Here is a 72089-nt window from a genome sequence, read left to right on the forward strand (position 1 = left end):
TGCAGAAATTTACCTTTGTATTGTGTGGTTTTGCCAGGATTTGGAAGGGAAAGCTTTAGCTGAGTGGCAGCCTTGGTGTTACAAGCAAAAATTGGTGACTGCCTTGGCAGTGGCCTGGCATGGCTCACAGATTAATGCCCACTGCAGTAGATGCTAAGAACACGAACAATGTACACATTATAAGCACCAGAAGTCAATTCCCAGAAGGCAAAAGTTGTTTCTCTGCAGTTAGAACTGAATAAGAAGTTAAGAAGTGCAGTTGCTGTATCCTCCTTTCCCTGGCTTTCAGGCTCTTACACAAACATTGTAAAAATCAGGTTTCTCTAGGCACTCACACCACCCTTTACCATTTTTTCCAGGCCATTCAGGTTTATTTGGATGTAGGATCAAGTGTTTGGGCACAAGTAGAAGTGCTGATTGGTTTTAGACACCTTCAGAAACCAAGGGATGCTGCAGAGCAGATTGTATGAGTTCATCTCTAGGGCTTCAATTCCTTTAAATTACTTTGTCCAGGTAAATCTCTGGACTCTTGCAATGTAAGAAATCTTTTACTGACAGTTTTTAGGTCCTGCAGCTCACTGTGGACACTGACATGTCAGTAGAAGTGGTTCAAAACTGCACTAGGAGAGATTTAGACTGGGTGTTAGGAGGCATTTCTTTACTGAAAGGGTGATCAAAACCTGGACCAGGCTTTGTTTAGAGGTGGTGGATGCCCCGGGGCTGTCAGTGTTTCACAGGCTTGGACAATGCCCAGAACAATGTGCTTTAACCTGCTCAGCTCTGAGGTGGTCAATTCAGTGTTTGCAAGTGATCAGCCCCTCTGGGACCAGCTCCAGTAAACTGGATTATTTTATATTTGTGTACACACACATCTACCCTCCCAAACATCCTGCTAGCAGGGCAGGTAAAGATCAGGTAAAACTATCAATATCTTTTTATCAGATGTAGAAAAAACCCAAAACATATAAGAGTACCCATCTTGTGGTTCATATCATGGATATTCCCTCTGCAAGGAACTTGTAAAATTCTTTGTAAAATTCAGTAATTCAACAGCAGTGGAATGAACCACAGCAATTGCAAAACTCTGTATATTGGAAAGTGAGAAACAAAAGAACAAATTATCTTGGAGGGGCCCATGCATGACACCAATGTAAATTGAAACTAATTCATATTGGTTTTGCTTTCAAAATCTGTCAGGGATGATAAAACTGATGGATGCAGAGCAGGTTTAACTTCTCCCATGGCCATAGAGATGGAGATTTTGCCTCCTACTCCTCCTATTTCTCCTCCTGGGAGGAACAGGGCACTGTTTCAGTGCTCAAGTAATACTGTTGTTCTTTGTAGGGAATGTCTGAAATCTTAGAAAAGGGTTTTGGGATTAACCTGTCAGAAATCCTGAACTGCTGTGTGTGGGAATAAATGTGACCTGAAGACTGAGAAGTTTGTCTTGAAGGAGTTTAAGATTTTACCAGCATCTTCTCCTGTCAAAGCTGATGAGCAAAACCAAACCATATAGATCTAATCTACTAGTGCACCTTTCAGAATTAGTGCTGCACATCTGGCAGCCTTACCTTAAAAAAAATAAATCAAGCAATAAGGAAAAAGAAAAAAAGCAATAGGTTTTCAGCGAATATGTGACATTTAGGGCCTTAATCTAGATTATATCTCTCCCTACAGCACATGAAGGGGCTTAATCTGCTGCAGACTTTTCATTCCTGATATTTGAAATGGTGGCAAGCTGAATATACTGCTTGGCAGAGTGTTTATGTTGGTGCATTCCTGAGAATCATCCCTGAGCTAATGAGCTGCATTGTGGTGTGCACCCCCTTGAGTAGGAAAGAGGAAATCAGAGAGATAATTAGGCTGTTTAATCGCTATTTATTTATTACAAAATAATATTGAAAGTACCATTTATATTTTATCTGACCCTTTTTCATGGCTTTTGAAAAGAGGGCAGCAAGGGCACAGCGACAATAATGGCAAATGTGGTGATCAAGTGCCCCTCCCAGCATGTTTGCAAATGACACCAAGCTGAGTGATGCAGGTGACAAACCTGAAGGACAGGAGAGCATCCAGAGGGACCTGGACAAGCTTGAGAAGTGGGACCATGGGAATCTCATGCAGTTTAACAGGACCAAGGGCTGGGCAATCCCAGGCAGCAGCACAGGCTGGCGGAAGAGCTGCAGGAAAGGACTTGGGAGAGCTGCCGGACCAGAGGCTGGCCCTGAGCCAGCCATGGGCACTTGTAGTCCAGAAAACAAATGGTGTCCTGGGCTGTACCAAAGAGGAGTGGCCAGCAGGTCCAGGGAACTGATTGTCTCCCACCTGGAAAGATAACCACTACAGCAGAAGTGAATCCCAATGTCCTGAGCACTGTATTTAATGTGAATAACACCAAGGTACCAACACATCTTTCTCTTGATGCGCCGCACTATCACCTTACTCTTCTCACGCCTGAATACTGAATATTATCAATAAAAATAGCAACTGGCTGTAATTCTTCACAAATTCTGTCACTAAGTTCTTAAATCTGCAGTTTCAAAAGGAGTAGTTCAGACTGGCTGCCCCAAAATCAGAGGCAGAGAAGGAAATGCTCTGAGAAGTGACCAGGACCAGGAGAGGAGCCCATGTTTGAGGGTGCTGGGATTTCTGAATCCTAATGGCATAGCACAAGTGTTGACCTCTTCCCATAAGAAAGTGGCATGACAGGTGTATCACATCTAGGTCACACGTGTGTGTGCGTCTGTCTGTCTGTCTGTCACAGGGCAGTGACCCACAGGAGCCTGGAGAGGCCTTTGCCTGCAGCTGGCAAAGGTGGCTGGAAAAATGTGATAGCTGCAAAAGAACATGAGCTTACAATGATCTGAAGTTCTGCAGAAGCTAGAAAAACCCAGGCAATACACAATTAGTATCTGGGAGACAGTAAGTTATTCCTCTGGATATGGAAGAGTCCCTCATTTGTCAGGGCAGAGAATTTCTTTCAAAACAGTTTCCTTTTTAGAACAAATGTGATGCCAGTAGAATTTGTGAGCTGGAAAAAAGAGCAAAGTGGTTATTTTTCACTTCTAGTTTTAAGGAACAGCTTTGAAAACTACTGGGAGACATTTACACACTCTGCATTCATTGCTGCAATAAACTCGCTTTCATTTTTAAAGCCAAGCACTGCCACGTGGGAATTCCACACACTTGGTGGTTTTTATAGCTCATGAAAACATCTGCATTTCCCTCCCTGGAGCACAGATGATTTGAGTCTCACCCAGAATACTGAAATACTGTAGCCATATTGTGGCATTCATATTTTCTGGAAAAATCCCTTTGCTCAGGATTTTTCTCCTGGGAAGCTGAGAAGCCTCAGAGGAAAAGGAAAACAATAATTATCTGATTTGCTTATCCTGTGTTTTGCTCCTTTGGAATGTTTTTGGAGATTGTTTACCCACAGGTGGTTGTTTCATTGGATTCTGCTGAGAATTGTTTTGACTCTGGCCAATCAGAGTCAAGCTGCGTCAGGGCTCTGGAAAGAATCAGGAGTTTTCATTATTATCGTTTTAGCCTTCTGTGAGTATCCTTTCTGTATTCTTTAGTATAGTTTAGTATAGCATTCTTTAATATAATATAGCATCATAAAATAATAAATTAGCCTTCTGAGAACATGGAGTCAGATGCATCACTCCTTCCTGCCATGGGGCACCCTGCAAACACAATCCCATATTTAGTGTAACTCCCTGCTGTTGCTGGGCTGCCATGGATGATCCTCACAGTGGATCCTGCACAGGTGGGAGCACACAAACACAGCCAGTGAGGATGTCTGGCATCAAAAAAGAGAAAAGGATGTCAAGTTTATGAACAATCAGTTTTGAGACAAAGGGAGGTCAGGGGAAATATAAAATCAGTTACCTGGAACAGGGAACCAAGCCATGAAGCTTCAGGATCTGTGGTGATGAAAGTTACCCAAGGCTCTCCAGCACCAAAGATCTCACCACAAAGCAAAGCAAGGCACACACAGAAACTTAATTAGAGGGAAGGATTCACCAGCTCTCATAAGGCACAAGTTCTTCTCTACAAAGTTTTCTCAGACCCCGCTTACTCCCATCACCCACCTGCAAAGTGTCTTTGTGTCACTGTCCCCATCCCAGGGGCTCAGGGGGCTCCTCCACGTGGATCTGACTGCGGGCAGGCACTCCCCAGCACACAGGTACTGCCAAAACCAACTCCTGTCTTGCAAAATCATTGGATTTAACTGAATGGCTCAAAAGTAGAGAGTGGTAATTTCAGGTGAAATAAAACATAACGCCAAGCCTGAAATGTGCAAGACTGGTTTGGGATACTTTAGCGCAATCCAGCAGAGAGCCAATGAGAGTTTGGGATGAATATTTGAGCTGTGGCTATTCCATCACTGCAACCAATGCCAGAACTCAGCACCAAATGCAGAACACACTGTTGGGCTTACCAGTCTGTAATCAGAATATCACATTCAAAACCATGAAAACTTTCCCCACCTAGCAGCTTTTTTCCTGAAGTATTCCATGTTTTTCCTAAACTTCTTTTCTTAAAACTTTAAAAAAAAAAAGGGAAGTCTTTAGTCAAAAGCAAAGCAGCACCTGCATTGCACATCTTTAACTCCCAGGCTCTGTGGCTTAGTTTCTAAAGCAGTAGTGAACCATATTGACTTCATTTTTAAGTAAACCAGGCAAGAGAGATTTTGTTAACTTCAAGAAGGAAGAAGGGACAATGAATCTGTATTTTCAAAATGAAGCTTGCAAAAGCAGCAACTACCTGCAAGGTTGTAAGTCTTGCCTATCTGGAAAATTACCTGCAGAGGTGTTTTTTCGTTGTTGTTGTTTTTGTTTAACTCAATACATTAGTGTTTTCTAGAGAAATAATATTTTCTGAAGCAGAGTGGTGCCCCTGAAAAAGGCTTTTCCAGGTCTGGCCTGGCTTTACTGTCAAACTAGAACACGTGATAATCACAGACCCTCCAGCTAAAAATTAACAAAGCTCCTTCTTCAGCAACTTCACAAGGTTTCCATAAAAATTCAGGCAGCCCACTGAGCACATAACACTTTGAGTCCAGCCATTCAAAGCCAGGCATCAACCAGCTCCTTCAAAAAGTGCATTTACAAGCAGAGATGGTGCAACAGAGAATGCACAGCACCTGCCCATCACAGCATGGACTGTCCTCCGTAGAAGCAGCAGCACTACATTCCAGGAATATTTACCAGACCACAGGACAAACTATCTCTCAAACAGCCACAGGTTTAAGACACAGTTCACTGCTGCCAAAGCCAAGTTATCCTGAGGAATTAATCAACCAGCTTTATGCAATTCAGGCAGATCTGCCTCCTCAGGACTTCAGGGAAACAACAAAAAATGGTGACCTTGTTAGACTGGTGTCTTTTGGGTCTGCATGGTCTCTGTTAGCACAATATACTTTACAGGTATCTCAAGTTTTGTATGTTTTTTGGTGTGTTTTTTTTTTAATCTGTTCCAACTGCAATGACTTCTAAAGTGAGAAAAATCAAATGCTTAATTAAAATACAAATGTCTCCTGAGACTGTGATAAAGTCAACTTAGCAAAAGGAATGCAGAATGAAGTTCTTACCTGTGTTTCCTGACTGAAGTTCAGCAGGTTTGTGAGCAGGAAGGTGCTGAAGGACCTTCAGTGTGTGTGAGCAGAACCCAGCAGGGCACAGCTCCAGAGCTGCTGATACCATGGAGAACACAGCCCTAGGAAGTGCCTGCACTCACATTTGTGCACTTCCACCTCTCCCCCCTCTCCCAGAGCAGTGCCTTTCCAAAAGTTAAGGCAGCAGAAGGACTCGTGTGCTGCAGGTACTGCAGGCACCATCCAGGCCCCAGCCCCGAGGGGCTGCAGCAGCAGAGCTGCTCTGGGAACAACCTTCTGTCCAAGGGAGAAGTGCTGAGGCCACCTCACACTCTGAACATGCTATGTCCTGCTTCCACAGCAGAAGCTACACACAATATCCATCATCTAAATGGGATTCCTGCTCATGCACATTCATGAGAACAAGATTTAGACCCCAGTTCAATATTCAGCAAATACCTTATGATCACCAAAACAAAACCCCAAAAGACCTGAAACGAACTTGCTACAGCTACAGGTCCAAGTGGGAGACCAGAAACAATCAGGCTATGAAGGGCAAAAAAGGCTGTACTTTAAAAATGTTTCCTACTACATACGAGAACAAATGCAGGATGTGATGTTTGCTTAGTTTTATTAATTTATTTTTGCAGGAATCTGCAACTTGGAGTATGCACTTTCTGGAGGTACCATGCATGCATAGCCTCTGAATGCTTTTATACAATTTCATCTCTTAGTAATAAGTTCATTCACAGCATACACAAATCTAGAATGTAGACACCATATATACAGGATTAAACAAGATCGTGTCTTCTTTTTTTTAATGAAAAAATTTAACAGGGTTTCACACAGCAGGAAGTATGGATTAGATACACTGGTGCCACCATAAATAAATAAGTTTCAAGAACACAGTTTTTTAAAATTGGTTTCAAAGATACTGGAAATCCAGGATTATAATATTGCATTAACTCCATTGATTTCTGATTATTCCAAGAAAAATATTTGCATTTATGGACATATACAGCAATGAAAGCCCCAACTGAAGAAATGTGGCAAAACTCAGTCATGTCTGGGTTCATGTAAGATTGACTTTTTGAAACAAAAACAAATGCAGCTGCACACAGAGACAGTACTGACTGTGAGATGTGATATCTGTGCATGTCTTCCTTCCTTGTGGGATTTGGAGTCGCTGCAGTACAGAGCACATCAATTCTGTGGTACCAAATTGGCTGCTGAATTCTTAATGTCCAACCATGCACTTCTCATCAGGATAGTCATGTTCACATTCTAGGGTACACCACTGCATTTTAAAAGAACTATCATCCTGATGACAAGCTTGTTTTTAACATATTTAATATTCTCACATTCTTTTTTAAAACATTCTTTATTGTTTTTATTTTGTCCCCATTTCAACTCAAGTATTTCTATTTCAGTTTCAAGGGATTTTACAATCAATATTAAATGTATTTAGAAATTGAAAAGTATTTAGAAATTGAAGTGAGAGATGTATAGCTGGGAGAGACAAAAGTAATTGAGAGAAAAGCTGGGTTTAAAAATAAAAACAAACGTGATTCAGTAGCATATCATAAGCAGAAAGTACTGAGACCAGCTCTTTTAAGAATTACTACACCTTTTCATCACACCTCCCATTTTTCAAGGGAAACACACACATACAACAGACACACAGATACACAATTCAATCTGATCTAAGACTACATTTTACAAAGTATTCCTTTCCTTTTCCTTTCCCACCCCCTTCCTCTTCACCCAAGCAAGACTAATAATTACACCAAATTAAAAGTAGATCCAAAGTTCAGGATTTCTTTTGGTTTACTATGTTCTGAATAATTTTCCACAAGCCCCACTCTAAATAAACTTTTCAAGAGCTACAGTAGTATCCTATAATTAAAGGGAATTCATCTTAATAGCACAGTAAATATAAAATAAGCTTTATAAAATTTCAATGAACAATGAGATCATTTTGAATAACTGAATGTCCAAGTCAGTTACAAACTCTACCAATCTAGTAGCATTGTTGAGGGAAAGCTCAGTCATTAAGGAAAAAAGAAAATACAAGTAGTGCATTAAATCAACAGCATCAGCATCCCAACATTCTCTCTCTCACTCACACACAAGTTTTATACAATACAGTGCATTTTGTTGCCAGCTGACATTAGGGTTTTATGTGCATTCAATAAATATTCCATAAACCAATCTTTTTGGTATAATCTACAATTCAGTTGGGGTTTGAATGGCATCACCTGCTTTCAGAAGGAAAATGGATCTTCCAATATTTAAAATACAATTACATTCTAACAAACTAGAAATATTCAAGCACCATGTCAAGTCTTTACTATTAAAGTTTGAGTATGGGATTTACAAGTAAAAGAATACAACAGAAGGGTGTGGTGGTTTTCTTTCTTTGTTTGTACAAGCAACACATGAGAGTAATTGAAAAAACCAAGTAAAGTCATTGGTACAAAGGATTCATTTTTCAATTTAATGGCACTCACTCGCTCTTCCAATGAGTACCTTGCTGTGGTGGCAGCCCTCCTTCTCTTCCTCTGGTGAAGCTGGGACTAAGATTTGCAAGTCTCCATGTAAGGTTATTGCAGTTCAGGGCATTTTTGGACTGAATGCATTATTTGCACCTCCTCCTTTGAAAGTAGCATCTATTCTGTCTGAAAATGGTACAACTGTGTTTTTGCATGACACCCCTACTCTCATTTGCTGACTGTCACTTCAGTTGCTATCTTTTTTGTAATTCCAGCAAAAACAAATGCTTCTAGAACTTCACCAGAAGTACAAAGGAACAGAAAATGGAAATAATACAATGGCAAAGGCATCAGGATAGAAAAGCCATGAAGTTACTGGTATTGTTTGGAGTCATTTGTTATGTAGCTGATAACAGCAATGCTTCTGCTCATCTGTTTTCTAGTTCTCAGTTTTGTGAAACTGTACACTGACATGCACAAAATTAATACCTGCCTTTTAATTTCAGCTGACAGTAACTTTCTTACCCCCTTCCACATGTGATGAGCCCCCGTCACAGCAGTGTAAATCACAGGGAAGGAAGGAAAACTATCTCTGATGCCTTTGACTTAGTTTTGCTCATTAGTGGTGCACACTGATTGCTGGAGACCTCTTAGCTTATTTTAATTTATTCTGAAGATTTAGTGCAAGAACATATTGAAAAATGCCAGATAAAATATTGGTTCCTCATCTAAGATCAACAGTTTGGCTCTTACTGTTGTCTTTATAAACTGTGGGGAAAGAAGACACCAGACTGAGCAATGCAGTCAAGATGAGTTTTTCTCCACCCACCCCTTGCAAATGCTGCTTTATTTTAAATAAGGATTCGGACATATGATTGTTCTACCACAGCTTAGCATGTTATCACACATCGAGTGAACTGTGGTAATTGACAAAATGATGTGGCTGCCATGAGCTAAGAACAGCTTAAAATGAAGCAGTTTCAAACTTTCATGGTAAATTTAATAGCAAATTTTGCTTTACCGAGTCAATTACCATAATTCAGCTGAAGTGCTTGGCTGCATCTCTGAATTGTGATGAAGTTATACCATAAAAACTCAAATGCACTGTACCAGCCTCTGACCAGTACACAGAACACCCTACTCAGGCACACAGTTGTGTCACAGAGTCATTCAGCTGCCCAAACCCAAGGTCGATCTCAAAGTATCGAGTGCTTTATTCCAGCAGCCTGAAGCATCCAGACAGATTGAACATCACCTTTAGAATACAGTGTATCATAGGCAGATAAGTACCAGTAGGATTTTCAATTGCAAGTCTTATGTTCTTTAACCCATGACAAATATTTCCTGACCAAAATAGAAAGAATGCAGTGTGTAGTTCTTCAGGATCTGGCATCTGCTATTTTGTACAGGCTGGTTTATTAATAATGTGCAAATAAACCTTTACTGAAGAGCTGATTAATCATTTTTCAGCTAACTTTGATCTGGGGCACAAAGTACCTTCTGTGCTGTAAACACCATGAATTCTTCACAAATTGGAAGCTGAAAAGGCCTAAGGAACTGGGTACAAACTCTTCTCAAACACAACCATGGCTGAGCCCAAGTCTTCCAAATGGAATTTGGACTAGCCTGTGCATGGCATATCTCACTGTACTGCTGCACAGCACAGGCTCAGAGGGTTGTGCAGAAAAGCATCCTTTGAGCTTGGAAACACGACGGCCCAATGAAAGCATGCAGCAGGATTTTCATCTGCAACGTGGTAGAATTCATTCTCGGTTTATTACCAGTGTTGACACAGCCAGGTGGGCACTGTACAAGCAAACGGGATTGTAAAAAATTACCTCTGATTACACTCTCTGAAACACTCACACCATTCCTCACTGAGTCACCTCAGGTCACTATTTCAAACAGCAATTTTTTGTAGACATAAGTTACCCTGAAAAAAAGCAGCAATTACAAATACCCTTCTCCTTGTTTTTTTTAATACATCGCAAAATTTATCATTGCATTTACCTGTCTTCTTTTTCAGTGGCTTACAATCTAGAAGCACAGGGAGCCTTTGTTTTCCAGCTAGCTGTAGCCAGGTTAAGTCAGCTCTGGCTCTCCAGTTTTTCTGGTTAAGTGTAACACTTCACACCATTACTAAGAGTCCTATAATTTTCTTTAAAAAAATCAGTAGTTTTGGGTTGGTTGTTTTTAGAGCCACTAAGCAGTAACTATAACCACAGGAATAAACACCAGTAGTTATTTGCTTTCCTGCATACATTCTTCTCAAAATTAATCCTTTTACATTTTCAGGTTTCATTTTCTGCTTTGCTCACTACAATGGGAAGGAATTTAACCCTTAATTTACTTATTTTCTAGTGCAGCAGAAGCAGAAACATCCTAGCACGTTACCCCACCCCTTGCAGTATGAAGATTGTTGACTGGCAAAGGCCGGGCAGGTGGACTGAAAGGTTCCCCATGTTTCCTTCTCTTACAGCTGTTGGCTTGAGAGCCTGTGTTCAACCCAGTGCAGCCCTCTCCTGAATTTCAGGTGTATCGTGGCATTTCACACTGCTCACAGCGATTTAGTGCTGGGTGATTTAGAAAGGTGCAGCTACCACAATTCCATGGGGCCCCTTCAAAGTCTTCATCTCTTGGCTGAGTCCGTGGAGTCTGTTTGGAGCTGTTTTGATGATCTAGAGAAAAGCAAAAAGAAAACATTTTATTTCAGCAGAGAAAGATCAATAGACAAGATAACACTTCTGAAAGGTCACCTAATTAAACAGTCAATCTTAAAATGAACATGGAAACCTCTTCCTAAAGCACTTCTAATTCAGTTTGTGAAATCTGAATATCTGAAGTATTTCACTTCCGTGAAGAGCCAGTTAACTGTAACACCTTATAACCAACAAGAGAACTCATCCCTGTTAGGTCACTGATGCTGCTAAAGGTTTAACAGCTTAAAGCATACAAGTTTGTTACTGGCACTGCAACACCATCCTGTTAAGGTTTACACACAGCAGCCTATTTCCAAATATTTAATTACAATAACCCTGCTTCACCTGAAAGGGAAAACTACTTCTAACTTAGTTGCTTCAAGCAGTCTGACAAAACACATATTATTTCTAGCATTAACTCAGGCTGAAAAAGAATACAATCTAAAAATAAAATGACAGCCCTATTTCAAAACAAGACAATTCTTCCTCATGCCTTTGAAGCAGGGATATATGTACGTGAATCAGCATTTAAGTCTGTTTTCACTCATAAAATCAGTACATATGCAAATCACACAATAGGCCTTAACCCACAGAAACACTCAATTTTCCATGTCTCCTGACACCACCTCAGGTTATCTACTATAAGTAAGGAATACTCCCAGGATGTGGAAACACTGTTAGAAAATGTTAATATTTATTAACATTGACACATACCTAGAAGGTATGGCTGGGATACCCAGCTGCTAAACATCAGTGAACTCACGTCTAACAAAGGTCTGCAATTTTTAACTGCACACAAAGTAATTTGCAGTTGCTGCCCCACCTGCTAAGAAATGCAGCAGACCCTGATCACAACCTTAGTGCAGACAGTACTGAAGTCTTCAGAGACTAACAAAGGAAATAAAAGTAATCTCTTTGCTTAGATGCAGCCTCCTGGCCAGAAGCTGCACAGTCACAGCCACATCAGCAGTGCCTGACCTCAACAAATTCCTGGTAAGGCAGGCAGTGTGGGCACTCACTGCGTTCCACTGCCCGGCCAGATGGCAGCACAGAGCACACCCTTGTCAGCCCACACCCGTCTGGCTGCCCACGCTTCCAACAGCTCAATATTAAACAATATTTATTATTTACCAACAAAAAAACCTGATGCCTCCATGTAACAATTCAAGCTCTGAATACAGTACAGCAGCCCTACAACTGAACTCTGATAAGCTGGCAGACAAAACCAGGAAGCTCGTTGTACAAATTCTTACAAGGCACTATCCTAACTGCCAAATAAAATAACTCATTTCACATTGAGTTTTGCACATTGTTTTGCTTTGAAATAATACATTAAATATTGTAGTGTAATCAAGAGAATTTCTTCAAGCACCACAAAGTTAACAACTCCTTAATCAACAGCATGATCACTGCAATTTAAGGTGACTCCAGCCAGGCACACCATGGCTCACCTGGTGCTACTGCTTTCCTGGACACTACCACCTAATGCAGGGAACTCCTCCCAGTATTATCTTTTCTTTGAGCCAGAAAAGCAGTTCTAGGCCTTCTCTTTCTTTTAAATTTCTACTCAGTAATCATTTTATTAGATTGAGGAGTAAAATGCTTCAAAAGAGGGGGAAAATTTCCTAATATGAATTCAAAATTCACCTACAGAAACCTTTGTGGAGTGTTATCAGCAACCAGAATTCATTTACAAACTCTGGAGTGTCAGGGAGACCACAGGATTACTGATTCAGCTGCTTCCTTTCCACTAACAAGTGCAGTGCATGCTAGGTACAGCAAGAGCAGACACAATGTTATAAATCTTATCACACATAACATTTTCAGGGAAAAGATTGTTGTTTCTTCTGTATCAGAGCACAGGATTCCACACTAGCTATTTCAGCTCTTTTTCCTAGAAGGGAATAACTGTTTATAATCAAGGTGGTATTAACAGAACATTCATTCACAACAGTCTGCCTGAGGAAAACAAGTTGTAGCCAGAATTACTGCACTTATAGAAAAATGTTCTGGTTTGAGTTATAGACAGAAAAGTTAAATAACTAGAGCTGCTTCCTGCCACCACAGGGATTGTTTAAAAAGAAAAAAAAACCTCACTCAATGCAGATTTGGTGATAATGCCTGTTTGTTGACCTACCTTTTTTATATGGCTTTGGTGGCACAACAGGACCAGGCTCTATGTTATCATAGAAGTTACATGTGGCCTTCGGATCAAAGTTTCCTGTCACAAAAGAAAAAGAAAGTGTAAGGTGGAGGTTATTTAAATGCCTATGCCAGTGACATAAACATCCAAAGGCTTCTTATTTTATACATCATCTTATTATGACATTATATCTTAGCTTTTTCACAAGTTTTGTAATATAATTTTAGTTTTCTGTCAATCACAGTAATTTTTAGCAGGGCAATCCCATACTGAAAAATCAACTCCAGCTCAACATTTTGCATTGCCATGAAAACATGTGAAATGTACATCTTCCTACAGGATCCTTCCTTGATAAAAAAGGACTGTGCATATCCTAATCTATTCCTAATCCTGATTCTATTTAAGACAAGTTTCTGATAAAAAAAGACTTTTAAAAACCCTAGTAAATTTCTGTTTGTCAGCCTCTTGGTTGCAACTCATTGTTCAGTTCTGTATTATTTGGCCACAGCCTTTGTCAGCAAGACGTTAAAATTTTAAGTGAAGGATCTTCATAAAGGAGTAATTTTTTTTAATATGCTCTTGGCAAAGTCATTTTATGTCACCACTTTGTTGCTAATGGAATTTAACTTGGCCAACAGAAGTATTAGCAAGCCAAGTTTATTAGGTTGCTACTGAAAAAACACCCACCTTCTTTTAGAGGTGTCACTGCTAATATAAATTGAACTCTAAAAACTCCAAATATTCACATTTAAGCACATGGCATATTAGAACCATAGGATCATTTAGGTTGGAGAAGACCTCAAAGACCATTGAGTCCAACTGCTACCCCAGCCCTGCCAAGTCCATCACTAACCCATGTCTCCAGGAGCTGCATCTGTAGGTTTTTTAAATACCTGCAGGGATGGCAACTCCACCACTTCCCCAGGCAGCCTGTTCCAATGCTTTGCAACTCTTGCCCTGGAGACATTTTCCCTAATATTCAATCTAAACCTGCTCTGGTGCAACTTGAGGCTGTTTCCTCTCATCTGTCACTTGTTACCTGGGAGAAGAGACTCCTTTCACATTATTGTAAAGAGCAATGAGGTCCCCCTGAGCCTCCTTTTCTCCAGGCTAAGCACTCACAGCTGCCTCAGCCATTTCTCCTATGACTCTCCCGACCCTTCCCCAGCTCTGCTGCCCTGCTCTGCACTCACTCCAGCCCCTCAGTGCCTTTCCTGCAGTGAGAGGCCCCAAACTGGACACAGGATTTGAGGTGTGGCCTCACCAGTGCCGAGCACAGGGGGACAATCCCTGCCCTGGTCCTGCTGCCACACTATTGCTGACCCAGGCCAGGTGCCTTTGGCCTTCCTGGCACCCTGGGCACACCTGGATCATGTCCAGCTGCTGCTGACCAACACCCCCAGCTCCTTTTCCTCCAGGCACCTTTCCAGCCACTCTGTCCCAAGCCTGCAGCTCTGCCTGGGGTTGTTGTGATGCTTTTTGAACCTCATAAAATTGACCTCACCCCATTGGTCCAACCTGTCCAGAGGCCCTGCAGAGCCTTCCTAACCTCCAGCAGACTCATGTTTGTGACTATATCCAAATGATGTTTCTTTAAAAGTATCAATTCAATACCTCTAGATTGAAGGAGATCAACTTCTTTCAGTGTACAGTCAACATTTATCTGGAGTTGTCTGTTGAGGCTCCTCAATCTGGTCATTTCCTCAGGCTAGAAAGAAACATCCCATAATAGTAATTGTGGGAAAGTCAGCATCTTACTTGAAATAGAAATAACATTGCTATGTCTTTGTTAACAGCTTTACTAAAAACTGAGTATAGATAAGGCACTGAAAGAAGTCCAAGTGTCTGGCCTACTATTCTAACTCACTTGCCCTCAAAAAACATTCTTCTATTGGTATGTGAGGAGGAAAACAGACAAGTTACTTAATATTAAAATTCATCAGTAAGGTGACACAGCTGAGCTCAAGTTTATAAAACCACACACGTTACTAAATTCTGTACAAGTGGATGACTTGCTACCTGAGTCTGCATCAAGATAATCAAAACCAGAATACAAACTGCAGCCCACATTAACTATTACTTGCTTATAACTGAATGAGGTTAAAAATCTATTCATTTCCATCAACCCAAGGAGCTCCAAGAAGCCCAACCTTTTAGCTCAGTATATTTAAATCATTCAATGATGAAGGACTGCAATTATTTTGAACAGCATAATCAGTTATTTAAGCGCATATATTTGCATATCATTGAGAAACCCTAAGTTCCTGGAATGGAAAGCTTTTTTAATACTAGCACCATCAATCACTAACACATTTTATCCTAGGATACATTCCAGCATCACAGTCACATAATCACAGAATATTCAAGGTTGCAAGGAACCTCTGGAGATCATCTAGGACTTTGTATCCTAGAAGTTTACCAGATTGGCCAAGCTTGGCTTCCCCTTGGTGAATCTATGTGACTGCTGCTGACCACTTTCTTGTCCTTCATGTGCCTGGAAAGGGTCAGCAGCATTCCCAAGGGTCTCAATAACTTTCCTAAGGATCAAAGTGAGGCTGACCAACCTTAGTTCCCTGGGTCCTCCCCTTCTGGCAGACATCAGTGATATTTGCTCTCCTCCAGCCTTTGGGAACTTTCCCAAACACCATTAATGAACCAAAGATTACCTGGAGTGGCCTTGCAATGACAGCTGCCAGCTCCCTCAGCACTCACAGGTATCTCATCCAGGATTATGACCTCGTGTATGACTGCTTTGCCTAAGCATTCCCTGACCTGATTCTCTTCCATTAAGGGTGTACCTTCTTTGCTTCACACTTTTCTCAGGGTTTCTGGGACCTGGGATTCCTGATGGACTGTAAAGACTGAATCAAGAAGTTCATTCAGTATCTCAAGCCTTTTCCATGTCCTACATAACCATACCCCCAACTTGCTGAGCCCACATTTTCACTGGTCTTCCTGCTGTCACCTAGGCAGTTACAGAAGCCTTTCTTTTGGTCTTTGAAATCCTGTGCCAGATTCACCTCCAGTTGGTCTCTGGCTTTCCTAACCTCATCCTGGCACACTCAGTGCCTCTGAACTTCTCCCAGGTTCATCTGTGCCAAATGCTGCCCTGAAACAAGTGAGACATAGAACAGCCACAGCAAAGCAGCCAACAGCCCTTCTGTGCCTTCCAGCCTACACCTGTGGTTATTGTTTGTGTCAATACAGCCAGTAAGTCTGAGCTGATTTGCTTAACAACTACACACAGTGGAAGCTATTTTTCAGCCAGATGAATTCCCTTATCAGAGCCACACACATGTTTGGGCTAGAGTCACTTGCAGGTGGAAGTCACACAGATAAGAAGAATCAACAAGGTAAAAAGGAGAGTTCCAACTATTTCAGGCAACACTGACACTGAACAGTTATCTGGCACATCCTGCACATACCAAAAGAGAAATACTGTCTATGAGAAGCAACTACTCAAACAATAAAATAGCTTTTTAAAAACAAAAGGTAAAACTTCCTGCATGGACACCAAGCTCTATATGGCTAAGGCTTATTGAACAGATATACTTGGAGATACTTTTATTGGTTGGTAAGGAACTAAGTATATGCAGTTCTGTGATCCACAGAAGTACATGCATACAACCTTCTGAAGCTTTGCTGGGAACACCAAGAAAACTGCACACATATCCATTTCATCAACTACAAGAATTAGCTTATGACAAGTCAAGTACTTAAAGTGTCCCCAAAGACTGAAGATTTTATATTCAGAAGTATATTTGAACAATACCTTAGTTTCATTAAAACACAAAGAATGAATGTGTATGTTGAATTAAAATACTAACAACTTGCTTACTGTGGGAATTGCAGTTGTACAGCTGACCCTCCGAAGCCGCCTCTGCATCAGATCGTGCTCCATGCCATTGACTTCAGTCTTCAGGCGTTCAAGCTCTTCCTTCTCAAGCTTCAGCTCCTTTGCTAACCTCTCCATCCTTGCCCGTTGATGTAACAGCAAGGCTAATGTTTTACACAAAGAAATAGTTACCAGCACATAAAAACCTGAACACTGAATTCTTAACTTATCAGTAAGACTCATGAGTGACCCTTCTGGAAAAAAAAGGTGATCACAGACATGCAGCCAAATATCAGTGTGAAGATGCTTTCATGCCAAATGAACTACAATTTAGAACAAAGTTCTTCCATAATAAAACCACATTTTATACAGGAACTTGAAGTTATTATTACCATTTTGGTCAAAGCTTCTTTTTTTGCATTTGGTCTTTCTCGTCTCAAAAATACAAAGGCACCTGTACTAGGAGACAGCTTCTCAGAATGAAACAGCAACCTAGTTATACTAATACTCTACTGACAAAAAAAAATATACTAGAGGTAAGATCAGGAGGTAACACACGGTTCATACCTGCAGCTCAACAGCAGCTGACACACCAGCCCTGAGATATTAGCCAAATGTCAGTCCCAAATTTGTTTTTTTACATTACTATTATGAACTATGGTATAACTTTTAAGTAGTTTTAGCTTTTCAGGAAATATTGTAATCCTCAATATTGTAAGTTCCTAAGGGTTCAGAGGAAAAACTATGGATTTTCAACAAAATAAACTATAGAATCCCGAAAATAAAAAGTTGAGTCAGCTCGGGTGCTTCAGATCTTAATTTTGTAACAGATCAATTTCTCCAACTTCTCTCTGCTGTTGAGTCACTCCCTCATTTTCATCATGGTACTGACATTTATGACTCTCAGTCACAAACTGCTGTTGGGCTCCCAGAGAATCAAAGAAAAGAATTTTGACTAGCTAGAAGATAATATTCAGCTTCATAAAGAAGAGTATTTCTCAGTATTTCATCATGGTGCAAAGCTAGCCAAGTCAGTGTGATGCTTAATCCTTTCTGATCAGGCTGGTTTTACCTGATTGAAGTCTGCTAGGACAGAGAAAAATAAGACATTTGATGTGGGTATTCAGACAAACATGCTGCTCATGTAACAATGCTCAAAGCAAGGAAGCTGTAGAACCTGCAAAATGATACTTCATGATAAGTCACAGCCAGAATGTGCCCTTTTCTTCATCCCATCCAACAAAGGCAAAGGAAAAGCACATACTATCCAAGAATATTAACATATGAGCTAAAAAGAATTAGAAAAATAAGTAACACCACGACAACTTACTGCAAAAGAAGAATACCCCAACCTGTTAGAAGCATATATCAGCATTCCACACAAAAATGTAGCACTGTAATTTGGATTTTGTATGGATTCACCAATTCATGGCCAACAAATAAACACCAAAGAGCCTAGCCAAGAATAACACCAGGTGTTTTTACACTACAGGCAGCAGAATTATTTAACAGAACTGTTCTCTACTTTTTCAAGTAGCAAGCATAAGTCATGCAAGCAGAATTAAGAAGTACAGATATCAGACTGGATGATTTTCCACTATTGTTACCAAACCCTCTCTCTGTGTGATTCCTTCAACTTAACATGGTGTGACTACATTTCAGAGCTTCATATTGTACTCTAGTACAACTCATCAAATATGACTCATATTACAAAGAAGCAAAGTACAGAAACTAGAATGAATTTCTGGTTACACTTTTTACAATGGCTCACATTCCAGCAAAAATTAAACAAACTTGTTCCCTAAATTAAGCTGTTAAACATACTCTTTTCTAGGATTCCTTTGTGGTAGTAAAGATAAAATGCTTATTCCTCTCTAATTTATTTCTATCAAGACTTCAGAGTGCAGCAATAAAAAAAAAACAACAAAAAAACTCTGGTAGGTATTGCCACAAATGCAAACACCCCAAAAAGCATACACTAATTGGTTTTATTTGGTTTGCTTTTCAGAGTCACAAATCTAGTGGAAGGCACAAAGGCAAAACCAGGTCTTACATTTCAGAACATGTTTTTCACAGCTATGTGAAGCTACTTGCATTTTTCTCACATAAATGACAACCTCTACTGAAGCTGTAATAGCAACACAACCAAAGCACAAGGCCTCAGTTACAGACCTACTGGCATTCATTTTTACTGAAGAATTGGGTCTGCAGAACTTCTAATTGAGTCTATGAGGTACAAAACAGCTTTGTTGATGAGCTAGAAGAGCTCAAAAGGCAGTAGGTGAAAAAAGAAATCAAGAACTACAGAGAAGAACTATAAGCTCTCTGAAGTAAAACAAAGGCTAGAAGGAACAACAGAGGAATAGACTGTCCTTTCCAAACACAAATCCAGAAAATACCTGTTGCAGGTTATCATTCTGTCATTATCCAAATCACTGGTTTAAATGCTTGCAGATTGATTCACTTGCTCAATTTTAAATGTTTCCAATCTACACAGAAGATGACTCCAAGAAAAGTAGTTTTCAGCTCAGGGTTAACTTCATATTTTTTTCTTTACTGAATTACCAAATTCTTCATTTATATATCAAAACTATGTTTTATTCCTGTGCAGAACATACATCCTAAAATTTATCTGCCAATCTCTTCTTCCTCTTTGAAAACTCTAAGTGGAAGAAGTGAACTTTTGATTTAAGTTCTTCAAAATCATTATTTTATTACCTTTAAAAAAATATTTGTATTCACAAAGGTTTTTAGCTGCATTTTATCTCTCTCTCTTCTCTTTGACTTCATATTCTTCAATCTAAACCAAATGCAGAAGCCAGGTGTTCTAAAATACTTGAATATGAACAAATACAAAACATTACAAAAATCCACATGTAAATTTATGACCCAGTTCTTCAACGCAGAATTGACAAAACTGACACACAGTACATGAACAAGCTAATTATCATTGTTAACTGCAGTGTTTTAAGAAAGTCCCCTAAGATGAAAGAACAGCAATGTTAGGACCCTTAGAAATTCTTTATGTATTGGAGTGAAATTTGGCAGTTTTTAAAAAAAAATTAGAAAAAACTGTCTGATTTTGACACAGTTTCTATTTTTTCTGTACAGGTTCAAAAATTTTCACTAAGCAGCAAAATCAAACTGAAAATGCATTTTACAACAACCACAATTTGCAGGGTGAAACATTTACCTTGAGTGTAAGCATAGTCGTCTGATCCAGAACTAGAACTTCTCTGATACTTATGGCTTCCTTTTTCTCCTCCAGATCCTGGGATTACAGAAATAGGCTGAATAGGTTCTGGTGCTGCAGAACGCTCTTCTTGGTCCACTAAATTTAAAAGATTCTCAGTCGGTGCTCGACCTACTGTGATTTTAAAAATGGTTGGGTTTGGCTGAGACACCATTACCCGAGGAGACTGTGTTGGTGCACCTGCAGGTCCAGCTGGTTGAGTGTAGGTAATATATACTGGATTAACACTAAATGGAGGTTTGGGTTGTCCTGACATACCTCTGGATGGAGAGCTTGAAGGAGGAGTAGTGGCTGCATACAGCGGGTGCTGGTTTCGTTGAGATGGTTGATTACTTATAGGTGAAGGGCTTCTGTTCATCGCAGTCCCGGGCCTTTGCGGTGGCTCAACTGTAATTTCTATTTTATTCATGGAACCTTTGGATAAACTAGGTCCAGCAAAAGGAGGAAGGTACGATACAGAGTGACCACCTTGCTTTTGAAAAGTCTGGGATGCTTGCTGATATGGATGGGGTGGGACAGTGGAAGGACTAGGAGGCATGAAAACATGTGAACTCTGGTGACTCAACTGAGGAGGCTGAACTTGGTGCTGAGGAGAGCCGAAGGGAGAGGGACACTGGGATGCGGGCGGAGATCGAAAAGCCGACTGAGGGATCTGGGGCTGTTTTGGAGAATACTGAGAAGGTTGGTAGTTCTGTTGATGTGGATATACAGGTAGAGGACGAGGAGTATAATGTGGAACTGGGCCCTGTGGCGACGAATGCCACTGTGTATTCTGAGGAGTCTGTCGTCCTGAAGAACTTTGAGATGTTTGTCTAATATAAATAGAGCCAGGAGTCCCATAAAGATTGCTTGGAATCTGTGGAAGAATTTGTAGAGCTCTGGGTACACTCTGTCCAGAGGGGAGGTTTTGTGATACTGTAACAGTAATGGGATTTGTACTGTACCGAGGTATGTGCATATACGTGGGAGGGCCTTGCATAGCAGACGTGTTCATTCCTGGTTGTATGGAAGATGGCTGTGGAGGTGGCTGTGGAGGAGGAGTAGCTGCATTTCTATTCTGGTCATTCACAAAAAATGGATTGTAACTAGGAGAAGCTGCCACGACGGCGGGAGCAGAATGTGGTTCCTGGACTAAGCAAATGAGCTGTTTACCTGCCGTGCGCTGCGGGTCAATGTGTCCATCGCTGGAGCTGTGCACCAGTGTACGGCCACCATTCAGTTGAGCTCCATCCCCTGCGTGGTAGCTGCTATGAGGATGAATACCCAGATTAATGTGCAAAAGGCTATTTCTGTTCATTCTGGTGTCATCAGGGCTGTGGTACTCCATATACAAATACTTGCTGCTCTCCTGTGCGAGGGCTCGACAACAGGCATCGAGGTTGTTGTTGTTCTAGGAGCAAGAACAGACACCTATTACTGTCACTACTGTCACAGGCACCTATTACTGTCACAGAGCACAGAAAGAGCCAGCACTCCGTGTTCAACACTCAGCTGAGGCCACAACCAGGCCCAGCCTGGACACAGCTAGGGGTAATGTTTCATACACAGGTATTGTGAAATAAAGATGATACTTGCTACGTGGTATGTGAGTAATACATAGCTCACATTGCAGCTGGCAAAATGCTCTGGTAACACTAGTTACACTATGACACATCAAAAAAAAAAAAAGTCCAGTTTTGGGAAAGCAATGGTTACACCTCTCTGCATGCTCTTCAAGGAACAAGTTTGTACAATTAACTACTTCTAGTAACAACACAAATCAAAATAAACTAGATCAAAATTGCAAACTCTAAAGAAGCAAAACAAAAATGCAGATAACATTCCAATGTTAATCTGAGTGTTTACTGCTTTCACTTTCAGTTTATTGTTTACTAAAAACCCAACATTTTAAAGCAGTTTTTATTGGTAGGACAGTATTTAATACCTTAACAATGAAGTCAAAGTATTGCTTGAAGAAGTCCCAGGGATTCCATAAAGAACATTACAATTCCAACCAAATTTAAACTGCCTTTAAGAACTTCAAACTTAAGGCTAAAAAAGGTTTATTCATACATCAGTGAGAAACCAAATAACCCTTTTAAATGTTTCATTTGTTCTGTGGTGCTGGCAGTTGAAACTATACAGACAATAATTTATGAATCAAATGAGAAATATAATGGGGAATTCTGTTTCCCTTCTTGTCCTCTCCACTAATTTTAGCTTAATGTAGTCTGTAAAAAGAACAACATAAATGATAGCTTTTCCAAATGAGTAAAATCACTAGAAAGTGTTCCAGATGGTGGATTTATTTTTCTCCCCACTTTATCATGTAACAGCCTCCATCAGCTGTGGTTCAGATTTTAATTTACATAGTAGCTAAAGAAAACAAATTTGACTTGAAGTTCAAATAAATTTGGCCTTTAGCACCCTAACTTTGTTAGACATGACCCAAGACTGGTACCTTCTGTGACAGAGAGCACCTCCTTCCACAGCAAGTGTGTACATATTTATATATGCACATACACCCCTGCCTTCCTCAGTGTGCTAAAATTACCATTCTAAGGAATGGACATTAATAATGACTGCACTTCTATTTTAATCACTATCACTGTATAAATTTGTATGCATATATTACATATAAACATATATTGCCTTGTAATACAATTTTCAATAGCCACTGGTTGAGAAGTCATATTACATTTCCTTTCTCATGGACTATACCTAGTCAGTCTTAATACCTGACTGAAGATGATTTGCCCAAAATTTCATATGAATTCACTATCAGATGAACTCACATATTCTGTATCTTCTCATTTGAAGAGTTACTACTAAACATGACATAAGAGTGCAGCACTTAAGTAGGAACAGCTCTCACTCTACTGACACTTGTCCCTGACAACTTCCCTTCATACTGAGCTCTCCTTCTAGACATCATTGATCACTGGGAATATTTAGACACAGCACAAAAAATTTAAGACCAGAATATGTGGGAACCAGACCTTGTAATAACAACCAGCACCACAATGCCAAGGCAGCAATCTCAAAAAAGTGAACACCTACCATCAGCCACTTGCCATCTAAACAGAACTTCATGAACAGAGCCTTTAGTTTCCTTAGGTCACTTGGTCAGGGTGCAGGTAAAAAGAACATATACAGGACAGGCTCTGATCTGATTTTATCAGGGTATGTATGTATTGTCATTTCAAAGGACCCTCAATTTTTGACAGGTCTAAAACTCTAAACTGATTCAAATCTAGAGCACTTATTGCAAATGGTTATTGGAAATCAGCTCACACATCTTTAAAACATGAAGTGGGTTTGGAAACAAAATCTATACTTTAAAACATAACAAATATTTGCTGTGCAAAGTTAACTAGCTATCCATCATGCCATATAATAGAGACAGAGCACCATATGTTTCTGCAGCATTATGGGTTCTTTAATTTTATCAGTTTAAAAATGTCTATGACAAAAACAGTTCATCAAAAGGTTTGTGTACTTAACAGTACAGAAGATATGTCTGTCAGGATAAGTAAAGCTTTAAACTGAAGGACTTCCTCTGCTTTACATTTGTCTGAAAGCAATTAATTTTTATTTGTATGGTTTAGAAGACAAAATGCAAAAATTACAATCCCTATTCTGAGTAAATCTGCTCATCTGCCAGGGACAGGCAGGATGCAAGTACAGCTTTCCAACCTCAGCCATGGCCACACAAGGCCAAACCAGATCTTGCATGTTTCTATTCCACTCCTGATTCCTCCCATTAACTGAAGGTATTCCCAGATGACCACTACTCATTCCATGTGGTAACTTATTATCACTTCCAATTTCTGATTTGAGATGAAGGTGGAAGGATGAAATGGAAAGGAAAAGGAGTGCGGAGAGACAAACCACCACCTTACCTAGAAAGAGAGAAGTACAACTAAACCTCTGGAGAGCCATGAGAAAAAGATACCATGAAGGGGGAAAATTGTCAGATTGCTAGCTAAGTCCAGCTCCTTATCCTTGAAGGATGAGTGACTGTTTACTAAAACCTGCTCTAGAATATGTATGTTATGTATGTAGCCATCATCAATTAACATCCTATTAGCCACTTTCTTTGTTATCCATATGCATACAGTCACACATCACACAGACAATGAAAAAACATGAGTGCAAAATAACTTCCACAAACCTCAGTGAAGAAAGACAGAATTTTTGTACCTAAAAGACAAGACAGAAATGTAAGTAGTGGAGTCTTCCAACCTTTTAAAATAAAACCAGAAGAATGAAAACCTATGCTCCACACGTACTACTAAAAAGCGTTTCCATACTGAACTCATATTTGTGCCAAAATAAACCACACAGAGTGTTCACCATACCTGGAGCATGCACTGGGACACCACCCCCTCAGGTATCTCAGGGAAGCGCTGCCGGAGGTCGTGGAGTACCTGCACGTCGAGCTGCTGGCTGCCCTGCGCCATGCCAGATGGAGGATGTTCAGATCACCAGGGAATGGAAGTCAACAGGCCTTCCAGTGATTGTGGTCTTCTGAGGCTTCTGGCATTTTCTGTAAGAAAGAAAACACCATCTTTTAAGCCATCACAATTCTTTGTCGTTCCCAAACTGCTTGTGTAGAAAAACTACTGTAATGCTTTTTAACTACCAAGAGAGACAACGGCTTAAACACAAGGGGGTGGGAATAATCATAAATAATAAATGAATAATCTCAAATAGTAATATTAAAACACTTAACATACCACAGGTATGTCTATAGGGCACTGCACTGCAATGTGCTAGTTCAGGTCTTTACTCAGTCCCACTGTAGCACCATGTGTGACTTTAATTATTGTGACCTGCATAAAATAGAACGGTTATATATTTACTCCCAGTGAAATTCTGAACAGTCTGCAGAAAAGAATGCAGTTATTACCAATTACACATCTTATTTACAACATGCTAGAAATAATAGGCTGGAAAACAAAGTAGCTACTCTATTAACAGGGTTCAAACTCTTTTGTCTTTACATCACTATAAATCCAAGAAGTCAGAAGTAATTTTTGGAAACTGAACAAGAATTAAACAGAATTTTAAGAGCCCTTTGGAGGATTAGAGAAGCATCTACCTAAGATTTTTGTGAAGTATCTGTTACATTCATACTAACATAATGAGTGACAAAAACCAAAGCAAACAAAATCCTCTAAACCTCCTTCTGTGTCAAAATTCTTGTATTCAACAACACAAATATTCTACCTGAACTTCAATACCCAAGGACTACTGGAAGGCAAATACAGTCTGAGTCAACAAACGCTTTTTGTGCTTGTGGCTCATGATCACAGCAGTAACCAAAAGGCAGCTGATGCCTAAGCAAAGATTCACAAAAACTTTGTGTGAGGCGCTGCATGACACAGCCCCTGTTACACATCTATCACCACTAAGCTTCAAAAGCCTTTCCAACACTACTGCTCAGTGGAATTCTTAACTGCAGAGAATGCACTGCTGTGTTCAAAAAGAAAATGAAACTCAGATACCAGCAGAGCTGGTGTTTAATAATATATTATCTACTCAAAGTCCCAAGTTTAAATCATGCTTATCTTGACCTCAGTGCAACTGTGGGTGGCACATGGCACAGGTACTCAGTCAGATTTTCATTTGTTATTTCAACTTCCAGCAGCCTCCAGCAGCACAACAGACCAGCAAATGCACACATACCTCTAGGCACTAAAACTCCAACAGTTTCCTCTGAAAGTTCCTTTATTTTCATAGGCAAGAAAACAGAGTATGTATCTTCAAAGAAAAGTAAAGTGTCAGGTTTAGGGTAAAAAAAAAAACTTTAACAAAGTTTTAGGGGTAAAAAAAGCAGGAGCTAAATCCAGCCCAGGATGTGTGGCTCTGCATGTGGACAGCTCCCAGCTGCCACCAGCATTCACTGAACACCACCTGTGCTCACAGAAAGGGTCCCTCTCTGGCCCATCTCATTATTGCAGCACCCACTATCACATCTGCCACGTCACACACTTTTTCAAGATAAAAGTGACAAGTCTAAAGAACAGTGAGATATGTGAATTATCTTCCTGTGACTTAGGAAATATCGCAATAAACTTACACGTACATCACAACTCATTTCTGTTCACTGCAGGAATGCTCTTTTTAAAAGGAAATGCAGCTTCCAGCAGAAAATTCCTGTCTACACTCACAATAGGGGATCTTTTATAAACCTGTTTTTTTTTTTTTAAATGATGAACAAACATTATACTCTGAAAGGCAGAGCATCACAAGAATACTCAAATAAAACCTGACAGCAATCAAGCTCTATGTGTTTCTAGACAACTCTCCTTATCCCAGGAGGCAAAGACTGAAATGCAGTAATGAAGGAGTACCCTAACAGAATAAATTGCAGTTAAAACCTCTGTGGAATAATAAATGATGGCATCTGAAACAGAAGTTAATAATTATAAAAATTTCATTTGCACTGGCAAGAGCCTTTGCATCATTTCTCTCTTAAAAGTTTAAACATAACATGGGTGACTGTAAACATAACATGTGGACAGAAGATCCATCATCAACACAATCAGTGTTTTTCTACTACAGTCTTAAAATTACAGAAGTTAACTTTTTGTTTTCTAACATTTCCCAAATATGTGTGGTGAGTAGAGGTATAACACGAAGTAACTGGCAGTTACTGGCCAACTATGAATTTTACCAAACTTAGAAACACAATGGGTAACAAAGTTCCATTTTTATTTTGAGGAGTCAAAGCTTCCAGCCTTTACACTTACAGAGATAGCCTTAAAAAGCCTACAAGAGACTCAAAACTCTTGGGGAGTATGAACAAACACACAATCATTCTGAAGTCCTTGGATTACATTGCTAAGCCACTGTGGAAATTAGTTGTTTTTTTCCCCCCCAGCCAATACCACAAAATTTACAATTGTCATTATGTACAAGCCCAGCCTTTTGTTCTACCTATTGTCCAGCATTTTGTTCAGCTTATTCTACTTGACCTGACCTGACTACAACTGGCTGCACATTTTCCACTCTAAGCAGGCACGAACTGGCTGCAATACAATACCCACTTCCCATGTTGCTGCACAGCACACGGCAGGCAGAGAACCAAGTTATTCAGAGAGCCAAGGGCTTACAGCAAAGGCTGCACAGCTGAGATGCTTAGACAAGAACTCCTGCTGAGCCACAACACGCTAGGAAAGCAATCCTTCAAAGACTTTCTTCCACGGCATTCACAGGCTAAGGGACACACTGAGGTGCCTTACATGACCAGTCTTGTAATTGCTGAAAGTTCGATGCATCAAAAACTAACATAAAGTCAAAATGAAAACAAGATGTTTCATCTGCAGCTTTCAGGAAGGAGTTGAGAGTACCCAAACTCTGGATGAAAAGCATCTCATGAAGATGGAATAAATTAACAGTGTTAAATACACAGCAGTTCTAATGGCAAAACCACAGCATATTGTCACAGAATTGGCCCTGCTGTGTTAACAAGCAGAGCTGATCTCAGGAGCCACTCAATGAATACCAGGGATTAAGCAAACCATGACTCAAGTCCTAAAGAAATAGAGTAATTTGCCTTTTCACGCCTTTGACACGCCCAAATGATATCTACATTTAATCTTTTCCTTAAGCCATTTGTGTATATGATGAGTTAAGAAAACAACCAACAGTTCCACCAGTCAACTGATGCCTCTTTTCTGAAAGAGTAAATAAAAAAGCAGAACCACTACAGTCTGATCCTCCCCAAGATCTGTTCAAATATGTAGACAAGGGAATCTATTCTGCTACCATCATTTCTGAAGCAGTAAATCAATTAATTTAAATTTAATTGTTCAGAGTTTTGTAACAATACTTGGGCATTGAAGTGTAAAAAGAAAAAAAATCATTTTTTTTCAAAAATAAAAAATCAGCTTACAGAATCATAAATATACTGGGGTCAGAAGCTACCCACAAGGAATATCAAAGTCCTTGCCCTGCACAAGACAGCCCCGAGAACCATACTGTGCCTGACAGCATTGTCCAAACACTTCTTGAACTCTGCCAGGCTTGGTGCTGTGACCACTTCCCTGTTCCAGTGGCCAATGACCTCTGGGGGAAGAACCTTTTCCTGATACCCAACCTAATCCTCCCTGACTCGGCTTCAGTCCATTCCCTCAGGTGCTGTCACTGTCCCCACAGAGCAGAGCTCAGTGCCTGCCCCTCCTGTTCCCCTCATGAGGAAGCTGTGACTGCTCTGAGGTCTCCCCTCAGCCTCCTCCAGGCTAAGCAAGCCCAGCGCCCTCAGCTGCTCCTCCAGACCCTTCACCACCCTCACAGCCTCCTTGGTTACAACTCACATAAAACTGAACAGCTTTCTGCACCTTTCTTCTCACCCTCAGTCAACTCAAGTGTACTAACTCGACCTGTTAAAACAGTTTAAAACACAAATCAAGCACTTTTTAATAGTTTAACAAGCTTTCTCTGCACAGTGCATACCCACTGAACAACACACCATTGCACAAAGGAAGATGAAAAGGTGAAAAGGGGAAAAGGACACAGGACCAAGAACAGCACACCACCTCCCTCTTTTCAGCACATGTAAGCCATCTGATCTGTTAAAGCCATGACAAGAGGACACCTTCACCTGAAGCAGATTTGTAACAAAAGCAAAAGCTGTTCTTGTATAAACAGCAGTAAATGAGGATGGGGATTTTACCAAGTGCTGTCAATACTGGAGTTAGCACAGACCATGCTGTGGCACTGCAAGAAAGCCCCAATGCCACCACCAGATACCAGAACTGCAACCACACTTCCAACTCCCCATCATCACTTGCTCACCATCCAAGCAATACTAACACTATCCTCTAAAAAAATCTTAGTGAGCACTGTGGCAGGCCAACTGATTACAGGCAGCAGCTCTTTTTCACCAGTGAGTGATATGATTCCAGCCCCTACATCTCTGCTGACACACTGGTCAAATGTTTCCAAAGGCCAGGATACTGCCCATACACTGCTTGCCAACAGTAACACACGAGAAGACAAGAGACTAATTAGCTCAGACAACATATTTAGAAAGCACTTTATTAGACTGATTATTAGTATCTTTGGGGCTTTAGCTACTACTGCTATTTAACAAATAAATATGATTTCAGCCATTACTGCATCATCACATCCCAATTCCACTTCTGTAATTCAGTACTCAAGTAGATGTTAAGGTGTATAATTATTGTGGTGCTTCCTACAGTGACTGCAAGCAGAAAAGCTGTTAAAGAGCAACATTTTTGTAAATCAGCTTCTATAGAACCATGACACTTAAGATTAAAGTTAAAAATTCAAACTGAGTTGCTTCACACAAAGGATTAACTATGCAAAAATGTGGTTTTTAACATCCCATCCCACACATACCTATTATTTAATAGGCATCAATTATAGCCTTGTAAACATGCCCAGCATCTGACCTGGCTGCGGATGCAATCATGTAATCCCACCTCTAATCCCTGAGCAGCCTCTAGAACCACCGTCACCTTACATTCAAAGGTGCCTGCCTGCAGTAGAAAATTACATTGGCTGTCATTGTTAAAAATTCCAATACTGAAAAGAAGACATAATTTCAATACTTTAAAGGAAGACATAATTTCAATACTGAAAAGGAAGACAACAGATTTGTACACTAAGTTTGCATTTGTCTAACCATTCAAATAAGCAAAAACAATTAACTCGTCCCACAAATGTCACAACACTTACATCAATCCAGCTAAAATGCTGGATTGCTCTTGCAGCAAAGGCAGGCAAATGACTTTATGGTAATGTGACACCTTCACAAAAACTTGCCAGCTAGAAGACCTTAAAATCTCAGAAATACAAGAAACTAAAGTGTTTTAACAGTGCCAAGAGCAATTTTTCCTCACAACCATCTTCATTCACACACTCACTGTATAAACATAAGAGAAACCCCAAAGATTATTTTTCCCTGCAACTGTCCAGCTAAAATAATTTTTAGGATTATATATAGCTAGGCACAACTTTTCCATCTCAGAAATTAGAATGCCTATTTGTTAAGAGAAGTTTTCTTTATTTACAAGGTTATACATCCCAGATCTCTGGGATTGTATTGCTTCACACAGGAGGAAGGACACAACAGAACTTAAAGACATTTTGTCAGTTCACACACACTTATAAAGTTCAACAAAGCAAAATACAAGCAGTCAGTGTTTAAAGCTGAGCTCAGCATGCTGCTGACACTGTTCTGAATGACTGGCTGTGTCAGTAAAACCACAGCTTCATGGCTTGGCAAGCTGTCTTCTGATGGACAGTCATTCACTTGTGTAAAAGATCATAAAACCCCTGGATGGCAGGAAGGCAATGTGAAGCACAAAAAAGAGGTATACAGCAGAATGAAACTAAAACTAAAGCTGACAAGCTATCCTGTTGACCAACTGATCTCTTATGATAAAGTTATACAAGCTCTCCTGACAATTCCATATCCTGCCCACTTATCCATACAACAGTTGCCCAGATGTGTCACGTGATGGCCTAGAACAGCTCAGAGTACTGAAATGGAACGTTAATCATTAAAGTCAGCATGATCAGAATACTATCATCTTGGACAATAAAGGAGTGTAGAGCAACAAAATCATTCCTTCACTTCTTTGAGTTTTTTTTTTCCCCCCAGTAGCTTAAACTTCAGCAGTGATCAGTTTTATCCATGTTTGAAACTCTTCCCACAAACTCTATAAATGAGTAATGTTGTGATACACTGTTGTGTGTCTATATCACACAAAAACAATATCTAACTCTGAGGTAACAGAAACCTGGACAGAGGAAACCCATTTCTGGCCAAGCAGTGACACTGCCTAGAAACATGACTGAAGCATAAAAGGGTTTAATCTGCAACCTGTGCACAAGCATGTTAATGACACAGGTTGTTACAAAAATTCAAAAAATCATTATCAATCACTGCTCCCTCTTAAGCATGTGTTTTGTGTTGTTTTGTGTGCCTTGGTATTTGCCTTGCCTTTCCCCTTTAATTAACTCTGCCATCCTTATGGGCCATCCACATAGAAATGAACTGGGGTTTGGTCTGTGGGCAGTATCCTGGCCTTCGGAAACATTTAACCAGTGCGTCAGCAGAGATGTAGGGGGTGGAAACAGAGAGCAGCTACTGTTTTCTCTCTTCCATCTACATCACAGAACCATTAAGGTTGGAAAAGACTTTCAAGATCAGCAAGTGTAATTCTGACTGAATACCAGCATGCCCACTAAACCACATCACCTAGTGCCACCTCTACCCATTTTCTGAACACTTCCAGGGATGGTGACTCCACCCTTCCCTGGGCAGCCTGTTCCCATGTTTAACCACTCTTTCAGAGAAGAAATTTTCCCTGATATCCAACCTGATCCTCCCCTGGCACAACTTGAGGCCAGTTCCCTTTGTTCTACCTCTACTTATCTGGGAGAAGAGACAGCCCCCCACCTGGTTACAGCCTCCTTCCAGGCAGGTGAAGCAAGCAGTAAGGTCAACCCTGAGGCCTCCTTCTCTCCAGGCCAAACCTGGCCCCCACAGCTGCTCCTGAGGAGAATTGTGTTCCAGACCCTTCATCATCTCCATTGCCCTTCTCTGGACATGCTCCAGCACCTCAAATTCCTTGCAATGAGGGATCCAAAACTTGAATTTTCCAACTAAACATTTATATAGACATAATTTATTTAATTGCATTGGAAGCAAAAGGGGTGAAACTCATCCCAATCCCATATACAAGTCAAACCTCCACAAAGTAGAATTAACTTTTAATAACTACATTGCACCAGGAAACAGTAAAAACTAAATGATAATGAGAAGGCTAATTAACTGGAACAATGATACTCCTTTTGGTGAGTAGCTAAGAGGTTCTTGGCCACTAATCCCTCTGTTAAGTAAGTCACAGCACAGTCTGGTTGGGTTGAGACCCTCAAAGGCCACCCCAGTTCCAAAGCCCTGCTGAGGGGGCACCAGACCAGGCTGCTCAAAGCCCTGTCCAGCTCATCCAGAGCACTGCTAACAATGGAGCATCACCTGTCTGGGCAGACTGTACCAGAGTCTCACCACCCTCTTCAGAAACTTCCTCCTTATGTCCAATCTAAACCTACTGCATTCCCATTTAAAATCACTGCCTCTCATCCTGTCATGACAGACCTTGGCAAGAAGTCTCCCCATATCTTTCCTCTAAACCTCTCATACACTGAGAGGCTGCATCACAGTAGAAAATACTTTGAAGGAACTGATGGTTCTCTCACTCCAGTGAGCAAGTAGAAGCAGCTCTCACAACAGAGCAAAGTTACAGAAGAGAAAGTTTCCAAGGCAGGGGAATAGCTCAGGAATGATGCTACCATGCCACAAACACCAGCTTCCAGAAGGGCTCTGCCGAACACAAGGCACAACTACAAGTTGCAAATGCAAGTGAGCCTGTACAGCTCACAGACAATCCTGAAGTAGAGTCCTGTGAGAACAATGAACTGCCTTTCTTAGGAGGACATATGATCTATGATTTCTGACTGAACACCTTTGAAATGAGGCGGTGGCAGGGAAAAATCCTGCAAGGAACAGTACACTGTCAGATTTCCTAACTCATCAACTTCTGTGTTGGCCCTGATAAAAGCAGTTTTATGGTAATGCAAAAAGTTTTTGGTAGTGACATCCTATTCTGGGAATCAAAACGAGCCAGAAAGGATACAAGAAAATGTGAAACTGATTATATACTATCAAGCATTGGAGGAAATCTATTGTAGATCCATGGATCACAAACTTCAGCTTTTTCTTCATTTTTAAGCACAGTCTGCTCTTCATATTTCCAAGTTTAACAACTACTAGAAGCTGAGGTTTATACAGGAGAGAACTGATCTAACAAAGTGCAAAAGTACTGGAATATCATTTCATACACAATCTGAGAAAGTGAGCCTCCTTCTCAGTAGTTTGAGATTAACACTTCTCAAAGAAGCAATGTCTCCAAATATTGCTATGGACACTGAGTTATCTGCAGAGCACCAGTCTGAATCTTGACCAGCACAACAGGAATTATTCAATATTGTTCCTGGCTGAGGTGCTTTGTAGCTCCTACACAAGGTGATTCTCAGCATCAACTCCTACTCCTACATGACAAATTCATTGCTAAGTACTGAATTCACCTGTAAAATATTCAGAACAGGCTTTGTTCCTTAGGTATCTTCATAAGTAAAACACAAGTCTCTCCAAAGACGCTTCTACAAAATGAATAACTGCAAGTACTTTTGCAAAACTTCAGATCAGTAAGAGTTCACTAAAGCCAGAAGCTGCAAAAAGTCTCAAGAGAGAAATAATTTTAAAAATACCCAAAGAAACACTCCATCAAATCTGGATTACTCACACTGAGCTTGTAAAATTTTGGCGTTATCTACACTCATAAATCAGCTGTTACATGTTTCAATGGCTAGTCACAAAATTAGCCTAAATGCACCCCTTACTCTACTTTTTCACTTTGACTTGGGCTTCTCTCTATTAAAAATGACTGCTCTAAACAAACAAACAAACTGTTATCAATAAATCTGAAAGAGGCTTCATTTGCAGAGTAAAAGCAACACACTGATTGTCTAAGGCTGCAGATACTCCTATAAAAGGCACCAATGCACGTCACACATTCAGGGCTGTACTATTTGAATTTTTAACCAGTTTTTTACTTGGGTGGCTCAGAAAACAATTTTATGAAAAAAGCTTGGCCATCCTCTCAGAGTGAGCTAAAGATGTGCAATAACTACAAAATTTAAATTCATTTAGTCAATCATGCTGCAATCCAGCAATAGGATGAGTTATAATAAAATTTGAAAAATAAAATCTAATCACTTATGCTACCACAGAAAAATTCCTCTATTTGAATTAAAACTTGAAGTATTAGAATTAAGCAACTACAAAAGCAGAAAGAAGATGACAAAAGTTCTAAATCAACTGTTTAAATATCAGGTTTCCTGCTTCTGAAATACCCGTAAGACTTTTGTGATTGCTTGCCATAGTAGTGCTGCAAACACTAAAATAAACAGACAGTCAAGTTTCTCTGTTAAGTCTCTGATTAATTCTTCTATGACAAATCTTGGAAATACTCAATATTCAATACAATGAATCAAAGCTTTCTACTTTGTTGATAATTGCATATATGGAAAAGCTTTACAGGATGCAGACAATTTCTGTAACACACCTTGTCTTAAACATTTACACTGTTCTCTGATCAAAAAGCATATTTATCCATAAAGTAGAAGTATTCCTTTTCCTGCAGAACCAGGAGAGACAGTAATTACCACTAATTTCAAGGTAAGTCACCTGTGTAAGTTCATTAGCAGCCCATGTAAGTGACAACTCTGCAAAAAGCAACACCAATTGCAGACTGCCTGCACACTTGATTCCCTACATTTCCACACCCAGCATGGCCAGTGCAGAAAGGAGAAAATGGCACTGGGAAGTACAACATTCCACACTCTCTGGCCTGATGACCACCAGCCTCTCCTCACTCTGGTCATCAAAACTAGAAGAAAAACCCTAGAATAGAAAGAAGCAGAGTGAGGGGATGGCAGAACCACCTGTCAGGATCCCCAGCAAACACAAACTGATTAGGACATGACTCTTCACACATGAAACTGAGCAGGGAAGCAGACAAGCACATATAAACAGGAACAAAAAGGAAGAAAGCTGACAGAGAAAAAAAACCCCAATGAACAGACAGGAGTTAATACAGAACAACAGTACAGAAAAATACAAACCATACTCACTACAGCAGAAAACATCAATTTCCATTTCTAAAGTTTAGAATTAAACTTTGGTGGCCTGACTGTGTAAATTTCTTTGACATGAATAATTGCTATAAAATATGATGAACAAGTTACACAGCATGCCTGTCTTTTCTATCATTCCAGAACTTGTTAACATAAGGAAATTTAACATGGACCTTGCTGATTCTGTGGTATCTCCTGACAAGTCTTTGCATGAAAACCTTCTCATGGGAGTGTTGCAAGACAGCCACATAAAGAGGTTACACACCACATTATATTAATTTACTTATGTTTACTGCAATATAACACATTGACACATTGAGGTTATCCATGATCACACCTGTACATGCAGAGGTGCTCAACCATGTGCCATGGTCAGGAACTGCTGTGCCCAACATCCTTGGGCTGTAAAATAAAAAATAACCAGCCAACAACATAAATAAATGCAGACATGTATATGTATGAGCTATATATGTATATATACAGATGTCACATACATCCTAGGTTATGCTTTTTGCATCTTTTTTTTTCTTCTTCTTTTTGCTTTTGGAGGCAGAGAGGGAAGAATGCCTTAAAATTAGATAGCTGTTTCTACAACAGACAGGTTCTGCAACATCAGACCACAGTCATCTTCTATTAACATTATTTTATCTCATCTCAGCCCCAGATGGACTTTCTGGGGAGATGTGCCTTAGATATTACACAATGCAGACATTTTGAATTGCTTTCTTTCTGCATTAACTTCAGCAATTACCTATTAAAAAATACTAATGGGATACAAAAAATTAAAAAAGAGAAGGCTGGTGAAAGGAAAGCTGTTTCCCCTCTTTCCATAAGCTTTCCATTTGTTACATCTGTTGCAAAAAGAAGCATTGGTATGTAAGGTAGTGTTTAATCAACACTCAGATAAAGCTGTAGCTGTCCTGTCTGTGGAATTGCTTAAATAGCAAATCTCTATAAGGGAGTCTCAATATTATTTCGGATTTACTTGTTCTATCATCTTGGCCAGAAATGGGATAAGCCAAAAGATATAATGGAAGGACTAGAATATGAATACAGTTGTTCAACCTAAAATGCATTCCTGCCAAAATTCCTGTAGAGCTTCAGACCTTGAAGAGTATCCAGTATCTTTACTTCATGAAAGCTTCAGAGTATCCTCTTCCCACAGAGAGCTCTGAACCAGGTGGGCTTAACACCTGAGAAACTACAGATAACAGCTGAAAAACTGCAGCCACCTACATTAAACCTGTTCATGAACAAAATTAATTTGTGGTAAAGTCACAGAATGGGTTGGGTCAGAAGGGGTTTTAAAGATTACCTAAATCCAAACCCACTGCCATGGGCAGTGACACCTTTGCACTGTATTTATACATGTGTGTGTATGTATATATGTTTGTTAATATATTTTTATTATTTATTTTTCTTGTATTTATTGCTTCTGCCAAATTAAAAATCTAATAGCTACTTGGTAAATTCTTCTGTTCCCAACCCAGTGTAGTATCCAAAGCCTGTATATTTGAAAAAAACAATCAATACTTATGGCTAGAATATTCTATTCTATTCTATTCTATTCTATTCTATTCTATTCTATTCTATTCTATTCTATTCTATTCTATTCTAATAATGCAGCAGTCTTCACACTGGCAAATAACTTTCATGCTCTTATGTGCACTCTGGGTACAATATTAAACTGGCTTTTCTCCAACATTTATTCTAATTTCCGTATTTTTCTAAAATTAAATTGGAAGACGAATGAATTATAATCACTCATAGGTCAGCTACAGTTACACAGAAGCAGAAATTCCTCCTCAAACCCACACATTAGCTCTCTGTCCAAGGCTAAGCCATGACTTTGGGAGGTTAAGCAAAGCTGTGTTTGCAGTCTGGACACCTCAGTTACTCAATGACACTGCCTGCAAAGGCAGGTTGGCAGTATTCAGGTCATCTGTCATAACATTTGTTTATTTTTGTTGGTCTGACACCAGGCCAGAAAATTTCAAATCCAAGTGATGAGATTAACACAATTCCTGGCTGGAGCATGGGTAACTTTTTACATACAGCTGAGCCTAAAAGATCAATTTTGTGATGATGGAGCTGGATGCTCTTTCACAGAGCAACCTATAGCAAGAACATGTTGAACAACCCTGGGGCTTTATAGAATCAGCCTTGTAGGATACAAAGTAGAGGGAAAGAGGTCCTTGACTACTAGGCAGTCTTTCCACAGCTGACACAGCTGGCTGATGGTGAAGTTACAAGTAAATGTCACTTTCATCAGGTAGAGATACTGAAAAAAAAAAGTATAAATCTGTATAAATAAATATACAAAATGAATGAGGCTCATGTTCTGGAACTTTGAGGAGTAAGTAGTACTTGACTCTTCAAAGCATTTCACCCAAAAGCCCCTATTCACAATTTCAAGGGTATCATTTCAAGGTATTTTTACAATACCTTATTTTTATTCTACATGACAAATATCCTTCCAAATATAAGTTACACATGCAAGTTAAACACTTTAAGCAATCAGCATCTCTCTAAAGCCAAATCATTTCCACTCTGATCTGCCTTACTATACTCCATTAAGGTTGGTAGGATAAACTGCACTGATTTCATTTCCCTTTTAGGAAGCTATCCTCATAATCCTGCTTTAGAAGAAGAAAAAAACCACAAGGGCTCAAAGGCAGCTTCGACCTAAAATAGTTACCAACTCATTATTTTGAAGAGGTTTGGATTATTTCACTCCTCAAAATCAAAAAGATGCTGTCCAGCAGCTGAAGGTAGGTACAGCCTCCAAAATCCATGTCCTTCTTTGTTTTAATAGACCTTGCTCTTCTCTCAGCATTTATGGAGTTTTGAGGATAACTCAGTAAAGCAATAGCTAAAGAACTGTTGAAACATCCTCTGCACTACACTGAGCTTGCTCTGGTATTTGTGCTGTGCTCAGGGCTCTTCACCTCCATCAGAACAGAAGACTGGAACTGACACCCACTCAACAATTTGAGTGTCTCAGATGCACTACAAGAACACAAAAACCTTTCTTTCACCTGCTATGTCACAGTGGCTTCCTCTGCTTGGATACTGCAGCAAAGGAAAAGATGTGGTATTAACCAATGTCCCAGCTTCTTTACTGGTAAGAATTGGGAGTGTCCATATGGTTTGTAGAAAACAACAATGTGGGGCATGCCCAGCTCTTCAATTAGTAACCAAGAATTTCAACCTCTTCAAGCCAATCTTCTCATTTAACTCCCTTCAATCTTAGAGGGGAATCATGTACAGAAAACATAGAGGGGAAAAAATAAGAAAAAAATCAAGGTCATATCTTCCCACAAATGAAGTCTTATACACAACAGGAGGTTAGACAGCAGAAAAACCTAAAGTTTAAAATAATTGGCTGTTTCCCCCTGGCCAAGAAAGCACAACTGCCACCAGAGCATTCCCCTGAGGCCAGTAAGTGACACAAAATGCCAGCCCTGGACAAAGGAGCACAAAGTGAGAAATTTGTACGTTTCTGAATAAAAAAACCCTAACCAGCTTATATTAAAAAAAAACATTGTAATCTGATACCTTGATTCCAAAATCCCAGCACAAGCAGTCACACCCTCTGCTTCACCAAACAGCCCAATGACTCCTTCAGAATTCTCACAACATTACTGCAAACAAACTCAGCTCTAAGCATTTACACAAGCCAGACTTCAGTGTAAGCTTTGGGTGCTCTGCTTTGAAAGGAGAGAGAGGAGAAGCAAGGAGATGAAAACCTTTGACATTTTTAGTGCTGTTTAAGCACAAGCCTTATTTGATTTTGCTCTGAGTCATTCCTCCCCCACAGGATGGAAGCAATGCTACATGTTCAGTATGTGAATGGCCAGATGAGCTGAGCAATACCACAACAGACCTGTTAAGTCTGACTATAAATCATATGCAGATTTTCTGTTCCTTCTAACTGCTGGAGAAATATGCAAATTAAGTAATTAGGTACCTCAGAGAAGCATGTTCTTTGATTCAGCATCAGCTTTAAAAAAACAAATGTAATTCATGCTTTAAAAAATCCCAGACAATACAATAATAATTGGTGCTCATTTTCACAACTATTGCATACCACCAGTTTTCCATTATGGTGAACCAAACTCAGTTCTATTTAAAGTTTGAGGGTTTTATTGGCTGAAAAATGATGAAATTGTTTAAAACAATATTTACCTGAGAACCACAATCAAAAGAACCTCCAGTTACCAGATTTACATTATCACACCATCTCATCCAACCTTACTGATTCTCTGGTTTAGCCACCTTCCAAGAAGGGCTCCAGTCAGGGAACACAGCACAAGACTTTGGCTACTCAACACCCACTAATTCTCCATTACTGTCTGCACAGTTTAGCCTATGGAGTTATTCTTAATTCAAACACCTTACTGTTTTGTCTAATTTTCAAATGGATTAAAAGCAAATTTGACACAATTTTAAACATTTGCAGAAGACATTGCACATTCAGCTCTGTACATACTTCCTCAAGTACACAATAATCTCTATTACTTTGATTATATGTGAGATTTCCACGCCCAACCATTCAGTTTGATAAGAGCAACTTTCTATGTATTTGAAAAGTTAATGAACTGCACACAGTCCACAGACAAAACAGCCTAATCAGAAAATGCCTTTATAACAACACATCCCCAAGTACCTGTAAGAGTAAAGACATTCCTTCTGTAGTTTTACATGTTCAATTCAACTGAATCAAGTCCAGAATACATAGAAACACATAAAAAACCCCAAACAGATGCATGATTAAGCCACAGGTTCAAACACTGTAGTATTGACTTTCTACTTATTATTCATTTTATAAACTTTCAATGATATAATGAAAAAAAATCATATAAGCATGATAAAATTCTATTAAAAATTCTCAAATGCAAAAAGCAACTTCTAAAATTCAAATTATTATTTTCAAATAAGAACCAAATATTTGAAGGAAATCTCATTACTAGAAATCAAAAGTACGTGTCCCTAATTTACAAAATTTTTCATACAACTGCTTTTACCTAAATAAAATGGAACTGCCAAATGTATTTTACATTTTAAAAGCAGTTTTTAAATTAACAGCATAAGACAAATGTATCTGTAATGAAGACTATGTGACAAACATTTCCTAGACTGGTCTGGAAGTCAGTAGAAAGACAACTTAGCAGTGAATTCTGGAATATTAGAACTACTAAGATGCCATTGAATGTTACTTCCAGAAAAAAAAAAAACAAAAAAACAAAAAAAAAAAACCAAAAAAAACCACCAAAAACATCAAAAGTGCAGAATAATTTACAGAAGAGAAAAAAACACACCAAAAATTACAAACATACCACCATCAAATACCAAGCTTCTTACAAACTTTAACTGGGAACATGGGGGCTGCAATCTAATTCCCTTCTATGCAGAGGCACAGAAATATGCAGCTACAAGGGAAAAGCAATACTGAACATCCAAATTCTTCATTTTTTCTGTCCAGCATACAGAGTCACAACTCAACAAGAAAACAGCAACCCCAGCAAAAGAGAGGCGGTGTTGATACTGCTGTTGAACTCTGAAAAAACATTTAAAAGTTTAAACAAGTGAGTATGAGGCAGAGAAACCCTTTAACTTCAGGAAATAAGCTGGGCTGGTGGTGGGGGGAGGAATCTTTGTCTAGGGAAATATTTATCATCATAAAATGCCCTCCAATAGCACACACTCTGGGTGCTTCCTCAAGAGAAATTGTCACAAAGGAAGTCTCATCTGGCTGTTTCATAATCACTTCAAACCAGTAAAAACACAATAATTGTGAAGAAAGAATTTGCTTCTCCTTTCCTTTCAATACTTGTTCCTCCCAACACATCACCACAAATTTAGAGTTCAAATGGTGACAGGGACATCACTAAAGCTAAACCTTGATTTACAAACACTAAATACTCACCCAAAGTGGATCAGCTCCCTGACACCCCTCAAAGCCCCCAGTATCTGAAACCGAGGCAGGCAGCCAGGGCGAGAGAGAGAGAAGTGTTAGACCAAAGTGTCAGGATGAGATCTGACCACAAAGACCTCAGAGCAGACTCTTCCTTCAGGTAAAGCACAAAAACTTACTGGAAATTAGACTTTCTCACTAAGAAAGCAGTCCAAGTCACAGTCTGAGGCTGAATGCTGATTCCATTTAGCAGTTTTCCTGCCACTCACAGGAACCTCATAGGTGCAAGGAGCTATGCAACCAGCAGTTCTGGTTGGTCCCACTTTACCCAGTCATTTAGGCACTGAAAACATGGAACATTTGTACAAGTTTTATTTTCCATGTTAAATGATAGAAAAAGCAGCATCTCCTTGAAATCCAGATGATCTATATTCAAGCAAGGCAGAAACCTAAACCTTGGAGTACTGTTGATTGTTCTCAACTTCCTGAAAACCTGCCTTCCTGAATCTTCATTTTCTTTTTTATTTGGAAGAACTGGGAAAAGTTCTCAGCCTTGACCACAGGAAAAACAAAGCCATCAAACCAGATTAGTTATGAATCTCAGGGATTAGCAAATACGAAGCACAGACCAGAGAAAATAATCCAAAAGCCAGGGCAGGCTATACAAAATACAAATATTGTGATTGAAAAATGTTAGAATTTTGAGATACATAGAACTGATATGAGCTTGATCCAGCATCATATAAGAATTAAAGCACACATCTAAAGACAAGTTTGCAATCCTCACAGATCCCTCCTGAAAAGTTATTCTGCAGAAAGACTTACAATCACAGTAACATATTCAGAAGTTACTAATCTTTGAGTATTTAATAAAGCTAACAGAAATTTGATGTACTTGAATGAATATATGTATAATAAAAACCTATTATAATTCAACCTTGAGGTTTGCACCTTAGCAAACTCATTTCATGTTTAAGTAATCTTTTTTCATAGCTAGTAAAATCATTAACCATTAAAGGAACCCAAATTAAATACTGCTTACTACAAATGCAATACAGCTGTTAAAACTGCTTTTTAAGAATGCATTGCTCAAATAATCACCAAAACACTTTCTGAAAAAAAAAATCCAGTTTTTTGGTAGAGTGTTTGTCTACTGGATTCTGTGGCATTCTGCCACACTGTACAGGCTATCAGGAAACCAAACTTAGATGCTCATAGTACAGAATATGGGGTAATTAGTAGTTCTGAACAAATAACCCCAAGCATCAAGTTTTTCTCCTTGCTTGACTTTTATTATAGTTTAATGAAAATTAAGATTATTTATGATTATGTAACATGCTTACATAATTCACAAATTCTACTATACACAGAAATAACTGGCCCTACAAGTCAAAGTACACCATACACTTGCTGGGAAAACAAAACAAACACCACCCTCAACCCCCATAAAGGCAACTACAGTAAAAAAAAACAAAACAAAACCAAACTCAAAAGCAGACAAAAGAAAGCCCCAAGCAAGTCTAAATGCATTCCCCTTAAGTATGCAGAGTTCACTTTCTGAACAGACTAACAAGCCTGCACCATAAATAGTTTAACTTAAAAAATGAGTCCAGCTTACATAAACCTGTGGCACTCAACCATTTTTACTGATGGCATTACAACCAACAGTGGCAAAAAAGTTGAGAAAGTAAAACTTAGGAACTAATTCAAAATACCTACAGCCCTTACCCCAAGGCTGACTAAGTAAGGCTATGGCAAAGCTTAAACTCAAATATTCCATGAATTGTCAAGTGGATAGAGCAATCCAAGGATTATGCTCAAGAGAAGTTATTCAGAGTAACCCCAAAGCAGAAATTTGCTACAAGGACACAACTCCTCACATAAGACACATCTGTTCTTTTTGGAATCTGTGTTCTAGCACATAATCAAAACATAAGAAGAAGCATATCAAAATGTCAATGTCATAACTACTTTCCCCTCACCTGAACCATAGAAATTCTAACACTTAAATCTGTTTCTTTCTTTTCCTCTTCTTTTAGACCTTACAAAAGCCTTACCTTTCAAAATTTTCAAAAAAATGAGACATTTAGAGGAACTTCTTTACAGGAAGCAGGACAAAACAATGATCTATGGTAGAGATTTTAACGGGATTCATTGGTTGGGGGGAAAGCATATAAGAATTGCTTGGTTTTGGGGATCTTTCTAGAACTCAATTCACAGAAGAAAGTCAGACTTCTTTTGACCCTTTCCTGTCAGCTGCCCAACACCAGTCCCCCTTCAGCAAGTTCTCTGAGCCGTCAAGTCCATGAACTGACACCCACAGGGACCATGGCTTCACTGAGCCCAGGAATGGCAACAGGAAGTTTTCTCCACCTCATCCAACCAGCAGGAGAGTGAGCAGAACCCCTCTTTCAGAAGATATGGATTTCTTAAAAGGTAAGAGAAGAAGGAGCTGTTCTTCCATCTCCTCTGTGTTTCCAGGACAGGAATCCTCCCTCAGACTGCAGACACCAGTCCACCACTGCTGTGTCTCAACCTGTCCATAACAGACAGACATGAGAACGAAGTGCCCTGGGATTTGTGAAACCAAAACCCAAGAACTGAACAGTACAGATAAGAACCAAGCAGCACAAGCCTCCATGCCTTGATCACATCTTGGGTAACATATGCTCTTAGGAGAAGTGCCATAAATTTTTGCTACAACTTTTACAGCAAAAATGTCTCAGTTAAGGCAAAGCAGCTTTCAAGTGACTGAGTGTTCCTACAGAAATAAAAGTAGTGTTTATCACAGCACCAGAAATGTCTGTGTTGTTGGTTCTAGTGACTCCATGAGTAACAACAACAGAGATCACTGAAGATGCCCCAGTGACCACACTGCTACAGAAAGGTGTCACTCACCTGATGGAACTAACACCATCAAGACCTGCTGCACAGAACTCCTCAGAGGATTCTTTCTTTGTGGAAAACTTCAAGTTGTCCTCTACAGAAGCCACTTCCCTCTTACAGACCTCTTACTCCTAAATCAAGGAACTTTGTTTCAACACTGAAGTGATTTTTGACTCTCTCCTTTTTTTTTTTTTTTTTTTTTTTTTTTTTTTTTTTTTTTTTAATACAGTAGATCATGATTTCTAAAGACAGACCAAAAGGTCTCTCTTAGGCCTAAGGCTACCTTCAGCCTCATTTACCTCAACTCCCAAAACTTGAAAGGGATTGGCAGGTAGAACATTTACTTGACTTGGAACTTTCTTTAAAGCAAAAGCAGCATTTACAGCATGTAGAGGCTGGGTTTCAAAAGCCAAGAGGCAGATTTTATTTAAGAGAACCTACATTCTGCCATTTATGAACTTAATTCAGCTGCAATAGATGTGGTATAAACTCTTCCCTGTCTAACCTCTCTTCCTTTAAACTGGATATTCCAAGAAAACAATAATTAAAAAATGTTTGTTCCAGAAAGTGCCAATGAACTCAAACCAACACAGAAGGAAGCTGGATGTAAACAAGGATAATTCTCACTGTCACTGCTTGCTACTGAAACCAGTACATACTGAAGAGTAAGAGCTTCAGTGTAAGAGCAAGAGAAAGTACAAAACCAAAAACATATTTCTGAGCATTTATTCAGAAAGTTCTTACTCAAAATGCATGAAGCTTTCAGCCCAACAATGAGATTTGTTGTGAAACACCTGTATAAAACACTGATGCTCATGAAGTTGGAACTGCATGCAAATTTTTACAACCCCACTTTCATGATGCTGCCCAAACAGCAGGAAATAAAGCATAGATAAAAGACTAAAATACCTGTTCCCCTGTGCTGCCCATTTGAAACTGACTAAGGAGTTGAAAAAAATCCATGGTAGTGTACAAAAGCATTGACAAAAGTTTTAAAATAAAATTTCATGTAAGCGTTCTGAATTCAGCTACAACACTTACTCAGCAGTTACTGAAGTCCCATTTGCAAATGTCCAGATCAGCCAGCAGCTAAAACTTTATTTTTACCAGGAAAGAACACAAAGTGACTTTTCAGCAGAATATCCAGCAAATAACTTAAAAGTTTTTAACACATTCAAATCAGCAGTGAGAAGATGATATTTGAGTAAGGCTTGCTAGTAGAAATTTAAACTATTTGTTTTTGAGCAAATATGAAGCAACAGAGAAATTATACCAAATTAACACTTTGTCTTGGCTAGACACATAATTTCTGGTCCAGCATTAGTAGGATTACAGTGAGAATTACTATTCCTTCAAGATAAAGATAAGAATTCCAAGAAAAAAAAAGCAGGTACACTTTAATGCAATGCTCTGCAACAGCCTAGTACCTGGCTTACTATTTCTGCAGGCTGATCTCAAGAACATCCACATGGAAGCCCAGCTCTATATTTCTTTCATAACTTGCACAACATCTAGGTTAAAAAAAAAAGGCAACAAAACCCAATCATCTCCTATTCATCAACTATTATTGATCCAATGCCCAACATAGGAGAACAAAACAAATCTGTAACTCTTTCAAGTGCTAAGAAAAAATGCCCGAATCTTGAGGCAAGCAAACTCCCCACTGAAGACACAGAATTACACTTGAGGATTTATACCAATGTGACAAATAACATACTTAGAACAAGCAAAGCCTTTTCCCAGCCAATTTCTAATGCAGCTGTGGCACTGTCAACCAGGAGGAGTTGTTCAAACAGCTGACCTGGGGGCAAATCACCTCAGAATCCAACCAAGGAATAGAAAAATGCTGAAGCATAAAGCTGCAAGATTAAAATACCAGCACTGCTCTGGTTCTTTTTACCAAATCTGGTAAGAAACAGTCAATACTGAATGCAGTTTATTAAATTGTTCAAGTTTTTTCCCTACCACAACATCCAAGACAAATACTGATAGTAACAGGATTTCTTTTTCTAAAAACTCTACATTTGCCCCTAGATCAACCATGATTTCACATAAATTGATCCACTTTTCAAATTAATGTACAGACATGCAATTTCATTTGAAAGAAAGGATTTCATTTTGAGTGTGGAACAAGACTGATTGAACAGAACCTGCTGAAGGGTGTTTTCCAGAAAACACTCAATGATCCACCAGCCAGCCCACATGCAGGTAGGAAAACATCTGTACCTGAGCTGTGACAGGGAGGCTGCTCAGCAGCACACGGCACAATGACCTCCCTCCTTTCTCTCCCTTTGCTATTTGCTTACAAAGCCCCCTGCTTTAAACAACTCTCTGAAAAGAGCAGTGATTTTCCTTACCAAAGAGCCAGGTTAGGACAAAACCTGGTAATTCAATGCTTTTAAAATACCACTGCTTTGAATTCAGGCCCTTAATAAAATAAAGCCCACCAGAAACTGAAGAACTAATGTTTCTTAAAAACACAAAACTGTATATAACCTCAACAGAGATAGCATTTTTCATCTTTACTCTCTAGTGCTATGCTGACTATTTTAAAACAATACCTGAAAAGGGAGAAACATTCAACACAGTAATCAATGGGGTGTAGAGAATATTGAAATGTTATTTCCACAGTGCCATTAAGCTGAGACAGACACTATGATCTATATGGTATAACTGATCTTCAGAAAGAAGAAATGAACAAGAAAAATGCCAAACAATAAGAACAGTGGCATTGTCTCACCATACTACATACTGAATTCTGTGACATGCATTTCAGCTTCTCAAGTCAATGAAAACACCCCAGTGATGTTTTTCTGGAAGTTGTGCACCTGAGTCTCCTGGATACCAAACCACAGTGCCACCAACACTGACAGAGCACAGAAGCTGCTGGCCAACCACCCTCCCCACACAGAACAGACACCCAGCATGGATATTCAGCACCACAGAACCACCTACACTAGCACCACCTGCCTGGAGCTGGAGAGAGCACTTTGTTTAGGTATTATGAGCACATTGCCAGTTTGAAAGCCTTTCAAAAGACAACTTTGACACTTGAAGGTTTGGCAGACTACAAGCACCTATTCTAGCAGTGCTTTCAACCAACGCCTTCAACATTTGCACATGAGTCTAAACAAGTATTTCAAAACTCATCTTTCCATTCACAGAGAGAGTTTCACACGTGAGAACCGGCACCACGACATCACCACACATGCAACTTCTGCAAAGCAGTTCTCAATCTCTCACAAAAACAAGACAGTCAATATTGCCTTTTGGACAGTATTTTACTCTACTATGACCACACAGAAATAAGCCTAGAGAAAACTTGTACTATAGAGAAAACCCAAGAGTTCCAACCTGGAAAAAAAAAGTGACAATAAGAGGAAACTTTGCCAGAGGTATGAAAGTAAATCCTTAATATCAGTTCACTGCACTAGGTAGCACCAACATTTTTCAGTTCTATTTTTCTCTTAAGAGTAAAGACAGGGACAGGAAAAGATACTGCAAAACCACAAGTCACAGATATTTCTACCATGTATCTGGCAGTCCAGAGTAGCCCAAAAGGTGCTCATGGTAAAGTTTCAGGCTCTGTCTGAAACCTCTCAGTTTCACACTGTTTTTCACCTGCCTTTTAACCATACCACATAACAAAAATAACTCCCACTGCAAACACCTTCAGTTACACTTTCCTTGTGCTCATGTGTGAGCCCACAGGCTCTGCCCCTACCTCAGCTCACAGCAGAGGAACAGCAGCATCACAGATCTCCCAGAGCAGAATGTGTCATAGCACAGTTGAGTTGCATGACTAAGCACACACTCAGACTTGATGTTACCCAAAATTTACTAGATTTGATCATTTACTCAATGACTCTATCATCACTAAAATACCTTTGGTGTCAAAAAAGTAAATCAAAGGCTTTTGCTTGTGTTGGTGATTTTGTTGAAACACTAAAGCTGTGAAAGCAGGGATTTGAAAGTCATCCCAGTTGAAGACAAAGTGCTTTGAAAAAGAATTGAATAAAATATCTTAGGTTTCCTATTTGTTATGAACTGCAGTGCATACCCATGTAACTCTTGCCCTAACCAAGAATGCTTCTGCAGGTCATACTTTGAGGATACTTATGCTGTTTACAAATATAAACAAAATTAATCATGATAGGTTTGAAATCAGGAGAAAGCCTCTAGACCAGCACAACCAAAACCTTTATTTAAGCCCTACATAATTCCTGAGAGGGAATAGAGGAGAGTCTGCAGATAACCCAAAGAATCCCATCAATGCACTCTCCTGGATGACTCCAAAGCAGTCTTTTCCCTTTAGGATTTCCTTTTACTCTGCAACTCAACAGAGACACCAGCACAGACATCACCAAAGCTGCCTGAAAGTCAGATGTGTTTTCACAATACCTATTCAACTCATCCAGTCTTCCTCAAGATGAAAAGACATGGAAAGGAAAAGGAGCCTCAATGAGATTCAGGAAACAAGAGTGGACACAGATTTCACAATTCCTTCATTACATTTACCTGACATCATTATATGTAAAGGTTATGACACAAGATGACAAAAAAACATAATAAAAGTATAATTTCATAATAAGAGTACAATTTCATAATTAGAATACATCATACTCAGCTGGCTACCTGTGCTTCAAGCAAAAGATTCAAGATTAAAGGCAGGCTTAAATGCTGATTTTAATATTTTTTATTAATGTGCGCAAAATTTGCTGTGTTGGTAATTTTATGGACAAACAAAGACAGTCTATATACACATTAATACAGGTTGTTAAGGCACTCCTCAGATTGCTGCTGTCAACAGACACCATTCATAAGGCATGACAAAGTGCAAGCTTTAACAAATGTTGTGAAATACTTTATTTTTAAGAATCCTGTTCCTCTCTCTCTACAAAGAGGAAATGAATTTAACATTTCTTCTTTTTACATGAAATATGTTAACTGCAAATATACTTAAGAAGAGGCAGAAGAAAGAATTGCTTTTCTTGCAGAGCTAGAAAACAAAATTAAAGTTACCAGAACAGTGACTGGCCTTGGACCATGCAAGCTTTACCTGTAACTTTTAAGAGTTCTGTTATACTAAGTTCTCTGGAAATCTTAGTGATCAGGTGGAGCTGCTGGAGAACATAAGCCCATAAAGGAGTACTACACAATTTTGTCACAGTAAACACCAGCACTAAAAATAACAAACACATATTGACACATCAGCTGGATAGGTTGACCTGACCACTCTCAAGATTTATTTAGAATTGAAGAATAGTGTCTTCAAACCTGTTAGCACTGAGACCTTCCATAACAGCTTTCATGCATGTTCACTTGAACACAGGGTCTTACTTTAAGTTTTTCCATTACTTTCCAAGTGTGGCATATCTAAGCCATTCCATTTTTTTGGACACAGAGAATGTCTACCAAAACCTGAAGTGCAGATACTCCCAAACCACCTAAGCAATTGTCTTTTCTCTCCTTGTTTTCTCCTTGCCAAAGCCAGGGAAACAAGGGCCAATATCATGTTACAAGTTATGTTTGAACAAGGGGAAAAGCACAGCGACTGCACAGTCCTACACTAACACAGAACAGTATAAATAAGAGCTGCATCCATCCACCATATTCACTTGCATTTAAAAAACCAACTAAAACTCGAGTTAATTTTGCTCACAGCCAACACAAGCAGCCGATAAGATCTCAAACCCGACCTGAAGCCAAGACTCTGGACAGAGCACAGCCAAGGAAGGCCTTGCTACCTTTGGGGGCCTTCTATTTCTAGAGCCAAGGCACGGCATGAGCAGCAGCATCGCGCTGCAGTCACGTCCAAGGGGCATTGGCAGCGTTTACCTGTGAATCCATTTGCTTTTTATTAATGAATTTATTTTTACGCAGCAAGAGCAGCATCAGTGGCCCAGCAGGCAGCACAGCCCCTGCTCAGGGGACACCCGCCCGGGATCCCCGGGCACTCCGCCCGCCTCGCTCCGCAAAGGGCTCCAAAAACAAAGACCAAAGTTTTCCCTGCTCGCTGCGTGGGAGTGCGGCAGCAAAACAGGAGCCAGGATCAACACGAGCCGCCTCCCGTCACCACACCCGGGCCCACGCAGGGCAGGAGAGCCCCGCTCCCCGGGCAGCCCGTCCGCTCCCCCGGCACGGCTGCAGCCGCTCCCGCACGGCCAGGGGGACACCCACAGCCCGCCGGGATGGGGGAGCGGGGGTGTCACCGAGCCTCCCTCACTGACCCCCGGCAGCGGGGCCCTGCCCGCCCCCGATTCACCCGCACAGCCCTCCCTCACCACCGCCCCCTCTCACCGTGCTGCGCTGGGGGCTCGGCTCCGGCTGCGGCTGCGGCTCCGGCGGCTGCATTCCCGCCCCCCGGCTCTGCCCCGGGCCGCGCTGCGGGGGCCTCCCCGCTCCTGCTGAGGAAGGGGAGAAGCAGAGGCGCGGGGCCCGGCGGGCGGGCGGGCGCGGGGAGCGGCGGCGGGAGCAGGGAGCGGGTCCCGGGGCAGAGCGCGGCCGGGAAGCGCTTCCGGGCTCAGTGCGGGGCGCTGGGGCCGCCGGGCGGGGCGGGGCCCCGGCTGCGCCCAACGGCGTCCGACATGGCGCGGCCCGCGCGCGCCGGACGCGCGGCTCTCGCGAGATTTGGCGGAGGCAGCGGCGGCGAGAGGGGGGCGCGGGGGCGCGAAGGCGCGCGGCAACGAGCAGGGGGCGGGGAAAGGGCGGGGCAGGGGGCGGGGCAGGGGCGGGGCAGGGGCGGGGAAAGGGGCGGGGAAAGGGGCGGGGAAAGGGGCGGGGAAAGGGGCGGGGAAAGGGGCGGGGAAAGGGGCGGGGAAAGGGGCGGGCCAGGGGGCGGGCCAGGGGGCGGGCCAGGGGGCGGGCCAGGGGGCGGGGCCAGGGCGGGCCAGGGGGCGGGGCCAGGGCGGTGTGAGGGGTCCGCGCTGGGGCTCCTTCCTATCGCTCCCCCTGCCCGGCACTCGGGGATCCTCAGCGCATTCAAACGAAACTTCCCCCTAGCCAAGGCAGAGGTGATTGGAGACCCTCGCCTCCGGCTTTCCCCTCTAGAGAAGCCTGAGCGTGTTTGGGCAGTGACAGGAGCTGAGGTGTTGTTTTCTGAGTGTTGGCAGCAGCGATGAGGTGCGTGCCCACAGCGGTTACACAGTTCACAGGGTCACAGAATGGGTCAGGTTGGAGCACAGTGGGTTATCCGGCCCAGCCTCTCGGCTCAGGGCACCCTCTCAGGCAGGGCCATCCCGGAGCACAGGCTCGGGGCTGTGTCCAGACGGTGCTGGAATGGCTCCAGTGAGGGAGGCTCCATGCTCTCCATGGACGATCTGTTCCAGTGCGTGTTCTTACATGGTACAGGATAGCTGTGAGCAGAAAAACGCTGCTGTGCTGTGCTCCTACCCAAATGTCTCATGATCCTGTGCCAGTCCAAGTAATATTTTTGGTCCTTCTGCTTGCAGGATGGACTCGGGGCTGTTATGATTAATATGGATTGATCCAGTGTGAACTTTTAATTGACATCTCCGGAGGCTGAAATCTTCCTGTTGAGGCAGAGCCTTGCAGATGGTTTGGTGGGTGTGCACTGATTTTCCATCCACACATTGGGCCTTGAGATTACATTAGGTTTGTATGCCAGCATAAACTGGTTTAAAGCATCTTTTCACATATCATAAAGATTATTATTTGTGTTCTTTAGGATTTGTGTGTGTGTGTGTGTGTGTGTGTTTAGGTATTTTTCTTTGTTTAAACAGCATCTGTCTTGTATAGATTTTTTAGTCTTTTTTACTTTTTTGTCTTTTTTACAGGTTCAGAGCCACAGAAGCCATTGCATTGATGCCTGTGAGAGCAGATGCAGAGCCCTGTGTGAAAAATGCATATTTTTTATATGCTTTTCGCAAATATTAAAATGAATATTGTATGTGTTGTGTTAGAAAGTAATGCTGTATTAATTCTCTTAAGTAATGTGTTAAATATAGTTTTAGGTTATAACAAAATGTTGAAATAGAAACTATGCTATGTAAGATACTTTTTTTAAAGAAAGGACTCACAGCAAGATAGCAGCCACAGGACACCTAAATCTTTCAGAGAAAAAGAATTTATTGCCCTCTTATCAGAAGAAATGAACTTCTTCTCGCCTCGAAGGTGCTGTTACAATTCAGAGGAAGAAGTTGACAATGACCAGACAGAATCCTGTATTTGAATGGAATTTATGCATCATGTATGAGGTATATGAATATGCGACAGGCTGTTGATTTTAAGGGTTAATCCTCTGTTAACAGGTGGGTGTCATTTTTTCAGCCTCGTGCTGCCCAGAAAAAGGTACCCGGATGCCCATAACTCTTTGTCTTTATTTTCTCATATTGTCCTAATTCAAATTGTCCAAATTATTATTACTCTAATTGTATTACTATTTTTATAACCATTTTATTACTATTAAACTTTAAACATTTTAAAAACAAGTGATTGGCATTTTTCACACTGTAAGCACCTCCTGTCTCTCTCTGGCACAGGACTGGAAGTGCAGGGGGGACTTGTGTGTCTTGTATTGCCATTACTGACTCTTCCGTGTGCAGAGGCCTCAGCTCCTGTGTCAGAGGTTGTGTGAAGTTAATTAAGGAATTCCTGTATTCTGATCCCCACATTGGAAGCACGCCAAGCCTGACTAACGTTTTCTGGAGAAGCAAAACTGGAAGTAAACAGGATCTTGATGCAACAATACTTTTATCTAAAAGAGTTTGATTCTTATCCTCTGACTGGAACTATTATCAAGATGCTGAAGTGCATATTCCTCAGCAAAAATCCATAATTTCCAAATATGAGTGTGTGCTGTTAATGCCAATAAATACTCCCATAGCTATATGTAGTCTCACTTAAAATGTAAGAAACAGCCCTTGGTACAGCTGTTGATGTTGTGCACATGACAGTCTCTGTGGCCTGACTTATACCTGCTGGCCCTGGCTTCTCCAGCATTTTTTGTGTTTTCCAGCTACTGTCTTAATTCATCCTGTCATTGTTGGTTCCAGATTTTTCAAATTAACATGTGAGTCACTTTGTGCCCCTCTGAAAAGTCCTTGTACTACAGCTTCAGTGAGTCCTGTACCTTCATACAAGTGGGCTCCATGGCTCCTTTTCACTTCAGAAGCAACCAGTGCTTTGTTTTTGTTTGGAAATGATGCTTTTCCTCTGCAATTCTCTGTAATGGACTGACTGAGGACTGTAATCCAGCAATTGCTGACTATTATCCCACTTTCAAAGCAGGAGTGTTCCAACAGAAATTGCAGACACTCAGAATTTTTCATCTACCCTTAGCTGGTTGTATGCTTGAGAGCAGGATTGTGAGACTGAGAAATTAATCGGTCTTGAAACTTCACAATTAATCACGGCACAGCCAGGGCTGTGCTCGAGAATTTAAGAAAAAAATCCTTATGGGTATTAGGTGCCTGATTACCCCCGAAATCAAAGGTTGTGTATGTTCTAACTTTGCTGAACACATCTCTGAAAGCAGTTAATTTTATTGCTGATCCAGCTTTTCTGTCTCTTAGCCATATGACAACTACAAAAATTGATTATACGGAAAAGGAATGTTAGGAAAGTGCTTAATGCATTTTTAGCTGCTTCTAATGGGATTTAGCAGCTGGAAACAAGGAGAGCTGGCACTGAGTAATCAGGGCTGTTCCTAGACAGCTGTGTGGGAACCACAGTATCAGGACTCTGAAATTAATCACCATTTTTTTTCCCGTATTTTAAGATATGCAATATATGCAAGGAAGAATTTGAAAGCTAGCTCTCAATACTTGCAGCTCAGACAGTTAACTCAAAGTCAAATGGAATTCATTGTTAAATCCAGTTCTATAATAACTTCTAGATGAAAATGCCCCGGGGTTCTGTGTGATTTTTTATTTTATTTAATGCTTATGGCAGTTAGTACTGCCCATTTTTGAAAGGCCTCAGGTTTGGATTTAAATTCCATGCTACATTAATTTTTAAGCAGAACAAAAATGTAGTTATTTCTGCTCCCCTTTTCTCTTTATGAGCAACAATCCAAGAGACCCATTTTCCTATTTTGGAAGAAAGCAATTTTATGCATGTTTGTGCCTAGGAATTGCAGTCAGAAAAACGTCTTGGTAAAATGGCCCTGCTATAGGTTTTCTGTCTGAATAGTTCCTATACTCACTTAGCTCCATTTACTAATCAAAAGCATAATTTTCAACATAAGCACTGTAAACTGAGTCTTGAATCCCCCTCTTACACCATGGTTGGTGTTTTGTCACTGAAATGCACCAAATAAGTTTATTTGGTGATGCCTAAAGGGAAATATAGTCCCACTGTGTGGGAATGGATTGCATCCATTTATCAGAGTTTTAGTAAAAAAAATAAGTTTTTTTTTTGGTCCTAAAGTATTTAAGTATTTAGGAAAACAAAAAAAGGAATGTGTGGCTAGAGTAAGAAGGTACCATTGTTTTCATACTCTTTTCCTTATGGAAGGAAATTACCTTGGGATAAAATCTAAGCACTCATATATAGGTCTGTGATAGTACTTTGGGTTAGTGCCAGGTCCTGCTGACCCCTGTGGTATTTTGTATTCAAGAAATTGCAGAATTCAGGGTCTAAGCAGGATTGTTTAGGTGGAAACCTATGGATCTGGAGCTCACAGCCAAGGATATCCTTTCTATGATAATTTTAATTCAGCCAGTTTGTTCTTTAACAAGTCCTGTGCCATTGGTTTGTAAGTGTGCCTCACTTCTCTGTGTTTCATTACATTTAAAGAATGTATCCTTGGCCTTTTCTCAACATAAGGTGAATTCTATGTCCTAAAAACAATTTCTAGAGCACAATTCATGTACTAGATTCCAAATTTAATCAAAACTTTTTGGAATTACACATAACCCTTTGTACTTTTCTTTCTGCTAAAGCTGTTTGCAAAGCTGTTGTAAAGCTGTTTTGATTCTGCTGGATACCCTGGTTATTTTTTCATTTCAAATTGGTGTCAGCCATGTCACTGAGGTAGCAGCAGTAAATGTTTGTTTTAACAGGTTCATGGATCAAGAAGTTGAGCTCAAAGAAGATATCTTGGAACTTACTAGTAAACCCTGCAATAGTGAAACTGAGAATTCAAAATAAGCCTCTGAGAAAATGGAAAATATTCCCAAGTGCAGTGAAAAATGTTATTGCTTTATCTTTAGGTGGAATCTTTTGCTGCCTTATGAAGTGGAGACTAAATAACTGCATATTGTTGGACCCTAAGAAAGGTCACCTGACACAGTTTGGGGAACCTGTTGGTGTATGTTTAAGTGTGCCTGTGTGTCCAGGATAAGGCGTTATCCCCCACTATTCCCTTTTCCCTTATTCTCCACTTCAGACATAAAACACTCTGCTCACATCTCTTTTTGTACCAGAACATTTTCAAGGGATGCCTTTTTACTCTGAAGTTCTATGAGTGACTCCAGCAGGCAGGGACAGAGCTCTGCTGCTCTTGGGAATGATCTGACCTGGAGAGCCAGGCAGACACTGGGAAGGGCCAGAGCTGCTCCCCCAGGGTGCCAGCCCCCACCTCTTTGTTGGCTTGCAGTCATCACTTTTATTTTGTAATTTCTGTAATTCAGTTTGCTGTGACTTGGAAGAACTAGACTTTTTGAAGAACAGATTCTTCAAAAGCATGCTTAAAAACTTATGAAAATTTCAAGTTTTCCTTTGCAGAATCTCCTTAACAACTGCAGTCCTGGCATAGTTGCTGTCACTACAGCTGTTAAGTTGGTGCTGAAAGACTGATGAATTAAATCAGTCATATAAGGGATTGGGGAATAAGTGTTTTTCAGTGTTTGAATGGGATATGTAGTGTGGGGAAAGTGAAAAGACATCCTTGTGTGCATGCCTTTTATGAGCATGCATTTTTATTGTTAGGGTTCAAAGGCTTTAGTAATAATTCAGACAGAATTTGTGATATTTTTTTTCCTGAAGTCATATGAAGTCTGTGTTGGATTATAATAATTATATATATAAAATCCAATTCTTTTGGATTATGTATATAAATAAAATTGATTCCCTTGAGGGTGTTTTTCATTGATGTTGTGAAAAATGCCAATCACTTGTTTTTAAAATTTTAAAAGTTTAATAGTAATAAAATGGCTATAAAATAGTAATATAATAAGAGTAATAAACATTTGGACACTTTGTATTAGGAAAATATGAGACAATAAAAACAAAGAGTTACAGACCGTCTGGGTACCTTTTTCTGGGCAAAATAAGCCTGAAAAAGGTCACCTGTTAACAGAGTATTAACCCTTAAAAACAATAACCTGTTGAATACAGGATTCTGTCTGGTCAGTGTCAGCTTCTTCCTCCGAATCCTAATGGCATCTTCATGGCTGAGCAAGGTGGGAAGAAGTTCATTTCTTCTGATAAGAGGGTAATAAATTCTTTTTCTCTGAAAGATTTAGGAATCATGTGGCTGCTATCTCGCTGCTAGTCCTTCTTTTAAAAAAGTATCTTAGATAGCACAGTTTCTATTTTAACATTATGTTATAACCTAAAACTATATTTAACACACTACTTAAGAAAATTAATACAACATAACTTTCTAACATAGCACATATAATATTCATGTAAATATTTGTGAAAAGCCAGTCATAAAATACACATTTTTCACAGCTGTTAATTTTGGTGCTCTGGTCAGATGTAGTTTCTGAATACCCAGAGTTCGCTGTGGTAGCAGAAATTTAAATGAATGACATCATTTACTCCTCCTGTGCCAGTGCTATTGTGTGGGACTGCTGTATTCTCTAAATGAGCTTCCGGTTTTGTCTTAGGTGTGGCTGTCCTTCCGCAGTGCACACAATGCCCCTGCTCTGAGTCCACTGTGCCATTTATGTCTTACATAGATGCACCTAGACTGGGGAGTCTGATTTGTAAAATTGCTTTTAAGGATTTTTAAACTCTTGAGAATAAAAGAAACACATTTGCAATTTACCATAATAGAAGACTCTGTGTGTGTTCCTTAACTTAGGATAATTTGGTGGTTTGCAGTTCCCTCAGGATGAGAGTAACATTTTTGCCTTGGTTCTTGTAATCAGATCTAATAGTATCTGGGTGTTTTTTCCAGTTCCCATAGTTTTCACTGCATTGTGACATTTGAGAAGGAGATAGTGCTTTTGAGTTGTACTGACTGCTTGTCCAAACTCATCATCACATCCTGTCAGTGGCCCGGCCATTGCTCAGTGCTGGCTGATGCTGTGAACAGGAGCAGGGGCAGATAGCAGATCATCACATCACATCAGATATGGTTGCTAGTGAAAGCAGGCAGAATGATTGGGGCAGAAGAACCCAGTCTGTAGAAACAAAATACTCATCCTTATGAGAATCCAAGAGAATTCTGCTAGAAAGCATTACTGCCTAAGGATCAAGTGCTCTTTACACTCTTTCTTGCTTTCCTACTCATTTGTTGGGTAAGAGAGATACAAGGAGTGTTACAGCCCTGTGAGTTGTCCCAGAGGGAAGGAACAGTGTGTTTTGACTGTGAAGTGAATACTTCCTTTTATTCTCTGCTGTTATATTCCTAGAAAGATGCACAAGTGTAACAGAAAATGATTTTCAAACCACACTGTAACAGTACACAAAGGTGCAGCCCTGCTGCGGGGTATGAGTGAAAAACAATTACTTACATGAGGTTTGGGCAAGGTTCCTATTTATTATATAAAATACAACAGATTTCATTCTGTGTTTGTTCTGTTGTATTTTATAGCCTGCTTGGAAGGTTCATTTCAGCCATGCTGAAGTATTTTGGGCCTGCAGTAAGAGCCTAAGTTGTGTGGGAAACACTTTCAGCATCAGTCTATTGAGTCAGCATCTGCAGTATCTTTACTCAGTAAACGATGGGGCATAACCACACCAAGTTTAATCCAGCTAGCATGCAGTTTGACAATCATATAAACATAGCACTGCAGGCTCTAGTGAGGGCTCACAAACTTCACATATATATGTAGGGTTTTCTGCAGGTTTGTAGAGTCAGTGATGAAGTCTGTCCTGCTGAGTCTCTATTACTCCTGTTTCTAGCCAGATGAAAGTTAATGTGAGTGTGCCCACTACACCAGAACCAGCTCTTGTGGCAGGGGCATCTGCAGAGAGGCTGCAGTGGTGTCATAGCACAGACTGGGTCAGTAGCCAGAGATTAATGTAATTTATGACCTACATGTGTTCCTAAATAGTAATGGAGAATTTTGTCTCAAATCATTGGGCAAAGCATGTAATTTCTTGGAAAGGAAGCTTTGAGGTAGAGCCCTATAATTAAATATTTAAAAGTGTCTTGCTGTTGATTTGCAGTTTATGACATCTTGCAGTAGTGCAGAACAGCCTACAACAGTTCTATAACTCAGCAGCACCACTTTTGGAGGAAGACTAGGATGGTTGAAGAACACTGGTACTTCAGGGAGAGTTGAGGCCAAGAATTTTTTTAAAACACAGCCCATGCTGCAACACTTTATTGAAACAGCTCCCCTCAATTCTTGAGAAACTAACATTTAATTCTGAAGGCATCTGAAACTCCTGTTCCAAACTCCCATCCCAAGACAATAATCAGTAAAGTACTGGACTCCCAGCAGCCTGGGCCATATGTATTTTACAGGTATAAGGATAATGTAAGGCCAGGGCAGAGCACAAGGCAGTGTTGGTGGTGCACAAGGGCTGTGCACAACATGACCTCAGTGATTTTGGAGCTGGGACACCATGGGCTGGTGTGTGCAGCAGAGTCACTCGCAGCCATTCCCTCAGGGGAATGCTGGGGAAAAACAGCTTCTATTTCCAAAGTGACACCAGGTCATATGTGGGGTTTTGCTGTTAACTTGCTTGCTGGGGGCACTAGTTTATAAGCAAGGGACTTCTTCAGTGGTCTCCAGCCAGCTGAAAAGCACTGGCCCTTCTTTCTGGGTGGTGCTGGGGTCAATGGTGCTTCCAAGCAGGTGCTTCCAACACTTCTGGTTTGGTGAGCCATAATTGAAGTGGAATGAGAAGTCAACTGATGAAAAAAAAAAATCTTCTTACATCTGTCTTTTTGCTGAGGTCCTGTTGCTAGCTGCCATGGATTCCTTGGTAGTAATATTAAATCCATTGAGTATTAAGTATTAAGCCACACAGTATCGATTCTATGATTGTCTTTTCATCCACAGACCACTGGCTTTTTCCAGTTACAGGACCTAGTATAAAGCATATGAAACCAGAAAACAAATCCTGCTGTCATCAGGTGAAATTAGATTAATGTTTCCTTTTTAGGAAATTCCAGATGGTCTGCAGAGAGGTTTTCCCTGAGACGCTAATAATAAAGATTGAACACCTTCTGCTCTCTTTGAAAATACACACTCCTGCAATTCATTCCACCATTTTTCTCCTTAATGAATAGAAGTAAATTTTCTGAAGACTAGGAAGAACTTCGTGCTGCTGTTTTTGTATGGAATACTTAAATTTTATAAAATTGGGCAACTATTCTAACATGCATAGTTAAGGTACATTTGTTCTGTACTAATCAAGACTCTCATAGTCCAGCCTTCTGTATTTTTTTCTACAGAGGTTATCAGAGCATGAAAATGAGTTCTGATTAACCTTCTGTCAGGTACTGCAAGAATAAGAACAAGCAAAAAAATGACAGAAAATTCCAGCAATTCTCCTGGGTTAAATGACCAGACAAAATCTGGATGGGTGGGTTTTCTTCAAGCCAATAATTTGAAAAGACAGGCAAAGTTCACAGGGGGCAGAGGAAATAAATCAAACAGAAAAAAAAAGAAAACAATATGAATACTGACTTTCAGAAATACCTCAGGGAATTAACACCTTTTATATAAGCCTTTAAATGGACATGCAGCTTTCCACCACAGAAACTGAACATCATTTCCAAGCAATGTCTTTTCCTTTGTGTCAAATCTGTGCCAACACAATAGTAAACACAGTGAATGCAATTTAAAAAGAATGAAAGTCTTCATTATTACAATGAAATTAATGGAGAAGAGAAAGTAAGTACTTCATATTTCAATATCAGGGAGCAAAGTGAAGCAGTAAATGAATCAGGCTAAGTATTTCACTTTCACTAATTAAAAAAATCATATTTCTCAACATCTGTGAGTATTGTTTTCTTAACAAACACTTCCAGTTATATGTGAAACAAGGCAGTTGCTCATTTCCAAAGACAGATAACTGTGTTTTTAATTTATGTTGTCACACAATATTTTATTGCAGTAAAACACAAAGCACGTTCTTGAATTTTTTCACATCAGACAGCAGCTGACAGCCACTACTATGGTAGGTTTAAAAACTTTTTTGTCTGTCTTGTCCCCAAGGAAATGTTTTGTTTCAGAGTCCGCATATGCCTTTCAAAATGTATCTTCAGCAATATAAGAGCTGGAATGGTGTTATTCATCCTTGGATTCAAGGATTCCACTCCAAAACTCTTACCCAAAGCTACCAGGCTGCATTGCATGTGGTTTCAAGTGAAAGTGATTCAGTTTTCCACTAATTGGAAAATATGGTGAAATTTAAAGAAACAGCTGCTTTTAAAAATGACTTTTCAAACCTCGCTCACACGGGGTCTGCTACTTGTTAGCATTCAAGTCAAGGCGGAATTCTCCGTGCTTCCTTTGGCGCAGGAGCTAATCCTGGTGCATGGTTCGCATGGGAAGGCAGCCAGGCCCCGGCGCGCACAAACCCCGCGCGTAGCCCCGGAGCGAGCGCTCGCAGGACGCCTGGCCCCGCGCCTTCCTCAGCAACGCCGTAAATCTGCTGGAAGCCAGCAGCACAGGGCAGGCTGAGGCTGGGCTTTACTGCTTCTATTTCCTATCTCATTGCAGTCTTTCAGCCAGAGGATGTGTCTGCCAAGGTGCACATAGAGGGAGCTGGTGTAGTTCCAGGAGTGAGCTTGTGCTATTGAATTCTGTCGGCACTGCAGCTTCACTCGGATAAAAATGTTAGCAAAGGCAATAAGCTTGCAAAGGCTTGCAAAAACTGTGTGATTTGCTGTTTTGTCAGGACCCAGGACATCCCTCTGGCTGTCCTGAGCAGCCAAGACCCCTGCCAGCGGTCCCAGAGACCCTGGCACAGAGCCTAAAATGCCTGTGGTTTTGATTATGACCTGTGAAGCAAGTTACCAACCTTAGATGAAGATCTTCAAGCCATGACAAATTAAGTGGAATGATAGTGAATTTATCACAAGGTGAAAAAGTAGATTTTGGGGTTTTTAGAATGGGGATTCAGGGGGCAAGATGGAGGGATCTGGGCATGTCCAGCCCTTTTCCTTCTTCTTCTTGGCCTCCATCTTCTGCTGTGATATTGACACTTTTAGATTGGTTTACAGTAGAAGCTCACTGTCTAGCATAGGTGATAGGTATTGGAAAGTAAACATTGTACGCGTAGTTTTTAGTATAAAGACATAACACCGCTCTGGAGGCAGCCAGAGTGCCTCGGACTGTCTTGCTGAGCGGACCTCAACTGGACAGGAGAAAGAATTTTATGGATAAGATACAATAAACAACCTTGAGACTGAGAAATTAAGAGCTCTGACTCTTTCTTCAAGCGTCAGGCTGGGAAAAGAGACTTTCAAACTCTTCTTGGGGTCACTCTGACCAGCTAGAGACCCCAACACTGTTTGGTTTGGTTTTGTATAAGAATGAGGCAGGTTTTAAGACAATAATCAAATGGGAAGAGCATTAACTGTTTTTCAAGTAACTGTAGAAAAATTAGATTGTGTACAGAAATTAACTCTTAAACCCATCACAGCTGGTTTTATTTGTAGATTTTTTAAGGAGCACATTTAAATCTAACACAGCTAGAAGATTTTCCACTGAATTGATGTGCACAGACTCAGACCCTTAATATCTGAGAAGAGAATCAAGAGAAATATATACTCAGTTGAAAGAGAATTAAGCATGCAAAATCTTTCTTCCTGAAGGTAATTTTTTCTGGTCTTTCTTTATGAATTATGAACATGTGCAGCTTTTCCTTGCTGTGTGAGTTTTGGTTGTTAATGACAGGAGCCACAGACACCAGAGAAACTTGTACTGTCAATTTGTATTTCCATTTCAGCCCTCTCAGTTGTCACTGTAAGCTGAGAGTCTTATCTAGATTTAACTGTGACAGGCTAATACCCCTGAAATCAAGTGAAGAGGGAAGAGCAGGGTCAAAATGTGTATGGGGCTGGAACAGAAAAATTCCATAGCCATTTAACACTGGCAAAAAAGAATACACAGGATGTTTTTTCCTTAAATAGGGTGAAAATTACCTGCATCAATTCCACCACAGCATTTGTAATACATGTCACCAAATCCTGAAATTGGCTTAGAAATTTTGAGGCTGTTTAATTTTTTTCTTGCTTGTGATTTTGCCTATACAGTTAAATAGTTTTATTGAGATATTTCCAAAATACAAAATATTGAGACAGCTTTCCAAAATACAAAACACCTTTTTTTTTTTTTACAGTTTAGCTTGTATACAAGGATTGCTTCCTAAAAATAAACAGCAGAAATGTACTTCCTAACGGATTTCCTTTTCATGCTTCTCAAAGTATTTTAAGTAGATAATTAACACATTAGGTTAATTAAAAGTATCTTCAGTCTCTGTAATTGTACAGCCTATAATTTTTCATAGCAATGTGATTCATTTTATCTGAAGTTGTTCAACACATATCTTTGGAACAATTTAATTTGCCTGCCTGGTTGGTACCGCCTTCCTTCAGTTTCCTTCATTTTGTGAGATGCTCAATTAGTCACAAGTCTGAACAGACAGATTCAGGCAGACTCACGGTTTGGAGTTCCCCTTGCTCACTGGAATTCTTTATAGGACTTAGAAAGCACAGTATCCTTAGGGCTAAACCTCCAGTGCAGCAACACTGCCCTCAATTTATAGATAGCACACCAAAAGGGAATGATTCCATGGTCATTACTTACCAGCAAAAGGAGGCAAGCATCTGTGAAGATGGAGGGATCTGCCAGCCATGTTTATGTTTTCCACAGCTTTACAGGAGGCTGAGGATATTGTCATCCCTGTTTTCCCCATCATGGGCTTCTGTGTGTTCTCTGGAAAAGCCCAGCCTCTCACTACACCTGGTAATTTTATAGCCATAGTGCTGCAGGAATCTGAAACTGTGGGTTTGTCTCAGCAGAATTGACTTCTGAGTAACAGCTGTATTCTAATGTGTTACATGAAAAGATGCAGTTTGATAATTTTAATTTAATAAAATGTTTTATGAGTAAGCTGTTTAGAGATTAGCACCCTTGTTCTGATAAAATTGCTTGGTGAATGCAGATGAGAAGTATTTCATTTGCTAACCTATCTACATTGTTACTGTCTAAATGTTTTAACAGAAATACTCTTAATAAGAACATATTTCCTAAGTGACTGTCAGTTTGGTAACAATTCTAATTCAAATCATATAGAACAATGGGCCATGTTCTTTATTTAGCCTGGCATGAGGCTCCAGCAGAGAATAAGGTGGACAGAACTATTTTCATGTTGTCGCTGTGCTGTCTGAATTCTGGGCTACACTGGGTCTCCTTGCTCTAGGCCACAAAGCTCAAGGGTCTAAAGTCAAATTCAGAATCCATGTAAGAAAAATAAAACTTAGCAGAGCTTGGCACTAATGTACAATGCTTTTGTCATGGGGTCAAAAGTCACTTTTGATTATATTTTTGATAACTCTTTGTGATGAACTGTGTTGCCCAACGAGAAGAAAAGTCTATTTGTGCATGAGAAAACAAATTGTTCCAGCCATGACTCTTCAGAAATGTCTTATATTCTGTGCCAGCTCCTGCAAAATTCCCCAGGCCTCTGATACTCACAAATCATTTCAGTAAACCTTATTCCTTCTGGCTTTATTTGATTTGTCCGTGTTGGGACGTATCATAGTGGATAAATGTTGTGCCATTTCTTTGTCCAGTGGTCATTTTCTCTCTGCTTTAAAAAATCAGTGAATTTAGTTTTCCTTTTCCATTAGATCATGTAGTGAAGCATTTGGATCTTTCTTAAGCATCATAATTACACTGTTTTTAAATTTCCTTTGTCACATTAGTTGCTGCACACACGTTTCTTTCCATGTTATTTCTAATCCACCCTATCAGAAAGACCAAAGGTTGAAGTATCAATGAAGGACATGCTGAGGAGCATTAGAGCAACAGTAGCCAAGAAACTAGCCAGGCTTCCAGTGAAGAGACTGAAATACCAGCCTTCAGTATAGAGACACACTTCTCTTGGACATTTTTAATGTTTTCAGGGCGCAAAGATTGGGGTATTTCATTTGTCAACTCTAAAAGTCTCTTGTCAACTAGATTCCCTTCTTTTAATTTATATCAGTTCATGACTATTCTGATGAAGACTGAAGATGTAATAAAGAAAAAACTATAGGGTTCTTTTTTACATTGCGTTTTGTTCACAAGAAAAGGGCACCCCATAACAAGTTGTATAAGAAATCTGTGGCATGGACAAGAAGCAAATTGAATACATTGTTTCTGTGGTTTTCTCTTCCTTTTGGCAAGGGAAATTTTTACCTGGTAGAGATCCAAAAGGTGAACATCATTAGCAAAAAGGTAGATGTAAATAGTTGAAGCCTTCATTTCCCAGCCCAGGTTCTGCAACTTTGCTAAGTCAGAAGACTGAGTTTGTGTGAGGTCTATGATGTAGAGAGAGTTATTGAAATGTTTTACTTTCAAGTGCTGATAATACTTCTGATAGAGTCCAAGACCAAATTCAGAACATGTTCTGACACAACATCACCACCACCAAAATAACCCAAACTTCCAAGAGGATGTATCTGAGTGGCACTGTGACTTGCACATGAATGGCTGTCAGCAGCAGATTTGAGTCAAATTTCATTCTCAGTTATCCAGCTGAACTTAGATATCCATCACCACTTGGACACACACCCTTCTGGGCTGGTTCCTGCTGGCAGTCCCTCCTAATTCCAGAAGTACACATTGGGATCGCCTCTTGCCCTAGGGAGACTCAGGCTGTGGATGTGGGGTGGTTTTCAGAGACTGATCTGTAGTGATCAGCTGACTCCTTTCTGATCCTTTCATTGATGCTGCTGCAGTCCCCTGCACATGGCATCACATCCTCAAATCTGGAACAGAGCTGGCTTCCCTGCTATCATTAACTGTGGTTCATCACGATGCTCCAGCAGCCTGCCAAGCTCTCCAGTAGTAATGGGATAAATATATCCTGCTGAAGCAGCAACACGAGGGTAAGCAGCAACTCTATCTTGCCATTTCAACTTCACACTTCAGAAAAGGAATGACTGTTCTGAACAACTCTCACAGCAGTTGCTGACATTAGCCTGAGCTGTTGATGGTGACAGGGTTTTCAAAGGAGACTTACGGCATCCCAGTGGATTCACATTTTATATATGTCAGCTTGTAAATGGTTGGAACTTCCTTTTGGCATTACAAGGGATCAGCAGTAAAGAAGTTACATAAGCGAATTTCTCTCCTGTAGTTGATGCAATTGACTTTTCAGACAGCCAGGCCCAAAGTACACATTTAATGCTTTCAGGACTAGGTTTTTTAATTCATTTAAATGGAACAGCTTCCTTGGGTTTGCCCAGGATTTATATTGGTAGAAATAAAGGATACCAAATCAGATTCCTAAAAGTGACCATCAAAGAACTCAATGCTGTGGAAGAAGAGCTAAATACTTATCTCAACTTATCTCCCAAACTCATACTAACAAGTCAAAATAATTTAGTTTGACAGGAAACTATGCTACCTAAAACAGAATATATATAGCCTCAAGTACCCACTGTGGGAAATCTCTAGTGACTACACTTGTGGCACTGAGAGCAAAATGTGTCCCCTGCATCTTTAAGAGACCAGCAACCTTGGAACAACAAATTAGCCTCAGTCTGCAGTCTGTATGTTAAAAGAATGAAATTTTATCATACTTTCTCCAAGAGTGCAGGTAGCATGGGGAGATGCAGGGTGAACCTGTGGTTCTCGTTAGCCGCTCAGGGATGACACCTTCTATATTGTGCTTGCTGCCATTGTACATTAATCTACTTTACAGTTTTATGTCAAATACTTTTTTGAAATCCAAGTAGATTATGTCCATGAATCACTTTGTCCAGTCTGTGTTCCTTGTGATGTCATCTCTTATTAATATCTTTAGGATCTTGCCTACCACCAAGGTCAGACTGGTCTATAATTTCCTAGCTCCACCCCAGGCCTTTTCAAAGAGGGTTGTGTTTGTGTTATGGTGTCCTTCACTAGCTGCTTCATTTTCAGAAGGCTACTAAGAATCTTTCACCTGTTTTTTATGGTTTTGATTTCTAAAGTTTTCTAGAAGTACAGAAAATGTTGCTTTTAGTTGCTTTAGTTGGCTCTTTTGGTGTTAAACCTGGACTCTTCACTGCTAGAATCTTTCCACATGTGGCACCATCTCATCTTCTTTCTACACAGAAAGTAGCTCACTTCAGTTTTCATTTACCTCTTGTAGTGTAAAGTTTCTAACTGCAAATCTAAAAGCCTTCATCCTTTTCTTATTATTTTCCCACTTCTGTGAACATGGTGATTCTTTTTATCGTCAAGTGTGGGCAACATACAGGATTGCTTGGGCTATACAAATATCCTTGCTTAGATTCTGTTTTTCAGGGGTGGAAACAAAAAAAAGCAACTCAACTTGTATTGATAACTGTCTGGCTCTTGCTGTATCCTGTTTTCTCTTTATATACCCATCAAGTTTGAAAGAAGTTCATTAGAGGCCAGACCATTTTACTTTGAAGCCTTCAACACATCCCAAGCATAGCAAGGCAATTTAAAAAGCAAAAAGAAAGAAAAATTGAAGCCCAGTAAACAACTATATACAGATTACAAGCTAAAGCTGATTGAGATGAGGAAAAGTTATCAGACAGAAATAATATTTTAGTACATTCTGTAGGCGAAGTCTTTGTCTAGATTGGAGTAATTACAGTTGAGTTGTTGACAGTGGTCCGGAAAGTGAATTAAATAAATCCTTGCCAATGGCCCTAACAGAAATACAAATGGGCTAAAAGAGCTATCAGCAGCAAGTGCTGTACCTGTCATAATTAGAATCAAGGCTTAGCTACTGTATGAGCCACGGAGAGAAGTCTTGACTTCATTTTGTCAAGTGTCTCTGTGACATAAGAGCAAACAAGAGATTTCACTGGAAATCCTTATTCACTGGAAGTCCTTCAAGAAGAACAAAAATACATTAAAAATAAACCATGGAAATTTGCTTTATTTATTTTGAAGGAAAACATATTGCTGTTCTGAACTTTCTTACCCTGATAATTTCCATCAGTGACATGAGTATATATATATTATATATATATATATATATATATATATATATATATATATATATATATATATATATATTTGACTTGGTTTAGATTTGGATTCTCTCAGTTCTGAGCGAGATTGCCCATTGATGTTGCATGCAGGGCAGTGCAGATGAGGGCACAGAACATGCCATGTACATGGTGTCAGCATTCTCAGCATGTAGCATAGCTTCAAAGGTATGTCACAAATTAAGATCATATTTACCTTACTGTTGTCTTTGCTGATGCTTATGAAATTTGCCACTAGTATGACAGCTTTTCTTTTTCTGGTTTTGGCACCCAGTCTTTTCATGAAGGAGTTTATATACATGACTTGGTCAAGTTTGCAGCATAACGTCTGTAGCTTTTGAAAAGAAAAGTGGGTTTTCACCAGCAGTAACTACCAGTATGGTGCAGAAGGGGGCATGAGTGGAGTTCTCAGCCCTTTCAGGGAGAGGGAAATGTTTGGGCAGGAGTTGGGAGCCTTCAGTGGATCAACACCTGGTGCAAAGCTTGTGTTGCAGACAGGAATTTGGCTCTTATCACACATGCAATTAGGAGGAGCAAGGACTCAAAAGCAGGTACAAGATCCATTTGACAAGGTGTGGCAAAAAGAGTGGTTTTGGGAGGCTTCAAACCTAATGAGGCCAGCTTGAAACTGCCAAGTTACTCTATGATGGAGAGCAAGAATACAGTGCTTAATGGTATACAGTCATGGTGCACCATGTTTAGACTGATTTCAGAGAGGCCACACACTTACGCTGAAGTATGAGTAAGAACCATGCCAAAACTGAAACCGAAAATCCCCTATTTTTTCTTTTTTTCTCTTAAAGAAATGAATAGCTATGTTTTCTTTTCCTTTCCTTTACACAAATACAAACGACCACCTGAGAAAGAGAAGGGCATAAACAGCAACTCATGTATTCCCTTGTATTTGCCTAGTATTCACTTGAGGAGCAGAAAAAGGGGCTTCAACCCCTCACGCTGAACAAGCTCAACACAGTAATATCAGTGAGTTCCCAAAGCTGCTGTATCACTGCGCCCATCAGAGGGCAGCAGAAACTGCAGAACGGGCCACAGATGCTGCTGCTGTGTTGCTTTTAATTTCACACTCAGGAAGAACCAAAAGATAAAAGAAAAAGAAAAAGAAAGAAAAAGAAAAAGAAAAAGAAAAAGAAAAAGAAAAAGAAAAAGAAAAAGAAAAAGAAGAAGAAAAAGAAAAAGAAAAAGAAAAAGAAAAAGAAAAAGAAAAAGAAAAAGAAAAAGAAAAAGAAAAAGAAAAAGAAAAAGAAAAAGAAAAAGAAAAAGAAAAAGAAAAAGACTTCAGAAGCACTTCTGATAAAAGCCAGATTGATGCCTCATTTTAATAGCTTTGAAGTGGTCTAGTGCAATTCTTAGCACAACAATTTCCACCAAAGCGGTGTAAGTACCTGTTGGGGAGAACAGCTGTTCTGCATGTGGTAGCTGGAGCATTAGCAGTGAGGATGTGAGGCCATGTTGGTATAATGGTAGTTAGGGCAAGGATATGAATAGGTATTGCAATGACTAAACAAAACTTTGTGGTAGAAGAAAACCAGACTGGTTTTTTAACAAATTAATGTTTGGTAGCATGGAATTTTGGATAAATACCTTCAAATAACAAGGAGAAAAATATGTTGCCGTTTGCAACAGGGATATAGAGGTTTGTAGTGACATTCAAATGACACCTGTTGGAAAAGAAAAGGATTGTTTCCTAATTTACAACAATCTAGGGGTTTTCAACACTAATGCGTTTTCAGAAGCTGCATCCACAATAACAAATGAATGGCATTCAGAAACAATAAAAAGCTAGAATTAACATGGGATACAGAGACTGGCAGCCTAATGATCTCTCCAAATGTCTACTGTGTCATGCAGAAGGTATGAAATTAGTAACAGTAGTTTTTATGTGTAGATAACACCTTGAATTAAGTTGGGAGTAGCAAGTAAATATAAATTAATGATGCATTTTTCTTGCTACTTATCTGAGTTATTAACAGTATTTTGAAGTGCCTGAAATAATTGTCCAAAAGTAAGTAAATCCAGTAAGGTTATTCTGAAACAAACATTGCAAGTATTTCTGTGAGTAAAATTCTATTACTGTGCCAAAGAAGCCCCCATGAGGAGATGGCTTTAAAAGGATAGAGACAGGAGCAGAGCCAAAAACCTGAATAATCTGTGGATTGCACACTGATCTGGACAGCTAGTTCATCTGCTTTAGGAACTTCATGCAAATTCTCACCCAAATCTGATCTGCTTTCCCATCTGAAGAATTTTTGCTGTATAATATGTACAGGCAGAGTCCTGGAAATGGCACAGAAGCTGTTCTGGCAGCTCTAAAGGCATGGAAACCAGTTAGTTGAAATGATTCAAGCAGCCTCTCTTCACTTCTTCCCTCGAGCAAAACCACAAATCAGAGCTCAAGGAGAAAAAAGCAAGAGATCCTTCCTTGGAGACAAGAAAGGTCTGTTTTGCAGGTTTCCAACCCTTACTGCTTCAGGAGTGTACCACTCACTTGTGGCTTAGCTGACCTTGTTTCTTTCAAAAATCACATCCATCATCACAGAGCCTTCATGTTTTTTGTGTTGGATCAGGCAGGTCAATTCATCTCCTCATCCAAGGCAGCACCACAGTGATCTCCTAAACTAAGAAAAATGCAGAATATTATTACAAGGGTCAAGGATTTGAGGAAAAATCCACTAAGGCATGCCAACTGTAGAGTTTCTGAACTTTGCTTTTTCTTTGAATTTTTAAAAATATATTGAAAATCTGTAGTGTGGGATTGAAGCAGAAGTGTGTCTAAACCAAATTTAGCAGAAACTGTGTTTCCAAAAGAAATGTTGTTCATTCTTACAGAATCTGTCCAGATCTTGTGAATTTAGGAGGGAGACTCCTCTATGTGATTTTGCTTCTGGTGAAAGGCAGGAGCTGGCAGTTCACTCTTCCATCTGATTGCTGACATCAGTGAGAAGTAGGTGGCAAGTGACATTATTTCTCATAAAACCCAGATGCAGTTCAAAGGCACTTCCAATAAAGAGTTAATTCAGTTTGCTGATGTGGTTTTTTCCTCACACAGTGCTACATCACACTGCTTTGAATATTCATTCCCCTCATTTTCAGCTCTGAGTAAATGAATACACCAGTTTTCACTGTCTGTAATTTATGTAATTACCTTTGTCATTTGGATGAGATTTAAGCAGATGAAAGGATTGAAGAGAGGATAAGGGTTTTTTTCTTAAAGTTTTAACAATAAAAGCAAATCTGTGATTTTAATAAAGGAAAACAACAGACATTCTTTGTCATCACGCTCAAGGGCAGCCCTTGGAGGCTGCAAGCAGCACTAGCAAGGATGATGTTGTCAGTGCTATCATGAGTGTAAGAAGAGAAGCATGTAGAATTATTATTTCCCCTGAAGACTCAGAACACAAAATAGTTTAAAGCTGATTATGCTTTAGTTTTTTTCTCAAAAGGATCTGAAAGACAAATAGAAAGCAGGCCTTGGGCAGCAGCATTTGCTCCGTAAATGGCACTCATAGATATTGATAAAGTATCTTAAAAATGGCTTTTATTGGACTAGCACCTTGTGCATGCACTGCTGATTTTGCATGCTTGTAGGTCCATCTAAAATCAGGTTGTGTCATTTTAGTTATTATTTTAATAAAAACTGCAATAGCCATGCTAGGTAGCCCCTGGTGTAAATACTGCTGTAAATGAATAACAGTGATTAGATTAGCATAAACAATTCTCATGGAAGGATATTGTTAACTCAGCAGAGCTAAACTAATAGGAATTTTCTGTATTGGAAAAACCTTTGAGAAGTGTCAGGAGGTCCTGGAGGCAAATGCATCTTCAATCCTTTCACAGTCCCTATCAGGGACTGTATTTTGCTGCCAATCCTCACTCAGTGTTTTGTCAGCATTTCCTCATTACTGTTAAGCCTGTTGCCTTCACTGCCCCAGGAACTCTTGGCAAAGAACCCAGCAAGCAATTTGCTTTATCCAGGTTTTAATCTCAATGAAGTTGTTTGTGAAATGGTCATCATTTGTGCTGCCCCTCTCTTAGTATCTGTGATTAGACTCATCTGATCAGTCTGTAACTGGACATATGCACAAGGCTAAATTTTGGATCATTGATGAGGCTGACACAGGCAACATAAGGCAAAGAAGAGTGGGGAAAGGGATGAAACAGAGACCTACAGGGAGGAATTGAGAATGAAGAAGAGGAACAACTGCAGTTTGTGAATTTGTAAACTTTCCTGCCTCAACCTTAAAACCTAAAATTGAATGTATTTTAAATCCAATACATAACAAATATATTCCTATCACTACCTTATCATATTTCCTTAATTCCTAGTTGGTCACAAAGTTTTACTCCTGAAGAAGCTCATCTCTCACTTTCGAATAAATCTGTACATCACTAAGTACTTCATAGATCAGAAGTCAGTAGAGGTTAGGAAAATGTATACCAGGGCCTTTAATTTCTTCATGGTTAAATGAACAGTAATGAATTCAGGGCACAAAAAAGCAAAATAAAAGGAATTATCACTTGAGGTGGAAGAGTTTTTAGCCATGCAATAGATGCACAGGTACAGAGACTATGACAACCTTTTCTCTTAGCCTCTCGGAAAAACCATTTTAAAAGTGAATGCTATTTGTGACAGAAAAATGGACAGACTAGTTCTTTTTCTTTCCATAATATCTATTATCTTCTTCCAACATGGGCAAATATCGCTGTTGATCCTGTAGTTCTGAGTTCACTAGGCAAGGTAATGCCAGTGAATTAACCCGTGACACCCACAGGCATGGACTTTGTGGCTTTTTAGTAATTTTCCAACTGAAAAGTTTTCTGGAGTTGTTCTATGAAACTGCACTGTCTCCCTCTAGTGACTACTTCTGTCTGTCATCTCAGGTTTACCATGGAATTCTCAAAGGCATTTTTTACAGCTTGTCTTGCAGTCTGGTACCACCCCATCAATGCCCCAGCACTCGGCTGCTTTTATTGTGCCTGTTAGGTTTGCAGTGTTGGTACTGAAACTGCTAGTGGGGCCAAGTCAGGTTTAGGAATTAATCTTGCACCACAACAAAATCCAGCACTGTGATACTCCAGCAGTCCTGGAAGCAGGGAGTACAGGCACCCCATGGAGCAAGTGCAGCCTCTGGATTTGTTTTAGTGTCAGAGTTAACATCAAACTGAAGGACCACACACTGCTGGCCAGCAGATGCCGGGTTCCATGGTTCAG

The 72089-nt window shown here is 40.0% G+C and overlaps 1 protein-coding gene across 7 annotated transcripts; it reads right to left on the minus strand.

Annotated features, from left to right (window-relative positions):
* Positions 1–6231: 6231 nt before the first annotated feature.
* Positions 6232–50083, minus strand: TAB3 (TGF-beta activated kinase 1 (MAP3K7) binding protein 3). 7 transcript variants are annotated; one of them, XM_058824722.1, is made up of 8 exons: positions 49846–50083; positions 24365–24552; positions 20283–21414; positions 19965–20102; positions 16775–16935; positions 14551–14644; positions 12931–13014; positions 6232–10772 (listed from the first exon to the last, which is right to left on the minus strand). In XM_058824722.1, the coding sequence occupies exons 2-8, from the start codon at positions 24464–24466 to the stop codon at positions 10624–10626; spliced, it is 1860 nt and encodes a 619-aa protein (XP_058680705.1). In that variant the 5' UTR covers positions 24467–24552; positions 49846–50083; the 3' UTR covers positions 6232–10623. The 7 variants fall into 7 exon arrangements, 6 of the variants coding, with proteins under 6 accessions (XP_058680705.1, XP_058680704.1, XP_058680703.1 ...); XM_058824721.1 differs by having other exon boundaries at positions 19965–20138; XM_058824720.1 differs by adding an exon at positions 24743–24838 and having other exon boundaries at positions 19965–21414; positions 49846–50042.
* Between the last annotated feature and the right edge of the window lie 22006 nt (positions 50084–72089).

This window comes from Ammospiza caudacuta, chromosome 2 (genome assembly GCF_027887145.1).
Source record: "Ammospiza caudacuta isolate bAmmCau1 chromosome 2, bAmmCau1.pri, whole genome shotgun sequence".
Lineage (NCBI taxonomy): Eukaryota > Metazoa > Chordata > Aves > Passeriformes > Passerellidae > Ammospiza > Ammospiza caudacuta.

Excerpts from the sequence above, each read along its gene's own strand:
- TAB3 (XM_058824719.1), bottom strand. The coding sequence starts at position 24,466 with ATGGCGCAGGGCAGCCAGCAGCTCGACGTGCAGGTACTCCACGACCTC. Across the intron at positions 21,415-24,364 it reads TGTCCCAGTGCATGCTCCAG|AACAACAACAACCTCGATGC; the intron begins GTATGGTGAACA and ends TCTTGCTCCTAG. Across the intron at positions 14,645-16,774 it reads GTACAACTGCAATTCCCACA|CCTGAGGAAATGACCAGATT; the intron begins GTAAGCAAGTTG and ends GTTTCTTTCTAG.